The sequence below is a fragment of the Arachis ipaensis genome, chromosome B4 (genome assembly GCF_059453495.1).
Source record: "Arachis ipaensis isolate K30076 ecotype BB chromosome B4, ASM5945349v1, whole genome shotgun sequence".
NCBI classification, from domain to species: Eukaryota; Viridiplantae; Streptophyta; class Magnoliopsida; order Fabales; family Fabaceae; genus Arachis; species Arachis ipaensis.
Window position 1 is genome coordinate 133,975,750 of NC_142439.1, and position 72,089 is coordinate 134,047,838.

The 72,089-nt window shown below is 31.1% G+C and overlaps 1 protein-coding gene across 8 annotated transcripts; it reads right to left on the bottom strand.

Annotated features, from left to right (window-relative positions):
- Positions 1-15,905: 15,905 nt before the first annotated feature.
- LOC107635031 (uncharacterized) lies at positions 15,906-55,988 on the bottom strand. Of its 8 annotated transcripts, none has more exons than XM_088485149.1 (11): positions 55,172-55,988; positions 54,765-55,005; positions 54,327-54,421; positions 52,552-52,668; positions 52,364-52,463; positions 40,659-40,707; positions 40,282-40,416; positions 30,514-30,762; positions 29,421-29,669; positions 28,122-28,187; positions 15,906-18,283 (listed from the first exon to the last, which is right to left on the bottom strand). In XM_088485149.1, exons 5-9 carry the CDS (start codon positions 52,393-52,395, stop codon positions 29,583-29,585), a joined length of 552 nt encoding a protein of 183 aa, XP_088341275.1. In that variant the 5' UTR covers positions 52,396-52,463; positions 52,552-52,668; positions 54,327-54,421; positions 54,765-55,005; positions 55,172-55,988; the 3' UTR covers positions 15,906-18,283; positions 28,122-28,187; positions 29,421-29,582. The 8 variants fall into 8 exon arrangements, with proteins under 8 accessions (XP_088341275.1, XP_088341273.1, XP_088341276.1 ...); XM_088485147.1 differs by having other exon boundaries at positions 52,548-52,668; positions 54,327-54,433; XM_088485150.1 differs by having other exon boundaries at positions 28,122-28,181; positions 54,327-54,433; positions 55,172-55,987.
- Positions 55,989-72,089: the final 16,101 nt, after the last annotated feature.

The window sequence follows — 72,089 nt, forward strand, 5'->3', positions numbered from 1 at the left end:
TTGTTAGAGTTTTTGTTACAATATTTATCTATAAAGAAAAAATATATATATTCTAAAAAAATTATTAAATAAATTTATTCTTTTTGTCCTATTTTCACATTAAAAAATTTTTTGTTCTGTCTTTTTTAACTATTATTATATTATTATAATTGTTAAATAATATTGAAAAAAATCTTTAAAAATAAAATAGCGATGACACTTCGAATAATTAATTCAATAGAATTAAACTTAAACGAATAAGAAGATTCAATTAATTATAAAGATAATAGTATATTTATAAATATTAATAATAAAAATAGTCTTACTAATGTAAATGACCAATACAATAATTATATAAAAAATAAATAATTACATAATTACATAATTTTTAAGATCTTATATGACTGAATTTAATGGATAAATTAAAAAATATATATACGATAATATCCTAATATTTTAGCATTAGGTAAATCATACTATAATTTTATATATCACATTATAACTTTAAGTCAACTTCTTAAACACATGAAATACACATGATAAAAGAGAATATTACAAAACAAAATTATAGTAAGATTATTTAAAAACACTGTAAAAAAGGCACATCTCTTTTGTTAATCAAAAGCTAGAAGGAAAAAAATATACGCTTAATAATGAGCAACTAAAATAGACAAAAATCTTTAAAAAATATAAAAAAAATGAAATGTATAAATAGTGATAAAAGAAATAAAAATTAAATAAATTACAAAATTGTACCCTAAACACAAGAGAAAGAAAGAGAGAAAGAGAGAAAAGAGAACGAATGAGTAAAAAACACATTATGATCTCATATAAATAGATGACATTAAAAAAAATAAACTAATTAAATTAATTCATGTATTTTGTTATCATATTTATTATTTACTAAAATAATTTGATATTTACTCGTTCCAATCAAATCAAATCAAATAATTAATATAATTAACTAAATTAATGAATTGATATAATTAATAAATTATAATTGATTTGCTTTACAAAATTAAAAGAAATAAATCGGAAAACACTCTCAGAAGCATGTCACGTCAATTCCATCATTAAGTGCATAAATCCGATTTTTATATAATAGAATAGATAAAATAGATTGTCATGCTATTTGTTATATGTAAAATTTTTTGCTTTGATATAACTTAAATAATTGTTTTAAAGATTATTTTTGAGAGAAAAAAATATTTGTTTTATCTCAGAATTTAACAAAAAATTTAGTTTGTTTATCTTCATAAGGTAAATAAATTTAAATATTCAATTTTAATTTAAATATCTTAAATAATTTGAATTTTCTTATTTAAATATGCATAGCATATTTTTACCATTTAAATACTTTTCTTATTTAATTTCCTTAAATAATTTTTTTATTATTAATTTTACATGAAAATATCATCAATTAAGTTTCTACCATTTTTTTTAGTCCCATCAGCATGAGGGGGGGGGGGTTTTAATTTAAGCTATTTTTGGAAAGGGTATTTTTTAAAATATACAAAATGTGAATATTTTAAAAAATACTATAAAATTCAATAATTGAGGTGGTGGTGGATTCTGTTTGTTTGATGTTATTCGGTTGTGTTATTCTGTTTGTTTGGTGTTATTCTATTTTTATAGTGTTTTACAAAATGTGAATATTTTAATTTTGGAATTTTATATTACGATTTTATTTATTTTAATTTTCAAGTTTTTGTGTTTGACAAGAAAATATGTGATTGAATATTTTCTATTCTGTATTGAATATTTTTTATTCTGTCTCTTTTGTTGATATTATGATCTTTCTGTTCTAATATTGCTCATAGTTGTTTTATTCTGCTATGTTTATACATATACTACTATTGAGAATTTACTATTAAGTAATAACTAATTATATTTAATTGCTTATGTTGTTGTTTGTCGACATATGTTCTTCCAGTATCATAGTTTCTAAATCTGTTTGGCCATGTCTATAAAAAATAATAATAAATAATATTATGTTCATTGATATCATTATATAAATAAGGTTCATCATTAGTTTCTCTCTAAAAAAAGTAGTCAAGGTGTTCTTTTCTGAATAAATTTAGAAATTATACTTTCTGAGGAATAAATGTCTCTATTTTATATCATTGTTGGTTCTAACTTTTTTTTCTCTTCCTCCTTTCAGAAAGTTATTACAGAATCTTTTGAGCCATCACTCTTCTTCTCGCACTATATCCTTGTTCCTTCTGATGTAATTTTTCTCCTCTTCTGAAATATAATGTTTTAATTGTGCTATTTTAATCTCTTTTAGCTGATAATTCTGTTTGTTTTTAGCTAAATTCTAAGAAGCAGGAGCAGAGGATGCTACATCATCTGGTGATAGAAAAGTAGCGAAGGGTGGTCAAGCGAAGAAGAAGTCAAAGAAACGTCATGGGTGAGTACACTCCCAACTGTGATATTAGAATACTTATGTGGTATAATTTTTATTATGATTGGAAGTTGATATCCCTTAATCTTAAATTGAATGAAATCTATTGTTAATTATGTATTTGTGTCAGTAATGCTATTTTACATAGAAATTATAGACTAATATCTTTGACATTAGAAATTTGATACATGAATAATGGTTTAATTTTCTAAAAATGAATGGTTAATCTAAAGAATAGGAATAGAGAAGCTTTGATTACTCTAAGAAATCACATTAAGTACAACGTAATTTCTATGAAAGGTATATATAACACAGTACATTTATAAACTTGGTTATTCCTATTTCTTCAATTCTTATAATATCATACATTATTCTGCAACAATATTGCATTGTAAATTCATATTGATAGTGATACTATTATACTAAAACTGAAATCAAATTATAACCTATATAATCCTTCATTATGTAGCTTGTAAAATTATGATTTTTTTCACACTTTTTCTAATCTTACTCTAATATTTAATTATTGTATATCTTTCTTAACTATAATATTATTTTACTCATGGCTCTCAGTTGTTCATTATTTGTCACTAACAAAATCTAATTTCTCTAATTAATTACCATATAGAGAATTCGCAAATTTGTCTGATATTTAAATAAAAGTTATTAACTAAATATCGGATTTCTCATATATGTATTCATTTATGAATTTTTAATGTCATCATTGCAAGGGTCACATGCGGTTTTTCCCTTCCATATGCACGAGGTACAATGGTAATGAAAATGATGTATGTATCTTCAGGATGGAAAGACATAATGAACCAATGTGTTATGTTGCATTTATCTATGCAGATTTTTAGTGTAATTTCTTTTTTTTTTCCTACCAAGTATAGGAATAGTACATTCAGTAAGGGATGAAAAGCAATTAGTGTGTTTTCATTTTATAATACCCAAATCTATAAGATTTTATGGTGACACATGACATTGTTCATATAATTCTGTTAAAATTTTGATTAGTATTTTCATGAATGCAAATTTGATTTAAAATAGGAGCATTCATATATTATTATGACAAAACATTCTTTTTTTAATTTAGTTTTTCTGAAAAATAATCATAAATTATTGTATCATTAAGTTCAAATTATTTATTTTTGTGCATCCCACGGGCTCATTCTTTAGTTAAATATGAAATAATAAAAATGAGTAACAATTTGGTGCCAGGTATAGTATTGAGCAAGATTATACTGTTCCACAAAGACCTTAACTGGTGGCTTCCTTAGACCACAGGTAATCCAACTTTCTTTTTTTTTCTTTTTTTTTTTAATTTTTTTAATCTCCTTTTTTTATGAACTTTTTTAACCCTTTCTTTTATTTTCCTTTCTCTTTGAGTTTGTCTCAATTTAAATTAGGGTTGCATCTATTACTGCATTTTATGTTGCCTCAAATTGCTAACTCTTAGTATTTTGTTTTGTCTTTTATCCAATTGTCCACTCACGGATTGAATTTTTCTTAATTTATTTCATTAATAGTAAATACCTATGACTATGATCAAAGATTACATCACCATTTACCTACTGCATATATATTTTAATTTAGGAAAAGTATCGGTAACTAAGTGTGTAATCAGTCAAGAATTAAACAATTCAATTTATTATAATTATTAATAATTAATTATAAATTTTTAAATTAAAAATTTAAATAATTAAAAACTGATTAAGTAAACCTAATTAAAAATTATAAAAAACTTCTTTTTCCACATCTGTGATACAAAAATTTCGAAAATACATTAAAAAACATCTATTTAATATGAAAAAAAAAATATCATAATGCTTAACAAAAGAAATATCTATATATATTAATTTATCTTTGTTAAGACGGGTTTCGAGATTCAGTTTATTAGAGAGTTGGTAGAAATTAGTTGGATTCTAATTAGTTCTCTAGCAGAACTCTTTAATTTATTAGTGTTTATCAACCTTTTTTTTATTTTTTACACAATATCGAGTACAATAAAAAAGCATTTATAATATTTAATTATTTAAAAGCATACTTGGATAAACAATTTTGTAATTAATTCTTGATTCGATTTTTTTAACTACTGTATAAATAATCAAAGTGTTTGATACTATGAACTAGAAGAAATCAATAAAAAATTGTTTGGTAGGAATCTCAATTCTAAAACCACACAGAAAAGTCTAGGGGCCAGCAGATTTGTTAAAATTTAGCCAGTACTTAGCTAGCAAAATAAAAATGAATGATTCTCCACCATTAGATGAAATCTCACACCATTAAGTACACTATTGATGGCTAATTGATGGCTACAACTCACAAAATCTGCTGGCCCCTAGCACTCCTCTAATTATAATATAGGAAGCTTTTCACCTATTTCAGTGTATTCTTTGGAATATGACTATTTTATTGTTTGTAACCAAGCAGATTTAGTATAAAAAAAATACAAATAGTCTAGATTTAAGAAAAAAAAATTTGTGGAAATTCACAAAGAAAGTGTAGTGTGGATATGCAACTGTTACATTTTTTGGACCATTTTTTTTCAAAGATAGTAGGTTATATTTTATAAATTATTGAAAAATGAAATACAAAGATGTCCAAAAGCAGGACAACATAATAAAAGGTAGGAATTTTCCAAAAACACTACACTGAAGATATTCATCTAACGGTGTGTGGTCGAAAAACAAAGAAAAATCTTAAAGAAGAAAGAATGATAAATCAAATTGAATGCAACTAAGAGCTTGCCTCATGAAGATGACGACCTAAACTGGGAGTTCTTTGAATTTCACAGAGCAACTTGACAGAGCTTGCTAGAATGGCAGACGGCATTGAAGTAGAACCTTCAAAAATCAACTGGTTGCGAGCTTTTCTGCAGTTCCAGCAAATGATGGCAAGCAATTGAGGATTATGATCAGCATTCTTCAATGGGTTAAGCATCTCTGTTGATGCAGTCCACCATATCCAAAAGTCGTTAGGATTCTGAGGGGGAAAACAATCACGAAGATAACTCTGAGAACATACATCTTTAATTCTAGAGCAATCGATCAAACAATGAGTCACTGTTTCGGTTGCTTCATGACAGCAGGGGCATATTGGTGATATAGATGGGATGCGGTGATGAATCTGAGCAAGCACTGGAAGCCAGCCATGGAGAGCTTTCCAGATAAATAGCTTAATTTTGTGAGGCAAGTTCAACTTCCATAGATCAATCTACGGCTTTTTCTGCTGCATATAATTAGGGCAAAGCTCCAGAGGCGGATGGTAAAATAAATAGCCAATTCTATAACTTGAAGCTGTATCATATTGCTTGAATTTGTTCAAATCTCATTGCAATTTGTCCCTACTCTACTGAATTTTAACTGACAAAATCCTGTTTGCAACGTCTTGGTAAAATAATTCTTGAATGAGATTCTGATTCCAATTCCTATCTTCAGTAATTAGATCTTTAACTCTTGGAACCAACTCAGAAATAGCATGTCTCTTTGGCATGTCAGAAATCATTAAAGGATACGGAGGAGGCAGCCAAGGATCCTCAAAAGTTCGGATATTCTCTCTAGTACCCACAGCCCAATTAAGACCTTTTTCAACAATCTTTCGGCCTTCCAGTATGCTCCTCCATCCCCAAGAAGGTAAGACTCCATTTTCTGCTGTTATAGCATTACCATTGCTAAAGTATTTACCTCTTAAGATTTTGGATAATAAAGAAGTAGGCTGTATTACGAGTCGCCAAAACTGTTTGCCTAAAAGCGCCAGATTTTGGATTCTGAGATCTTTAAATCCAAGGTCTCCTTCTTTTCGTGAGTGAGTCATAGTGTCCCAGCTAATCCAAGTCATCCGCCTTTCAGAACCTTTTTGTCCCCACTAAAACTGAGAAAGTAGAGAGTGAATTTCCGAAATTAAACCATCAGACAACTTGAAGCAAGACAATGTATAAATAAGAATAGCTTCTCCCACTACTTTAAGCAATACGTGTCTACCACCTGACGATAGAAGATTGCGCTTCCACCCTTAGATTCTTTTCCGAACCTTTTCTTTGATCATACTAAAATAAGCCCTTTTTGATTTAGAGACTGTAGAAGGCAAACCAAGGTATTTATTCTGAGCCCTAATATGATTAATATTCATAGAGTTAGCCAGTAGTGTACGAGTAGTGGAGGGAGTGTTGTGGCTAAAGAATACAGCAGATTTATTAAGATTTACCCTCTGGCCACTGATGCTTTCATAAGAATTCAATAAATGCAAGGATATTTGAACATGCTTCAGGATTAGCCTTACAGAATAAGATGGAATCATCAGCAAAGAGGAGGTGGTTGACCTTGGGACATCGCCTATATATCTGAAGACCCTGAATTAGTCTGTTTTGTTCTGCCTTGTGTAGCAAGAAGGAGAAACCTTCTGCACAGAAAAGAAAAAGATAGGGAGATAGATGATCTCCTTGTTGAATACCTCTATTTGGTTTGAAAAAACTATAAGGTTGTCCTTCCATAATAATAGAATAAGAAACAGTTTTCACTAATTCTCGAATCCACATGATCCACTGGGAGTCAAAACCAATCTTCTCCAATATAAACCAAAGAAAGTGCCATTCCACCCTATCATATGCCTTACTCATATCTAATTTTAGCGCCATTTCATTTTCGAGTCCCCCTTTTTTTGTTCTTCAAGTAATGCATACACTCATGAGCAATTAAGATATTATCATAGATTAATCTGCCTTTAATAAAAGCACTCTGTGTAGGGCTAATTAATCTATTCATCATACCCTGAAGTCTATGTACAAATACTTTGGAGATAATTTTGTAAAAGACTGAAGATAGGCTTATTGGTCTTACCTGAGTCATATCTTTAGCATCAGAAATCTTGGAAATAAGACAGATCTGAGTGTGGTTAAAACCCTTCAAAATTCTGCCCCCTGAAAAGAAGCTCTTAACTACTCGAAATACATCACCACTAAGTATATTTCAGAAGCTTTGAAAAAATTTTGCTGTCATACCATCGTCTCCTGGAGCACTTTGAGGATGAATGCTAAATGTTACACGTTTCACTTCCTCCATAGTCACTGGTCTTTGAAGCCTACGGTTCATGTGAGCTGTAACCTTAGGTTCAAAATCAGTAAATAGAGGTTCAGGGTTCTCATGACAAGTGGAGGAAAAGATGTCCTTGAAATAAGATTCAGCCACAGAACCAATACCAACATTTGAAGTAGCCATTTCACCATCACTGCCAGTTAGTTGCCAAATTCTATTTTTTTGGGTTCGATTTCTAAATTTCTGATGGAAGAAAGTTGTATTCTGATCACCGAATTTGAGCCATTTGACTCTAAACTTATCTTTCCAATAAGAATCCTCATTTTGCAATGCTTTTTCAAGTTTGTCCTCTATTTCTGAAATAATGTCGCCTCCATGAATTCTTGCTAAATGAAGTTCCTCTAATTCAGACTGTAGTAAATCAATCTCCACCTTCAAATTAGATCTGTGTTCTTGCTGCCATCTGACAATCTTATGCCGACAAGACTTTATTTTTTGAGCTAGGATATACATGGCTGAACCATCAATCTATTCGTGCCAAACCTCTCTAACAATCTGCCTTATTTCATCATTGGAACACCATCTTTCTTGGAATTTGAATCGACGTTTAGATCTCTCAGTTCTCGGATTAGAGTCTAAGAGAAGAGGGGAGTGATCCAAGCCTGATTCTGACAATCTAAGAACCATTGCATTGGGATAGAGTTGCTGCCAATCAACTCCTATTAGGAATCGGTCCAGTCTTTCCTGTATCAACTCATCACCCCTCCGTCTATTCGACCAAGTGAATGGTCTTCCGATCATACCAATATCAATCAGAGAATTATCATCAATAAAACTATTAAATGTTTCAATAGAAGAAGGAGATTTAGCACCCCTACCTGCTTTCTCCAATTGATTAGAAATGGTATTAAAATCACCCATTAACACAACCTTACCATCAAACTGTTGGGTGACTGAAGTTAATTCAGCAAACTGAGCCATTCTATGTTGATCATTTGAACTGAGATAAACACCTAGAACACCATAGGGATCATTAGAACCAGCTGTCAGAACTGATACCGTAATGAAGAATCTACCATGCTGTAAAATTTGAACAGTACAACCATCCCTCCATGTCATTGCCAAATCCCCTGATAATCCATCCGGATCCACAATAAACATTCCTTGAAACCACAAGATCTTAGTTTTCCTTCAACTTGTCGAGATTAATTTTTTGTTTCACAGATAAAACCAACCTCGGGGGAGTAGGATTTGCAAATCCCTTTAAGATTGTGGATTGTCAGGGGTCTCTCCAAACCCCGACAATTTCACGAGAGTAGTTTCATATTTCTTTGGCTGCCACTTGAAGGCTGGCACCCTCCACCGTCATAGCATCAGAGACAATATCATTGAGACAAATTTTCTTTGAAATATCTTCAGTACCATTACCTCCACTCCTCCGTTTGAAACCTATCACAGACTTTCTGGCAAGTTGTTTCAGGTTTGGCTTTTTGTTCTCCTTTTAAAGCTTGGATATGATGTTGTTATTGTGTTGGACATTATTCATGGGATAGGATATCTCCAATAAAGCATTAGAAGAAGAATTAGTATCAGTAGCCATACCTGTGTTTTCTGATTCACCCTCATTTTCTGCTCTAGAACCTGAATTGGCAGCAATTTTTTCATTATTCTATTTTTTCTGATCATCTTGCACACTCATTTTTGAGAAACTATCAAAAAGTCAAGCAGGTGGAGATTTTTTCTTCGGTTGAGCTGGAATAGAACCATCCTGAGGTATCTATCTTTCTTGATATTGTTTTGGGTAGAATCATCAATAAAACATTGGCATTTCTTAGATTCATGCCCCAATTTTGCACAATAAGTACAGAACACACCTATACGTTCATAGTGTACTCCAATTTCCAACATTTTCAGATTATGATCAAGCAATTTCAGTGTATCCTTCACTCTTTTATCACCGTTTAGTTCCATTTTAGCCTTCATTATGCGTGTATCTTTGCCTCTAACTTCAAATAGAGCAACATCTTCAATTTGACCAAGTCTCCCACCCAATTTTCGGCTAACCTCAAGAGTTTTGTATTGTTCAGGCAATCCCCAAAATTGTGTCCATACAGGAAAAGAAGAGATGTGATTATCCTCCATGTTTATTGACTGCTTCCATCTGCGAACATGAATAACAAAACTCTTGAATAACCAAGGTGAACCCCTCTCAATTTGAGTCACATCAGGGTCATTCTCAAAGAAAAATTGAAACTGGTTCCTAGATTTTTCGACTACTCTGAATTCTTCTGGTTTATTCCATATTGCATAAAGAGCTCCTTCCATGGTACCTACGGAAAAGATCTGATCTGAGAAAATTCTTCCGGACAGGCTCCGTGTACAAGCTTGAATTCCTTCAGAAACATCTTCATAAGCTAAAACGATCAAGTCATCCTCCTGATCTCTATCAATTATATGAGGGTTCTGAGTCTCTGATTTGTTACTCATGGTGTAGAGAAAAACAGAATTGGTATTTAATAATTTCAGAGAGAAATAAGATATATGGAATGAGTGAATTAGAAAACAGAATGAATTAAAAGAGGAATGAATTGGGAGCAAGGTTCAGAAAACCGGACCGGTCATCAAACCGCTCTAGCTACTGGTTCACTGGTTTACTGGTCCAACCGGTTTAACCGATGGTTCAACCGGAAAAACCGTTTTAAAATAAAATAATAAATAAATTATAAATAAACATCTTAAAATATAATTATAGTATAATATAAATATTAAAATAATTTTCAAATTTAAAAAACTACCTTAAATGTCATCAATCAAATTCATATACTCTTATTAATATACAAACTCAAGTTAAATAGTATAAAGAAATATCAAATATTAAATGTCAATATAAAGATTTATCAATCAGAGAAGTGGTTAATGGAAATACAAAACAATCAGAGAAGTGGTTAATGGAAATACAAAATAATCAAAATAATGCATGCTTTTTTTCTCAAGGTGTGATAGAATCTTATGGCATAGGAGAGGCCTTGACCAATTATCTTACGTTCGTGGGGGGAGTCAAGATTCTTTGATCAAGTGATCATAGACCTATGTATAGCATATTCTCAGCAGAAGTTGATCAAAGAAGCTCTAGTGGCCAAAACATTTCAGCAAAACCAGCATTCAACATTCCAAAACCAGCAAAACCAGCAACTATAAATGACCATAAGTCTCTTTATCCAAGTCAAAATAAACAACTATATTTGAACTCAACAATCAGCCTTCAGCACCAAACATTACAAAACATTAACCAATAATCACACTAAACCTCCAACCAGCAATTACAAAACAGCAACTACAAAATAGCAACAAACATTGTACATTATAAAACATTCCAAATCAGTGATGACACTAAACCTGCACCCAACAACCAGCAATTACAAAACAGCAACAAACATACAAAAGATTACAAAACATTACAAGAAAATTTGAACAAAAATTTCAGAAATTTCAGGAGCTGTGTTTTGTTTAAACTTTGAAGCAATGAAGTGCTGCTACAACTTGAATATTTGACTAAATGGATTTAATTCAATTAAAATTTCAGGAACAAAAAATAAGAATCTTCTTATAAAATTGATTTTCATTATTGGTCATAGCGGAAACAACACTCTTTCCCATCATCCTTCATTTCGTTATTATTCCGATAATGTGAAGATTACAATCAAATTAGCTCAAATTTCTTTAATAAAATGAAAATATGAGAAACATGTCGACGAAAATGAGCTGCAACCGAATAATCGAATCAAATATAATTATTATCACAAATATAGGGTATGATAAAGGATGAACTAATATTCAAATAGTCACCATCACGATTCGCGATTATGGGTCCCTTGTAATAAGCTTTTGATATCCATTTAGAATTTCCATCAAAGTACTACAACTTTGAATCTACGATAAATGCTTAAAAGCAATCACAACTTCACAAGCTGAATAACAAAAGACCAATACACAAATTTAAAAAAAATGAAAAGCTGATTGAAACAGGGGAAAAAGAAATCCAAGGGTCACTTTCGCTCTCATTCAAGGCTGTGTTGGAATGGAAACAAGCAAGTTAGGGGTTTTTTGGGTTTGACAGCTCAAAATAAAAAACAAATTCACTAACCTTCCACTGACAGCAGGACGACAACGGCGACACGACGGCGCAGCAGCTGGAAGCCTTGAACAGCGAAGTTACCGACGAAGACAGGACGACGTGCCGAGCTAGAAAGCCTAGAAGAGAAGGTATGGCCGTATGGATTTGGGACAGGGAAAGGAGAAGGCCGTGGAGATGCCGACAACCACGGACGGCGGCGGCAGTTCCATTGACGAAGCTGGATTTTAGGTTTGGCCGTCTGGGGACCTTAGGGCTTGAGTGTGTGGGTGTTTGGTGTGTGTGGGGGGTGGGGGGGGTATGCGGGTGAGGGACTCGCGTGGGGGGTGGGGTTTTTTAATTTTTTTTTTTTAAAAAAATGAAAATGACGTTGTTTCTTAAGAACCGGTCGGTTTCCGATCCGGTCCAACCGCCCGGTTACCGGCCGGTTCAATGGTTTTTCAGCAGTTTTAAAAATGACGGTTTTAGGAGGAGGACCGGACCGTTTTTCACGTCGGTTCCCGGTTGAACCGGTCTGACCGGCCGGTCCGGTCCGGTTTTCAGAACATTGATTGGGAGAGAAAACGAAAATTAGGGAACTAAGTGTAAAAGAAATTAAAAGAAGAAAGTAGGAGAAAATGGAAAAGACTTTAACGAAGAAAAGACAAAGAAAGGTGTAACCATGGAGGCGGCGCAGTGAAACCCTAGCAGAGCATGAACGAACGAACTCATGGGGCGCTAGATGAGGAGTACGCACTCCCGCATATTTTTTTGGACAGTTTATTTGACTTGAAAAGGTCTTTTTTTTCTAAAGTAGCTTCAAGCTAGTTTGAGTAGATATATATTAAAATTGTATCATTGGGTGAGTTAAGCTGATGATTTTGTTGTAAGATTTCTATTCTTTTATAAAAAATGAGCTTACATATTTGCTTAATAAAAAAATTGCTTAATAAAAAAATGAGTTAAATAGGACGATTTTAATATTAATATAAACTAAATTTAATTGCTCAAGTAAGTACCACCGTAATAATATTAGTAAGAAAAGTAAACGAAACGAAAATGATCTTAATATTAGTAAATTAAAAATAGACGAAGAAAATATTGAATGAAACAAATATGTCAACTTCACTATTAAGATGTATGTGCAATATTTTTTACTTATATTATGTGTTAGTTTTTTAAGATAACAATATTTAGTTTTACCTTTAATATATTATAAATAAGTAGATAAACAAAAGTAAAGAAACAAAATTTAAAAAGAATGAGAAAAAAAATCATTTTTAATTATAGAGATCTATTTATCATTTATAACCAGCTTTTTTTTTCTTTTATTTCTCTTTGTTTTTCTTATTTAAAATAATATAATAAAAAACAAATCTCAATAATATATTATAAAAATATTTTTAAAGCGATATATTTATGTTATATTTAAATACTATTATATAAAAAAATTAAAGAAGTCATTATATGCAAGGTAAGTATGATTGTCTTTTTAGTTCATCTATACTTATTAAAAAGAAATAATATTAATATTAAATACATTGAATAACCTAAAGAAAAGAAAGTAAAATAATGTTATATATCTAAGTCTTTTTATTAACTAAGTATAACTAAATTAGTTTAATATAACAAAAATTAGTTATAGCTAGTATTATTTAATTATATGTTTCTTTTTTCAGGGATCACATAATGGTTGTTTCATTTGATCCCAAGCCTATTTAGGTGAGAAATGATCATTACAAATATCAATATTTTTTTTTTAAAATAATACCTTAAGATTTAAAAAACAGAGAACACCATTTTCAGCCCTACTAAAAAATTAAATCGATATTTTTCATGCTCCCATATCCATTTATCTAACAAAGATAAATGGATATGGGAGCATGAAAAATATCGGTTTAATTTTTCGGTAGGGTTAGAAATGGTGTTCTCTGTTTCTTAAATCTTAAGGTATTATTTTTTTAAAAAAAAAATATTGATATTTGTAATGATCATTTCTCACCTGGATAGGCTTCGGATCAAATGAAACAACCACTCTGTGATCCTCTGAAAAAAGAAACATATAATTAAATAATACTAGCTATAACTAATTTTTGTTATATTAAACTAATTTAGTTATACTTAGTTAATAAAAAGACTTAAATATATAACATTATTTTACTTTCTTTTCTTTAGGTTATTCAATGTATTTAATATTAATATTATTTTTTTTAATAAGTATAGATGAATTAAAAAGACAATCATACTTACCTTGCATATAATGAGTTCTTTAATTTTTTTATATAATAATATTTAAATATAACATGAATATATCGCTTTAAAAATATTTTTATAATATATTATTGAGATTTGTCTTTTATTATATTATTTTAAATAAGAAAAACAAAAAGAAATAAAAGAAAAAAAAGCTGGTGATAAATGTTAAATAGATCTCTATAATTAAAAATAATTTTTTTCTCATTCTTTTTTAAATTTTGTTTCTTTACTTTTGTTTATCTACTTATTTATAATATATTAAAGGTGAAACTAAATATTGTTACCTTGAAAAACTAACACATAATATAAGTAAAAAATATTGCACATACATCTTAATAATAAAGTTGACATATTTGTTTCATTCAATATTTTCTTCGGCCATCTTTAATTTACTAATATTAAGATCCTTTTCGTTTCATTTACTTTTCTTACTAATATTATTACAGTGATACTTACTTGAGCAATTAAATTTAGTTTATACTAATATTAAAATTGTCCTATTTATTGTTTTATTCATTTAAAGAAAATATATTTTTTTAACTCATTTTACATTCAATTAATTAAATTAAAAATATATTTTGTGACAATTCCAGTTAATATATCATATTTATTTTTTTTTTCCAATAAAACAAATTAATAACACTTATCTTACTTGTAGAATATCATTTTCTATTAAGCAATTTTTTTTATTAAACAAATATGTAAACTCATTTTTTATAAAAGAATAGAAATCTTACAACAAAATCATCAGCTTAACTCACCCAATGATACAATTTTAATATATATCTACTCAAACTAGTTTGAAGCTATTTTGGATAAAAAAGACATTTTCAAATTAAATAAATTGTCCAAAAAATATAACGGTTGCATATTCACCATACACTTTCTTTGTGAATGTCCACAAATTTTTTTTTTCTTAAATCTACACTATTTGTATTTTTTTTATACTAAATCTGATTGGTTACAAACAATAAAATAGTCATATTTCAAACAGTACACTGGAATAAGTGAAAAGCTTCCTTTATTATAATTATTCTTTTCTTTTCTTGTGTGGTTTTAAGAATTGAGATTCCTACCAAACAATTTTTTATTGATTTCTTTTTGTTCATAGTATCAAACACTTTGATTATTTATACAGTAGTTAAAAAAATCAAATCAAGAATTAATTACAAAATTGTTTATCCAAGTATGCTTTTAAATAATTAAATATTATAAATGCTTTTTTATTGTACTCGATATTGTGTAAAAAATAAAAAAAAAAGGCAATCTACCTAATTAAATAAACTGTGTGAATCGTTTACCTGAATACACAAAACAGAAATTTCTTACGTGCATGTGCAATTTCAATTTTATGTAAACCGTGGGAGCTAACCACGGTTTCTAGTTTCTACATAAACCGTTGGAGGCTTGACGAACGGATTTCTCGCGCGATCTAGAATTTTCACAAATAAATTTCCGTTGTAAGTATAGCTTCTAGACCGACAAGAATTCCTTTCGTACAAAAGTTTTGGTTGTCACAAGTAACAAAACCCAATAAAATTTATAACCGAAGTATTTAAACCTCGGGTCGTCTTCTCAAGGAATTGCAGGGAAGTATGACTTATTATTGGTTATAGAAAACAGTATAATTTTTGGGTTTTTAAAATAAGGAACAGGTAATTTAAATGACGAGAAAAAATAAATTAATAATCAATAAAATCTCTTGGTAAGGTATGAGAAATTGAAGTCCTATCCTAGTTATCCTTATCAGGTGTGATGAGAATTGGATTCTGCTCCCACTTTAGTTAACCCTTGCTAGACAAAGGAAAGTCAAGTGGACTAATTAATTTAATCCTCAAGTCCTAGTCAACTCCTATGGAAAGACTAGAGTTATTGGTATACAAATTAATCAGCAAAGAATTTCAATTTCAATCAACAGCTGAGTTTGATAACTCAAGTATTACTAATTAATCAACCAAAGCCAAAAGGGAAGAAAATCTACTCAAATGAAAATAATTTGGATAAATCGAAAACATCAATAACATAAATAGAATAAAATGATCTCATATCTGAAATACCTCAATTTATATTAATTAAGAAAATCCTAACATGAATGGTTCATAAATCAAATTGAAAAGATAAATAACAATTAAAGTAATAGAATAAATAAAAGTAGAAAATAAATTAAAGGAACATTGAACATGTGATTGAAGAATTAACCATAAACTGAAAGGAATCCTAATTCTAAAAATCTAAATCCTAAATCCTAAGAGAGAGGAGAGAGCCTCTCTCTTTAAAACTACATCTAATCCTAAAATTGTGAATATTAAAGCTTGATTTTTGAATAAATGGATTCCCCCACTTTATAGCCTCTAATCTCTGTTTTTTGGGCCAAAAACTAGATAAAAAATACGTACAAGTCGCTGCAATGTCACGCAGAAGCGTCGTCCACGCGTTTGCGCGGATTGCATTTTTGCTAGGTCACGCGTCCGCGTGTTCGCGTCGCCTAGCTTCAGGGCAGCTATGGCAAATTACATATCGTTGCGAAGCGCCAGACGTTAGCTTTCCAACGCAACTGAAACCGCGTCATTTGGATCTTTGTAGCTCAAGTTATAACCATTTGAGTGCGAAGAGGTCAGGGCTGACAGCTTTGCAGTTCCTTCAGCTTCTTGTATTCCTTCCACTTTTGCATGCTTCCTTTTCATCTTCTAAGCCATTCCTGCCCTGTAAACTCTGAAATCACTTAACACACATATCATGGCATCGAATGGTAATAAGAGAGGATTAAACATAGTGAAATTTAAGAGCACGAAGCATATTTTCAATTATAGCACAAAATCAAGAAGGAAATTATAAAACCATACATTTTGTATGGATAAGTGTATGAAAGATTGATAAAATCCACTCAATTGAGCACAAGATAAACCATAAAATAGTAGTTTATTAACCTCCCCACACTTAAACATTAGCATGTCCTCATGCTAAGCTCAAGAGAAGCTATAAGAGAGTGAAGAGGAATGGTATGATGTATGAAATGCAACCTATCTATATGAATACAACTACATGCAAAATGTTTCTTCCTACTTGGTGAAAAGTAAATAAATCTTTCAAGAACAAATATGAAATGGATTTCACTAATTCAAATCATAAAAATGAAGTACAAATAGACTTGTAGAAGAAAATAGCTCATGAAAGCCGGGAACAAAGAATTGAGTATCGAACCCTCACTGGAAGTGTATACATTCTAATCACTCATGTGTTTAAGGTTCGATTCTCTCAATTCTCTACTAACCTTGCTTTCTAAGGCTTGCTCTTCATCTAACAATCAACATAAATTCAATGCACAGATACACATATCAAGAGGTCTTTTAAGGGTTGTAATGGGGTTAGGGTCAAGGTAGGATTGTATTTGGTCAAGTGGACTAAAATCTGAATCCTTAATTAACTTAAACTTTCCACCTAAATTTAGACAATCCATGTAATTATAATACCACATCTAACTATCCATTAACCATGTTTACCACATATTCATGCATCCCGATTTGAGTACAGTACATATGCATTGCTTTCACCATTTATTTTGGGGCATTTTGTCCTCTTTTACTTAGTTGCTCTTTTTCTTTTATTTTTCTCTCTTTTTTTTTCAATGCATATGATTAAGGTATTGAATGCATGAACATATTCTCAACATTCTTTCACACTTTCAGAAAATTCTAACATACTCAATTCTCAAACCAAATGTTTCCAAACCCAATTTTTCCATACTTAATTCATGAGCACTCTCACTAGTCTAAGCTAACCAAGAATTCAAATTAAGGACATTATTGTTTTTCACTTAGAGTTAATGATGTGCTAAAGTAAAGAATAAAGGGATATAATAGGCTCAACATTGGTTTGCAAAAGATAATGAAAGGGTAAGGCCATATGGGTATGTAAGCTCAGTGAAACAAATGCCTCAATCATGTAAGTGCATGCATACATTAAACAATGGAAATATAGAATCAAGCAAGACAAAGATCACAATTTTAGAGAGAAAAACACACTAAAAATAAAATATTGGTTGATAAAATGCAACCAATTCAAACCGGCTCAAAATCTCACTGGTTTTGTGTGTTCGAGCTCAAAACCATGTTCCAAAATAATATTTCTTCAAACAAGTTCAATAAAATTTTTAATTCAAATTAGTGAAATGATATAAAAAGTTTCTTGAAAAAGAAAATATCACTTTAACCAAATGGTGGTAAAATATGCACAAAAAATCAAATAAATATGCAATCAAACATGCAAATGCAATAATGAACAAACAAATAAAGTAAAATGTTGGTGTTGGGAAGAAAATAACTAACCCATGGAGATCAGTATCGACTTTCCCACACTTAAAGATTGTACCGTCCTCGGTGCATTCAGAGATGTACAAGTGGACGGGTTGCTCCAACTGACACTTTTCTTCAAGAATTGTGCAGATGGACTTGTTTGTCTCCCCATTTAGAAGCTTTCCCTTTCCATTCTTTGGTGGCCAGCCTGAAAGAAGAAGAAAAATAAGAAAAAGTAACTCAGAAATAAAGATAAGAAAATAAATAAAGTCTGGGTGGGTTAATGCCAAATAATGAGGGTCTCGATTACATGGTAACTACAACATGCAAGTGAGAAAACAATAGAAGAAGCACATGACAAATCAAGAGTGCAAAAATTTGCAACAATGGGGAAGAGAGTGTGGGTAATGCAAGAAAATATAAATTCATGTCAATGCAAAAGGGGATACGTGTATCATAAAAGATTGGCATTGACAGATAAATAATATTACCCAATTAGAATAAAATAAGTCATGAAGCACCAGAGTAATGTAAAAAAAATATGCAACAGTTGAAAAAGGAAATTTAACACCAATGAAAAAATAATAAACTTAGAAGATAAAAATATGTATAAAATTAAAATGCAGTGAATGAAAGTATGCAAATGCAATAGGAAAAATAGAATGAAAGAGAATAATGATGAGAAGTTAAAGAGATGAAGAAGAAGTAAGTAAGAAAGAAAGAAGAAAGAAGAAAAGATAGAAAAAATTAGGATTAGAAAAGAAAAGATAAGATAATTAGCGATGATCTGGTTAAGTTGTGCGGCGCAGGCGACGTGGACGCGTGGGTCACGCGATCGCGTGGCCTGATTTGTGCTATTGGCGTGAGTGCAGCCGTGCGTTCGCGCAACTCTCTGTTTTAAATGCATTTTTCCAAAAATCTGGGTGACGCGATCGCGTGAATGGCCAAATTCTGAAAAACGATGCAGACGCGTGGGGCACGCGTTCGCGTGGTAGGGCTTGTGCTTCTAGCATGGTTCCAGCCCCACTCCATCACAACTTACTGCCATACACCCATTTACGTCGATTTTACAGGGCCACGCGTTCGCGTGGGAGGCTATTTTTCCAAATGACGCAGACGCGTCATTGACGCGGTCGCGTGGGCATATTTGTGCCTAAGGCACGCCTCCAGCCACGCTTTCGCGTGACTTTCTGTTCAATTCTCTTTTCTTCCTAACGCAACTATGACGCGAACGCGTCAGCGACGCTTACGCGTCGCGTGCGTTTTTTTTATGCAAAATGCAGAATGCAGTATGTAAATGCTAATGCAAACATTATGAACGACACTAATAAAATTAAAATAAAATAAACTAGGAATAAAAAGGAAAGAATATACCATGGTGGGTTGTCTCCCACCTAGCACTTTTAGTTAAAGTCCATAAGTTGGACATTTGGTGAGCTCCTTGTCATGGTGGCTTATGCTTGAACTCATCCAGGAATCTTCACCAATGTTTGCAATTCCAATAGTCTCCGGGATCCCAAATTAGGCGCATACAGCCTTCAAGCAAGTCGAAGCAAGTGACAAGGCCCCAAGAGTGTTGATTGCTAGACTGAATTCTGGGGTCCCAAACCTTGCTTTTGCACCCGTCTTCTTGTTGATCATCATGATTCCATCCGGGTAGCAAGCAATTTGAATTCCCACTAAAGCGGCCAACCAACTTCCTAGACCCATTCAGTTGAGCTTTACACCAACCTTTGCATTTAAACTTTCAGCTTTCCACCATATTGAATCTTGCATGACGACTCCTACCACTAACCTTCTCCCTCTTACTCTTAAAGCCACAAAGAGCTCTGAGTTGCCCATCTGTCTCAAGTGAGCTAATTAAGCTTAGAGATGAAAGATTTACCCACTTGAATGAAGGAATGGATGGTGATGGTTTTGGGGGAGAAGTCTCTAGCAACTTTGGTAAGGTGATTTCCAACTCTATTCTCTTGGGCTCTTCTTTGACAACTTCCACCTCTTTGCAAGCTTCTTCAATATCAACCTCTTCCTCTTGGTAGCTTTCTTCCAATTTGATCTCTTCTTCATTGTTCACCAAGGGCATGGAAGGTTGTGCTTCTTCTTTAATTTCCATGTCAAGTCCAATAGGAGAGGATTCAATTGTAGATAAGAATTCATCAATGATTGAATCCATCTCTTGATCAACCTCTTCAAAGTCTTCAACCATGATATGCATTGGAGGTTAGACACCCTCCTCAACATCAATTTCAAACGTCTTTGAAGGAGGCTCTATAACTTGACTTTCCCATGGAGGTTCAGCATCTCCTAAGTCTTCAACCACTTATTCCTCTTCAATAATTATAGCTTCCTCCACTTGTTCCAGTACAAAGTCATGCTTTGTACTGTCCACTGGAGTTTCTAGCATCTCCTTCATGCTACGTTCTTCATTAGATTGTCCACATGAAGCCATGGAGGTTTCTTGAGTGTCCGAATGTCGGGAAGGTAATCGATTTATTGCTTGATTCAATTGGTGAAGGGTTGCATGAAATTTATTCACTGTTTTCTTGAGACGCTCCTTAACGGATTCCTGAGTTGATGGATATGGACATGGTGTATATTGAGGTGGTGGTTCTTGGGAGTAATTGGGTTGGTATTGGGGTTGCTCCATGTATGGTTCATACGGTTCATAGGATGGTTGGTATGGTGGATATGGGTTAGGGTCATATGGAGGTGAATGGTGGAAAGGGACTTGTGAATTTGGTGGTTCAAAGGTGTGTTGGGGAGGTGGTTCATAAGCATATGATGGGGCTTGTTGGTAACTACAAGGGGGTCCACCATATTTATCGTCTTGGTACGCTCCTTGAAATGGCTCTTGACCATAGTATACTCGTGGAGGTTGGTTGTCACGAAAGGGTCCACCATAACTATTGTCTTGGCATGTATTGTGGAATGGTCGTGGTCCATGGTATCTGAGAGGGTGTTGTTGCCTAAAGGGTTTATCAGATCCTCGTGGCTCCTTCCATCTGTGATTGTTTCGACCTTGATGCATGTTCCTATTATAGTTTCCATTCCTTTCAACAATATTAGAACCAAACTCAAAGCGACGTGGGTGAGAACTCATAATAACTAAAAAAATTAAAAACAAAAACAAATAAACAAGCAAAGAAAAATAAAATAAATAAGAGAAAAGGTTTGAAAAGGATTTGATTTTAAGATTAGAAAAGATAAGATAAGTTAGGTAAGAGAAGATAATTTTTTAAATTAAAAGGTTTTGAAATTTAAATTTTTGAATTTGAAAATTAAATTTTGAATTTTAAATTTTGAAATTTGAATTTTTTAAAAAGTCAACGATATAAGATAAAGATTTGAAAAAAGTTTGATTTTTAAAATTTTAAATTTAAATTTTGAATTTTGAATTTTGAATTTTGAAATTTAAAACTAAGATAAGATAAGATAAAAAATTTTAAAATAAAAATCTGAATTTTTTTTTCGAAAAAATCAATTTAAAAGTAAATATTTACAATAACCAATAATAAGGCACACGTTTGCAATTTCCGGGCAACAGCGCCGTTTTGACGATCAGATTTCTCGCGCGATCTAGAATTTTCACAAATAAATTCCCGTTGTAAGTATAGCTTCTAGACCGACAAGAATTCCTTTCGTACAAAAGTTTTGGTTGTCACAAGTAACAAAACTCAATAAAATTTATAACCGAAGTATTTAAACCTCGGGTCGTCTTCTCAAGGATTGCAGGGAAGTATGACTTATTATTGGTTATAGAAAACAGTATAATTTTTGGATTTTTAAAATAAGGAACAGGTAATTTAAATGACGAGAAAAATAAATTAATAATCAATAAAATCTCTTGGCAAGATATGAGAAATTGAAGTCATATCCTAATTATCCTTATCAAGTGTAATGCGAATTGGATTCTGCTCCCACTTTAGTTAACCCTTGCTAGACAAAGGAAAGTCAAGTGGACTAATTAATTTGATCCTCAAGTCCTAGTCAACTCCTATGGAAAGACTAGAGTTATTGGTATACAAATTAATCAGCAAAGAATTCCAATTTCAATCAACAGCTGAGTTTGATAACTCAAGTGTTACTAATTAATCAACCAAAGCCAAAAGGGAAGAAAATCTACTCGAATGAAAATAATTTGGATAAATCGAAAACATCAATAACATAAATAGAATAAAACGATATCATATCTGAAATATCTCAATTTATATTAATTAAGAAAATCCTAACATGAATGGTTCATAAACCAAATTGAAAAGATAAATAACAATTAAAGTAATAGAATAAATAAAAGTAGAAAATAAATTAAAGGAAAATTGAACCTGTGATTGAAGAATTAACCATAAACTGAAAGGAATCCTAATTCTAAAAATCTAAATCCTAAATCCTAAGAGAGAGGAGAGAGCCTCTCCCTCTAAAACTACATCTAATCCTAAAATTGTGTATATTAAAGCTTGATTTTTGAATGAATGGATTCCCCCACTTTATAGCCTCTAATATGTATTTTCTGGACCGAAAACTGGATCAAAAATAGCCCAGAAATCGTCCTCAGTGATTTCTGGTACGTACAGGTCGCTGCAAAGTCACGCAGAAGTATCGTCCACGCGTTTGCGCGGATTGCATTTTTGCCAGGTCATGCGTCCGCGTGATCCACGCGTTCACGTCGCCTGGCTTCAGAGCAGATATGGTAAATTATATATCGTTGTGAAGCCCCGGATGTTAGCTTTCCAACGCAACTGAAACCGCGTCATTTGGATCTTTGTAGCTCAAGTTATGACTGTTTGAGTGCAAAGAGGTCAGGGCTGACAGCTTTGTAATTCCTTCAACGTCTTGTATTCCTTCCACTTTTGCATGCTTCCTTTTCATCTTCTAAGTCATTCCTACTCTGTAAACTCTGAAATCACTTAACACACATATCATGGCATCGAATGGTAATAAGAGAGGATTAAACATAGTGAAATTTAAGAGCACGAAGTATGTTTTCAATCATAGCACAAAATCAAGAAGGAAATTATAAAACCATGCATTTTGTATGGATAAGTGTATGAAAGATTGATAAAATCCACTCAATTGAGCACAAGATAAACCATAAAATAGTGGTTTATCAAGGCTACGAAGGTTTATGGTTGGAAGAGATTTGGCATAATCTGTGGCTACCTACCACGGATTATGAAGGAAAAAAACTTCGGCATAAACCGTGGTTGCTTCCCACGGTTTATGAAGAGGAGGCCTTGAACGTAAACCTTCCTTGGTTTCCACAGTTTACATGCTAAGTAGTATAAATACATAATCTGTTGATGGTCATGACGGATCATTTGTGCTGAAACAAAAATTGAAAGAGCTTGGGGGTTGAGAGAGTTTCAGGGAGAGGTTTGGAAGGTTTTGGTGAGATTTGAGTCGTGGAGCCATGGAGGACGAAGCTCGCTTGTATCGACTAAATAGCGTTGTTCACGTGGCTGGATACATCGACGAAGAGGTTAGTTATTATTATTATTATTATTATTATTATTATTATTATTATTATTATTATTATTATTTTTATTTTAATTTGTTATTATGACTTCATAGTAGCAGTAGTAGTTGTATCATTATTACTATTATAATGTTTGTTACTATTATGATAATGATAGTTATTATTACTACTTTTATTTTGTGCTAGAATTGGGAGGTGTTAGCATTATAATTATTGTTATTGTTAGTAGAATTATTTCTGTTGGTATTGTTGTTATTCCTATTGTTTCGTTGTTGTTATTACTATTTATTAGAGGAAATAGAAAACCAAAGTCGGTATCTAATAATTTTTTCTACACTATGTTTGATGTTATTAGTATTGGTCGTATGTTGAGGGATTTTGTTACCCACATTTTGCAGCCTACTAGGGTTATTAGCGGCATTAGGAGACAGCAGAATATGCCTTTACACGACCGGATTATACCGTATCTGGAGACCGCCGGCTTGTATCATTTGGCTAGGCTGAACAATCACTGGTTCTGGATTGATGAGCCTCTACTTAGCGCATTTATTGAGCGGTGGCGTCCTGAGACCCACACCTTTCATATGCCATTTGGGGAGTGCACTATCACTTTGCAAGATGTGGCATATCAGCTAGGTTTGCCGATCGATGGGGAGCCCGTCAGTGGGTGCCTGACTGAGTTTGAGAATCTGATGGAAAACGGAAGACCGGCATGGGTGTGATTTCACGAGTTGTTTGGGGAGTTACCTCTGCAGAGTAAAGTCAAGCAGATGACAGTGTGCTACACATGGTTCCATGAGAGGTTCCGGGTTCTCCCAGCAGATGCTAGTGAGGAGACCGTGCGTATATACGCGCGTGCCTATATTCTGATGTTGTTGTCCTCTCAGCTGTTTGCGGACAAGAACGCAAACCGGGTCCACCTTTGCTGGTTTCCTTATTTGGCATCGTTGGACGAGTTGGGCAGATATAGCTGGAGCTCGGCGGCACTGGCGTGGTTGTATAGATGTCTTTGTCGTGGGACAAACAGAAACGTTAACTTGGCCGGGCCACTACAGCTTCTACAGTCTTGGATTTTCTGAAGGTTTCCCACTTTGAGGCCTAGTGGGTTTGATGGATTCGGGTTTCCGCTTGCATCCAGGTACGGTTTAATATTTTCGGTTCATACACCTCGTGAACATATGACGCCCAATTTAGGCGCGAGTAGGCACAACATGCAATGAAGTGACAACATGGATAATGGAGAGCCTGAAAGTGGCCACAATCGCAGGTGTGATCCTTAAGAGAAACTCTGTAGCTCCTTAGCGAGAAGTTCCCGGTCGGTGTTGTCTCAGCCATCGTGTACTCTGATTGGTGCCTATCATATAAAGTCACGGTGAAGCACCTTGAGTCTCTTATGTTCCGATCAATAGCCTTGACCAACGCCTAACAAAATTCATGTCCAGATCCAAGTTGTGCCTCTGCTGTCTGTCCGCGGAACACGAATAGCTCAGCAAGCCTCCCGTAAGTGGACTTAACCAACGATGTGACCGGGAGGTTACGAGTTCCCTTTAACATGGAGTTCACACATTCACTAATGCTGGTTGTCATGTGCTCGAACCGTCTACCACTATCCTAGTGTTGCGTCCATTTTTCGTATTCCATCCGGTTGGCCCGGTCACACATTGCCGGATTCTCAGTCCGCATGATGTCAAACCAGTAATAAAACTCTGCTTCTATTTTTGCGTAGGCAGCATTGACCAACATCCTTCTTGCATCTTTACCTTTGAAGGTAAGCACAAAATTCACAGCCACATGACGAATACAGTATGCTCGAAAAGCACGTAGAGGCAGCGATCCAGTCTCAGGGGCCTCAAGTGTAGCCTTGATGTCATTATGCCTGTCAAAGATAACAAGGAGACCTTCTTGTGGCGTCACATGCGATCGTAGGTTGGATAAGAAGAATGCCCATGACTCTGCATTTTCACCCTCTACAAGGGCGAAGGCTATTAGGAGGATGTTCGAGTTCCCATCATGTGCTATCGCCAGCAGCAGCGTGCCTCCATACTTGCCATACAAATGGGTACCGTCAATACTCACGGTGCTTGCAATGCCGGAATGCCTCAATGCAGGGTGGAAATGTCCAGAAAAGTCGATGAAAGTACACGGTTGACTCATCAACCTCACCCCCAAGTTGAACAGGAGAGGTCTTCAACACATTAATTGTCCTAGGCATGGTCGACTGTACCCCTAGCATCCAACGTGGCAACTCCGCGTACGACTCTTCCCAATCTCCATAGATTTGTGCCACTGCCTTCTGTTTGACCATCCAAACCTTCCTATAACTAGGCCTGAAATCGTAATCGACTTCTGTAGCTTGTTGCAAGACCTTTACCGTAACCGCAGCATCTGCCCTAACCAAGGGAAGAATCCTCGCACAGATAACGTGGTAATCCAGCTGACAGTGATCACTAGAAATGGAGGTTGCCAAGCAAGTGTATGGCTCGTTGTACCTCCTAACCTCCCAAGTGCCCTTTTGTGCATGTAGCGCTACGCGAATCAACCAAATACAACCCTTCCCAAACTCTTTGCATTTACCATGATACTTCAGATGATCTGATTCGATGACTCTGTACCGAACACCTCGACGGATGCTGTAGTCCTTCACACTCAAAACAGCCTCATTTTTATTCTGGAATGATTGCCCAATCTGAAATTCTGTAGAAGAGCCCCCAACTGTAGGACCACCGTCTGCCTGTTGACCCAGAGCCTCCAAGTTAAGAGTGGAGAAGTGTGGAGGGTACTGCTGAGTGCCAGAACTTGAATGCCCATGCTGTGTATGTGGATTGGCACCTGTGCCATCATCGCTGTCCCCAACGATATCTACAGGCTCCTGGTCAGAGTCGTCGTCACACATTGCATTCTCTACTCGGTCCGGTTCTCCAAAGCCTTCCATATCATGAATCAAGCCACCACCGGTGCCCACCTCATATGCCTGCTCATAAACCCCTGGATTCTCCAAAGGTACAGAACCAACAACCTCTGTTCGATCCAACTCAGCCACGAATGAAGGGGATGCGACCAGCGGAACAGATGGTCTAACCACAGGCATCGAACTAGACGCACCTCCCGCGGCAGTCGAGCTATGAACTGGAGCTGATGCCCCAGAACTATCGACACCAACCTCCAACTTCGCGAACAACTCGTGTATTCTGACCTTCGAAAAACTCCTAACACAATGAAATAGAACCCTAATATCTTCATCAGCCGCTAGCACAAAGGTATCATACTTAACACCGGTCGAGACAACTGCGATGGGAATCTTGTAGAATGGCTTCTTCACCCACTTGCTACCAAATACCCCAAGCTTCTGCAAGATGCTGTTCTTCAAATCTGACAAAGTGCTTGATGAACTGATGAAAACACTCAGTGGTTCTCTGTCAGTGAACTTCACACCATATTTTTTGCTTTTTTGGATTTTTCCAAAGCAATGCACTAAGACAAGAAAACTCTCTTCCTCACTTGCCATTGTGACAATAATCTCTTCACCAGCTTGAATCTCATTCACATATATATAAAAATTCTCTCCTCATAAACCGTTGCAGCTAACAAAGGTTTATGCCTACTCAAACTCCTTCATAAACTGTTGTTGCTTACGACGTTTTATGTGCATTTGCCTCCCTTAGTAAACCGTGGTAGCTTGCCACGGTTTATGAAGAATTCCATTCACAAGTAAACCGTGCCTAGTAGCCACGGTTTATGTATTAAATTGAAACCGTGGTTGGCTCCCACGGTTTACATAAACATAAAAATGCACATGTACGTAACAAGTTTCTGTTGTGTGTATATAGGTAAAGGATTCACTCAATTTATTTAATTAGGTAAATTGCCCTAAAAAAAAGGTTGATAAACACTAATAAATTAAAGAGTTCTGCTACGGAACCAATTAGGGTCCAGCCAACTTCTGCCAACTCTCTAATAAACTGGATCTTGAAGCCTGTCTTAACAAAGGTAAGTTGATATATATAGATGTTTCTTTTGCTAAGCATTATGATGTTTCTTTTTCATACTAAATAGATCTTTTTTAACGTATTTTTCGAATTTTTTATATTACAGATGTAGAAAAAGAAGATTTTTATAATTTTTAATTAGGTTTACTTAATCAATTTTTAATTATTAAAATTTTAATTTAAAAATTTATAATTAATTATTAATAATTATAATTAATTGAGTTGTTTAATTCTTGGCTGATTACACACTTAGTTACCTATACTTTTCCTAAATTAAAATATATATGCACTAGGTAAATGGTGATGTAATGTTTGATCATAGTCATAGGTATTTACTATTAATGAAATAAATTAAGAAAAATTCAATCCGCGCATGAGTGGACAATTGGATAAAAGACAAAACAAATTACTAAGAGTTAGCAATTTGAGGCAACATAAAATGCAGTAATAGATGCAACCCTAACTTAAATTGAGACAAACTTTAACTCAGAGAAAGGAAAATAAAAAAAAGGGTTAAAAAAGTTCATCAAAAAAGGAGATTAAAAAAATTAAAAAAAAAAAGAAAAAAAAAAAGAAAGTTAGATTACCTGTGGTCCAAGGAAGCCACCAGTTAAGGTCTTTCTGGAACAGTATACTCTTGCTCAATACTATACCTGGCACCAAATTGTTACTCATTTTTATTATTTCATATTTAACTAGAGAATGAGCCCGCGGGATGCACAAAAATAAATAAATTGAACTTAATGATACAATAATTTATAATTATTTTTTAGCAAAACTAAATTAAAAAAAGAATGCTTTGTCATAATAACATATGAATGCTCCTATCTTAGAACCAAATTTGCATTCATGAAAATACTAGTTAAAATTAACTATTTAAACAATGTCACGTGTCACCATAAAATCTTACAGTATCGTAAAATGAAAACTCACTAATGTGCTTTTCATTCCTTACTGAATGTACTATTCCTATACTTGGTAGGAAAAAAAAAAAGAAATTACACTAAAAATCTGCATTGATAAATGCAACACACTGGTTCATTATGCCTTTTTACTCTGGAAATATACACATCATTTTCATTATCATGTTGCCTCATGCATATGGAAGGAAAAAAACGCGTGTGAGTGTGTGACCCTTGTAATGATGACATTAACAATTTATAAATGAATACATATATGAGAAATCAGCATATTTAGTTAATAACTTTTATTCAAATATCAAAACATATACATATAATCTGGTCAGACAAATTCGCGAATTCTCTATATGGTAATTAATTAGGGAAATTAGATTTTGTTAGTGACAAATGATGAACAACTGAGACATGAGTAAAATAATACTATAGTTAAGAAAGATACACAATGATTAAATATTAGAGTAAGATTAGAAAAGGTGTGAAAAAGATTATAATTCTGCAAGCTACATAGTGAAGGATTATATAGATTATAATTTGATTTCACTTTTAGTATAATAGTATCACCATCAATATGAATTTACAATACAATATTGTTGCAGAATAATGTATGATATTATAATTAAGAATTGAAGAAATAGGAATAACCAAGTTTATAAATGTACTGTGTTATATATACCTTTCATAGAAATTACGTTGTACTTAATGTGATTTCTTAGAGTAATCAAAGCTTCTCTATTCCTATTCTTCAGATTAACCATTCATTTTTAGAAAATTAAACCATTAATCATGTATCAAATTTCTGATGTCAAAGATATTAGTCTATAATTTCTATGTAAAATAGCATTACTGACACAAATACTTTTTAACAACAGATTTCATTCAATTTAAGACTAAGGGATATCAACTTCCAATCATAAAAAAAATTATACCACATACGCATTCTAATATTACAGTTGGGAGTGTACTCACCCATGACGTTTCTTTAACCTCTTCTTCGCTTGATCACCCTTTGCTACTTTTCCATCACCAGATGATGCAGCATCCTCTGCTCCTACTCATTAGAATTTAGCTAAAAACAAACAGAATTATCAGCTAAAAGAGATTAAGATAGCGCAATTAAAAGATTATATTTCAGAAGAGGAGAGAAATTTCATCAGAAGGAACAAGGATATAGTGCGAGAAGAGGAGTGATGGCTCAAAAGATTCTGTAGTAACTTCCTGAAAGGAGGGAAAAAAAATTAGAACCAACAATGATATAAAATAGACACTTGTTCCTCAAAAAGTATAATTTCTAAATCTGTTCAGAAAGGAACACCTTGACTACCTTTTTTAGAGAGAAACCAATGATAAACCTTATTTATATAACGATATCAATGAACATAATATTATTTATTATTATTTTTTATAAACATGACCAAACAGATTTAGAAACTATGATCCTGGAAGAACATATGTCGACAAACAACAACAACATAAGCAATTAAATATAATTAGCTATTACTTAATAGTAAATTCTCAATATTAGTATATGTATAAACATAGCAGAACAGAACAACCATGAGCAATATTAGAACAAAAAGACCATGATATCAACAAAAGAGACAGAATAGAAAATATTTAATCATATATTTCCTTGTCAAATACAAAAACTTGGAAATTAAAATAAATAAAACCGTAATATAAAACTCCAAAATTAAAATATTCACATTTTGTAAAACACTATAAAAACAGAATAACACCAAACAAATAGAATAATACAGCCGAATAACACCAAACAAACAGAATCCACCACCACCTCGGTTATTGAATTTTATGGTATTTTTTAAAATATTCACATTTTGTATATTTTAATACACTATAAAATTTAATAATTAAATATTATACCAAAATTTTATCAATATTTAAAAAAATGCTCTATATATGTCAAAAATAATAATTAAAAACTGTTTGATAATTTATTTTTGTTAAAAACTCTACCCTCTAGAGTATTTAAGAATGAGTGAGTGAAAATAAGTGACTGCGGTGACTACATGACTACTGAAGCAGGAATGACTTCATTCACCGTTTTAATTTCCCACCATACAAATGACACCATCTTTGTTGAACGATGCGACCAATTTATTGTTCCCTTGCCAATGTTTCCGTCATTCTTGAGATTAGCATCAGAGATAACATTCTTCAAACCATCAACCGGCGTAATCCCAATCAGTGCTCTAAGATGAAGAACCTTGGCGAAATTCCGGGCCAACTTCTTGCTTGGGGTCACCGCCGATGGATTCACCGATTCCATGTACAAAAGTGTCACCAATATCTGAAACTCAAGATGAAAAATTGTGAAATGTGTTCAGTTCAAAAGTGTACCAAAATATGCAATAGTATGATTCACAAGGAGCCCATGATAAATAATAATAAAATTAACAAAGATGATGGTTATAATGATAAACATGTTCATGTGAATACACTATTAAAAAGAAAAGAATTTATAGAGAGAAAATAAGAAGGGTGATAGTGATGGAAATTGAAACCAATAAGAAGCTCATCACACAAAATTCAAGGTATGGTAATTAATTTTCTGTTAACTTCAATTTACGGTTCAGAATTTGAATATTTATTATTTATTGGTGAATTTAATAGAGATATTAAAAAATTTGGTGTTCAACATTTTTTTAATATTTTTTATTATATATTATTTATGAAAAATGGTTATTTTTTAAATTTAAACCAAAATAATTTTACTACCGAAAGAAAGGGGGTCCGAATTTAGGTGCAAGTGTATGTTTAGCAATGAAGAATCAAATGCATCACATCAATTTATTACATAATCCTCAACATCATACTTCATTCTTTTTTCTTTTTCTAATTATAGTATTCAATTTGGGGAGTTGTTATTGTGTGATTGATATACTTTTTCTTAATAAAGATCTCATAAAAAAATTCAACACTAGAGCAATGGCATCGTGATTTTGTGTTGAACTTTAGTTAAGAGAGTCAAAAGATGCAAAGGGTTTGGTCAAACTTGCACATAGGTTTTATGATGAAAAAAATCTACAACAATGGTACACTTGCAGAGTTTGATGTTTGCAAAATCAAATCATGAGTCCTTCTCCGCTAGTGTTAAAGTAATTAATTACATATGGCTGCTTTGAGAGTTGGTAGAAATTAAAGCTGCTGTTATATTGTTATGTGAGAAGTAAAGAAAATCAGACTAGCTATGTATGTATATATGTACAACAACTTAGACTACCTGATCATCATGTTCTTCATGCGGATATATATATACACTTAACCAAATTATTTAATTCATGCAGTAATTTATAGACATAAAATAGTATACCGTATATGCATTACGTACAGTACGCAGCAGTAGCACTACTTGAGTGAAATTTTGCATACACGATGCATGTGTATTAGGTGCAGCCACAAAATATATGTGAGGGCCCAACTTTGTAGCCTTTGTGTTTTGTTTTTAGGGGAACCAAGAAAACTTCACACTACTCTAACATAGTGTTGAATGTTGACTCCAATAATGCTTCTTCCAGGTACAATCTCCCTCCACTTGTTTAATGACTCAAATTAAACAGACAAGTTTATTCGGGTCAACATTCAACACTATGTTAGGTTCTTCCCCCTCAATGTCTAACTTAATAGAGGAGTAGAATTAATGGGTTTATCCTACAGAATTCTTGCAAGCGATCCTATTCATCAACCCTTCATCGTTCTAACGAGCAACCGAACACGAAACAAACACCTATTTAAATTATTAAACATAGCTAATAATAGTACTTTTTGGATAAATAATTTTCAGTCAGGATATCGAAAAAATAATAAATGTGATCGTAAAACAACAACCACATATAAATAAATAATTTAAAAATAGTGGCATGTTAATAAATTATAGTATACTGTTTAAAAAGTCAAAAGAAACAGAGTGACTAAATAAAGAGAGAGAAAAAATTATTTAAAAAAAATTATTTCAAGTACAATAAAAAAAGAGTATTATGTGGCACATTTTGATTATCAAATTAAAAATATATAATAAACTAGTTTTAATTATAATAAAAAATATTATGTGATATATTTTGATTGTTAAATGATCAACTAATAATTAGTAATAATATATAAAATAGCTAATGTGAGTAGAGAGGGAACATAGAAAAGAGAAGAGGAGAGAGAAGAGACTTCATTGATTTGTAAAATTTTTTTTTAATTAAATCGCAATTAGAAAGTGTTATATATATATTTTGGTTGTGAAATTAGTAATATGTAATAGATATAATAAATTATTAATAATATATATAAGAGATAGAGTGATAAAGGAGGAAGAGAAATAGAGAAACAGAAAAGGAGAGAGGTTTTCAATTTAAAAAAAAATATTTTTTAATTGTAAAAAAAGAATATTATGTGACATGTTTAGATAATAAGTTTTAGAAATTGTGGCATATTGATTAAAAACCTAAAAAAAATGAGTGAAGAAAAGAGGAAAAATTTATTAGTTTTGGAAAAAAAATATTATTTTAATTATAATAAAATAGAGTACAATGTGATAGATTTTGATTGTCATATTAACGATATATTTCAATTTTAATTGTAATAAAAAAATATTGTGTTATATTTTGATTGTTAAATTAATAACTAATATTAATATATAAAAAATTGTGGTAGATGAAAGAGGATAAAATATAAAAAAGACAAAAGAAAAATCTTAATTTAAAAAAAAAGAAATTTTTAATTTAATTACAATAAAAGTATATCAAGTATTATATTTTGATTATAAAATTATTATTTTAATTACAAAATCTACTATATAATTATTCTATAAGTCAGGTTTTACTTTAATTTGTTCTTCATTTTGGTAAAAAAAAAAAAAAAGTGCTCTTCATGTATTTAGTTTGTGGCAATTTTAACTAGAGCAGCAAATACATTCTCTTACTCAAGGTAGTTGGGCTCAAGCTAAGTTTTAAGCCAACCCTATAAGACGTGTGCATTTAATTTGCATAGCACATCAAGCAATTTTCTTCAGGTAAATATATCCCTTTGTTATTTTTTGTTGTTGTTCTCTTATTTGAATTTAATAAAACTTATTTATGATTGAATCAAGTGTTTTTTTTATTAGAATATATTTTATTTATGAATGCAATATTTTTTTTATATTAATATTAAAATTGGGCAATCAATAAAAATAATTAAAATGATACTAAAATATAAATTTATAATTTCATTTTTTTTGGACAAAAGTATTTTATATATGAAAAGGTCATTTAATATTTATAAATGATAAAATAATAAAAGATAAAATCTAAGTTTAAAGAAATAAAATAGATAAATTTTATATTAAATTAAAATTTTAGAGTGAGTTCAATATTCGATTATAAAAAATTTTAAATCATAAAAATAAAAATAAATTTAAATATTCTTACTTTTTAAATTTACACATAAAATATTACTAACACAATAAGATATTCTTTTTAAATAGTATATTATAAATAAAAAGTTTCACTTATTTTTTTCTCCTCCAACCAAACTTGTATTGCATTATATCCTATAAGATTCTGATTGATTAGAGTTTTAGGAGAATTTTAATATTATATTTATGAAACTTAACATGCTTCAATATGATTCTTACATTATATATAATCGATATGAAACTTAATATATTTATTTCATTTTACTTGATTATAGTTAATGGTATTTTAATATTTTTTTATTTTTCTTTGTATACACTACTTAATAAGATAATAATTTTATGGAGCCTTTTTTAATGAAAAAATAATAATATTTTCGAGAATTGTGAACCGAGCTTAATTTTCGTGAGCCGAGCTTGAGCTTGGTCTAACTTGACTCAGCTCAGCTCACTTCCAGCCCTACTCATCACCGCCCCTAACCATATTACTGCAGCCAACCACCTATAACCAGTTATATACAAAAAAAAATGCTTGAAGAATCACGCCGTTGTTCTGGACGGTCATATTCTCAACTGCTGCGGAAAAGTCATGCTAGCACTCATCGCTACCATCGACGACCTGCACCCATCAAGTACGCTGCCTTATGTTGCCGCTGCAACTTCTACGATAGCTCCGCCGTCGAGTTTTGTTGATAAAATCGCCACCAACCTCCTCCATGCCGAACTGGAGTTCCAACTTTGCCAATCTCCTATGTTTATCCCCACCTTTCCTTATCCAAAGGCTTGTCATCCCATTTTAGGTAAGAAACCACTAGCCGTAACGACCCAATTTTCAGTGCGTCATGATCATACTGAATTTCAGTGCGTCATGATCATACTGAAAATCGAGTGTTACCAACTTACTTAAAAAAACTTTAACTATTTACTATTAAGCCTATAATTGAATCAGCGCACTATCAGATTTTTGAAAAAAAAAACTTTTACTTTATAAAAAGATTTGCGTAGACAGCTAATTAAACATACACAAGCTACAATAAGGAATCAAATAAAACATACACAATGCCAACATTATATATAAACATAACATATAGCAGAAATCATACATACATAAAAAGGTGATGTCATATATATCATAGGTTAGAGTACAACAACTCTTCACATCTTGCTACTATGTATAAAATCAACACTCCGGATCCTAGTCCATATAGGAAACCCCTAAGTTGGCGTCTGAAACTAGCCTAGTCAACTATGTACATCCTATTCTCTCAGTGAATCTAATCAAAACTAATTTAATGACTATAAATATATTCTCATATCTCGATTTTATAGATATCCAATAAATTAGTTTTAATAGTTAAAATTAAACATATCCAATAAATAATTTATAGATAATATATTAATAGTCATTAAATTCACATGACAATATATTTAAAATTATTGTATTTATTATAGTCATTGCCTGTAATTTGATCATTTCTATTAAAATATACTTAATAAATAAATCTATATTTATAGTTATTTTCTTTATATGACTTTGTGTAAAAAAAAAAAGACAATATTATTAAAATAGAAATGAAATAGCCATATATATATATGGATATCCAAACGATCACATACATTCATATTAATGCTATTCATGGTAAATTAATTGATTGAATGTGACGCTTTTGCAGTGGTGTTACTAAAGTGATGAATAATATTGTGGTAGCTTCGTTCAATGGAGTGTACCTACTATAGTGCTAAGGGAAAAAGAAAAAAGTATTTAGTTTTGTGATATCTAAATGCACATTATTGAATATCTATATATACATGAAGATTAATTACTTGGTGACCTTGTGATCGATCTTTTAAAATATACACAAATACGTTGAAAATATAAAATATACATTAAAAAAATTAAACAACACATATATTTATATACAAATATATAATGAATAATTTTAATGTATAAAATAAATAGATTTGATAAATAATATACTCTTTTAAGTCATGTATGTTTAATTAAAAAATAAATAATATAAATAATTAGCTTGATATATATATTGTTGTTTTCAATATATTAAATAATAAAATAAGATTTTTCCAAAAAAGAAGAAAGAATATAAGAGATAGGGTTAATTATAATAAAGGAAGATACAAATAAGGCCTCTTATTATATACATGAGTGTACTAAGTAATAAGAAGTGCAGAATGGGGTCAACGAGTATGTAGGAATGTAAATTGGTGGCCCATTATATATTTTGGTTGCATTTTCTAATACAGGATATCTTTTAACCCATGCAACTCTCATAAATAATAACACAAACTTTCACTTTTAAATTTTTATTCTGTTATTGGTACCAAATTTGTCGTCCATATTTAATTATTTTACTAATTAATCTTAGCTTCTTTTGAAAAGAAGAAATATGCTACCTCAACACGCTAATAAGATGATGGTCTTAATTGAGTATAATTAATTATTTATGGTAAAATAATTTTTTTTGTTTTAAATTTTACAACCTACTTTGGCCATATATACAGCAAGGCACATATTTTTTTCATCCTTTACTTCGACTATATTCTCTATATATTTTGAAAGATTTTGTTAAAAAATATGTTAATACCATAGTAAAATTTTTTTTAAAATTATATACATATTATATTAAATATATAATTTTTTTTAAATTAAATACATATTTAATTTTAAAAAAATTATATATTTAATATAATATGTATATAATTTAAAAAAAAAAAGAAGATTTTTTTAACTATGGTATTAACATATTTGTTAACAAAATCTTTCAAAATATATAGAGTATAGTCAGCATAGGATGAAAAAAATATGTGCTTTACTGTAGGTTGTAAAATTTAAAACAAAAAAGAGATTGTTTTACCATAAATAATTAATTTTACTCAATTAAAACCACCATCTTATTAGCGTGTTGAGGTAGCATATTTCTTCATTTCAAACAAGCTAAGATTAATGAGTAAAATAATTAAATATAAACGACAAATTTAATATCAATAACAGAATAAAAATTTAAAAGTGGAAGTTTGTGTTACTATATATGAGAGTTGCATAGGTTAAACGATACCCTGTATTAGAAATTAGAAAATGCCACCTTATACCTACAAGCATAATATGAATGTATAGCATTAATATGAATGTATGTGATAGTTTGGATATTCATATATATATGGCTATTTCATTTCTATTTTATAATATTGTCTTTTTTTTTACACAAAATCATATAAAGAAAATAACTATAAATATTGATTTATTTATTAAGTATATTTTAATAAAAATGATCAAATTACAGGCAATGACTATATAAATACAATAATTTTAAATATATTGCCATGTGAATTTAATAACTATTAATATATTATCTATAAATTAATTATTGGATATGTTTAATTTTAACTATTAAAACTAATTTAATAACTATAAATATAATCTCATATTTTTATATAAAAATTTGATTCTCATACTAAAGAAAAAATTTAAAAATCAGCAGAATTTATTATTTTTTATTAATATTTTTACTTTTTTAGTTATCAATCTAATTTTTTAGTCTAGCAATTTAATAATATACTGTCAGCTCATATTTTTAATATTATTAACTAACTGCTAACTAAAAATAATAAATTATACTAATTTTTTAATAATTTTCCGAGATTAAGTATATAACATCCATGACCTTTTTTATTTTATATAATGTGACGCTAACAATCTCATATAAACATAAAATACTATAACTTACCTAATTAATGACACAACAAATAAAAAATTATCACTTATATTAATTTTATGGATATCTTACACATAAACATTACTTTTCTAAAAAGGCTAATAATAATTATTTTTTCCTCAAAAAAAAATACTATTAACAATTTTATTAATATCTTATTTAAGCAAGTCTCTGATTTATGTCATTTTATAAAAATAAGTCAATTTGATTAAAAAGAAAATTTAAATAGAACAGATTTATAACCAAATTCTTTTAAGAATATTTATGTAATTTTACATTTCAAATATTTTAGTGAAATAAATTACCAATTTTTTATTAGCCTTATAACTAATAAGTAATATACCTGAATATCACCATTTTTTGCTCTATTAATAAATTAATTTCTACTACTAAGTTAGCTAGCAATTTTTTAATTAAAAAAAAAGGGGGAAAAAAAAAAGAAATAGAGTTAGCTAGGCACGAAGGTGAAAGAGAAAAGAAGGAAGGAAACATAGTTCGCAGAAAAAGATGTGTGGGTCATAGAAAGAGAAAGAGAGAGAGTGAAGGGAATGGCAGCTTCATTATGCTTTTCAAAGTTTTACTTTTACTCTTTTGTTAACACCCCATTCTGTGTTACTCATCCTATAAACTATAAAGTTCTTATTGCTTCCATCACCCCATATTTACACAATAATAATAATAATAATAATAATTATAATAATAATACCTTCCAATAGTAATATTTTATACACATATTAACACCTAAACATACTTAAAATATTAATATAATTTTAATTGTTAATGTCAATTAATAAATAATGTATATTTTTTATAATTAAAATTGCTAATACATATATATTTTAAAAATATTTAAAAATTTTCCTATCATATAAGATAATCATCATAACAAAGTTTATCTCTTCTTCTAAATAATCACATAATATAATTATATATAAGGTTTAACTTAATTTCACATAAACCCTATATATAGTCAAATTAATAAAAGTGTAGCCCTAACTATTTTAACTAGAAGTGATACAAATATAAATATATATAATTAAAAATTTAATTTTGATATATTTTTATGGAAAATTTTGGCTAATTATGACTGAAAATTTTTTGTTGCCAAACTTTTTTCCATCACAATATATAGTGTGAGTGAGGATGCCAAATTCAAAATAAACGACATTTATAATTAAAATCTTATCGTAACGGATAAGGTTAAAAGGGATTCTAGCTGTATTGAAAGAAAACCTAATAAATTAATACATGGAGAGATCATTTTTATTTTCTCACAAAATCTTAAGAGTGATAGAAAATACGAAAATTTTAAAAAATAAAAACTCTAATCAAAAGTGAACTGGTTATAAAACCTATTGCACAGAGACAATCTTAAAAATCGAATCCGAGATATGATGCTTAAATAACTCAAACAAAACCACTTGTGCCCGCTTGGACATTGTAACTAAGCTAGTTGTACTTTGGAGGACTTGGAAGAGTCAACAATTGTTGAATTGTCCTCAATAACATCTGGTGAGTGGTGACATATTCCTTCTCTCATCACAAGATAAAAGAACCTTGATTATTTTCCCCCATAAGCCAATGGTCAACGAAAAAAAATAAATTGAAAACTAATTATAAATAGGGGCATGGTCCCAAGAGCATTCCCTGTTTAATAGGGTGATAAAAGAAAAAGAATGGTCCCAAGAGCATTCCCTGTTTAATCTATCATGATTAATGATGAGAATCATTTCTGGGTCAAAAATGCGAACAATACCTAAATTCAGGAATTACAGCTGGAAATGTGGACAAGACAAGGTGTACATCATACTCGATCTTATATTGATAAAGTGATGTGTATAGGAAAAATAAGTTATAAAAAAAATATTTCCCTTTTGTAACATGCTTAATAGTATATGCTTTTTGTTCATTATTTGATAATAACATGTGATTTATTTGCCTTCTTGTTTAGATTTATCTGTCTAATGGAAGTTTAAGTAGAAAGTTTGCTAAAGTTGCTATATTTTGATAGTTCTTACTTATTTGTATTCTCTTTTATGCATGTTATCTGGGTGTATATTTTGAGCTACCTACCTACTTTTATTGTTCTTTTTAGAGAATTAATATATAAAAAAAGAATATAACTATTATCTATATTAATATCTAGTAAACTTTATACTAATTTTTATACTTGCCGATGTCTAAAATAATAGTATGCTAAAAAAACATAGATAAATTCTCTCTATAAGGTGAAATGTGGATTTTGAAAGCTCTAGAGTAGGAAATTTTTCTTTTTTTTTTTGTTCTTCATGCACAAAGTCCCTTATATATATGTATGCCTACCATAAAAGGTGTCAAAAAGTGGTTGCTAACAAGAACAAATAGGAAGCAAGAGTTGAAAAAGAATATCAATGGCAAGATCTAAAGATGCATTAAAGTTCAGACTTGTAGTTTATCCACGAAATTCTAGGCATCTTATAGTTATATTATAAGATGAATCAGCAATTAAAATTGAAATTGGCCACTTGAAATTATCAAAAAAACAAAGAACACTGTTTCATACGATGAAAAAGCTAAACTTTAAGCAACAATTTAATCACATCCTCCCCCAGCAAATAAAAAAACTTTATTGTGAAATCCCAACCGTGAAGAAGAATGAAGGGAGCCCAACAAATGAAAAAGAACTAAAAAGGGGAAGGAGGAACAGAGATGTTATAACCTTTGTATCAGACCAACAAACACTTGGTGTGCGTGCTGTTTCAATGCCAGCAAAAGTCTCCTTCTGCTTTGTTTCTAAAGTACTCTCTGTGTTTCTTCTATGATGGTTCCTCTGAACCTTCGGAGAAACTTGTCCCTTGGAGAAGAAAAGAGAAGAGAGAGTAAATGTGTTTGTGGTAGAGTGCAGTATTTCTATACCCTCCCCTCTCCTCCCTTTGTATAAAATTTGAAGAAACGGAGAGAAGTCGGAGTGGAGAGTAATGGAGAGTGAATGAATGTGGAAGTATGGGTAAACTCTAACTCTGCTTTGTGGTAGAGACGTGCGTTAAATATAAGACTTCAATATTCAATCATAAATTGCCACATCAGTAAAATTACCTTACTTCCGCGGTGTATGAACACGTTTGTATACACTTCTCTTGTACACCTTTCAAGTTAGTTATACAAAATGAACGATATGAAGTCAAAACAAAAAATGTTTTTTATATCACAAAAAAAAAGTTTATAAGAAAGGTGTAAACAAAAAATGGTTCAAATATCATTTCTAAGGGGTAAAAAGAAAAGAAAGGAATGCATCAACTCAACCATCGACTAACTTTGAAATCTTGCAATTAGAACCATGTAATTGGATGGAAATATAAAAAATTTTTACAATATATTGTATCAAAAAAAAAAATTTTTCTTGTAAACACATTATAGTTGGTGACTTGGTGTGAATCATAAGACCATAGGATTCCCTTAGTAACTGCATATTCAAGATCAAAAAGATTATTATTGCTATAAAGTAAGATAGTACTTGACATAGGCCAAATCAAAGTGAATATCTGACAAGAACTTCCAACTTTAGCATCATTACATTTTTGAAAATTTATCAGCACATGGGAGAAAAATGCTTCAAGTACATTTACTGGGATATATTGCCTTACATACTGTAGGTGAGGCAACTATACAAAAATAAATTAAACTAACTATAATAATCTAAATAAATTCTGAAATATGTACAAATTATAAATAGTCTTTTGTATAAATATGTATAAGTGTTAAGTGTATGGTGGGTTCCTTTGGTGGGGTTCACATTTCAAAATATCCATTTGTGACATACATTCACATGGCTATGATAAAAAAAAAAATCAAAACCATACAAGATGAGATTCTCTAGTCTCTAGAGCTTTCAAAATCCACATTTCACCTTATAGAGAGAATTTATCTATGTTTTTTTAGCATACTATTATTTTAGACATCGGCAAGTATAAAAATTAGTATAAAGTTTACTAGATATTAATATAGATAATAGTTATATTCTTTTTTTATACATTAATTCTCTAAAAAGAACAATAAAAGTAGGTAGATAGCTCAAAATATACACCCAGATAACAAGCATAAAAGAGAATACAAACAAGTAAGAACTATCAAAATATAGCAACTTTAGCAAACTTTCTACTTAAACTTTCATTAGACAGATAAATCTAAACAAGAAGGCAAATAAATCACATGTTATTATCAAATAATGAACAAAAAGCATATACTATTAAGCATGTTACAAAAGGGAAATATTTTTTTTATAACTTATTTTTCCTATACACATCACTTTATCAATATAAGATCGAGTATGATGTACACCTTGTCTTGTCCACATTTCCAGCTGTAATTCCTGAATTTAGGTATTGTTCGCATTTTTGACCCAGAAATGATTCTCATCATTAATCATGATAGATTAAACAGGGAATGCTCTTGGGACCATTCTTTTTCTTTTATCACCCTATTAAACAGGGAATGCTCTTGGGACCATGCCCCTATTTATAATTAGTTTTCAATTTATTTTTTTCCGTTGACCATTGGCTTATGGGGAAAAATAATTAAGGTTCCTTTATCTTGTGATGAGAGAAGGAATATGTCACCACTCACCAGATGTTATTGAGGACAATTCAACAATTGTTGACTCTTCCAAGTCCTCCAAAGTACAACTAGCTTAGTTACAATGTCCAAGCGGGCACAAGTGGTTTTGTTTGAGTTATTTAAGCACCATATCTCGGATTCGATTTTTAAGATTGTCTCTGTGCAATAGGTTTTATAACCAGTTCACTTTTGATTAGAGTTTTTATTTTTTAAAATTTTCGTATTTTCTATCACTCTTAAGATTTTGTGAGAAAATAAAAATGATCTCTCCATGTATTAATTTATTAGGTTTTCTTTCAATACAGCTAGAATCCCTTTTAACCTTATCCGTTACGATAAGATTTTAATTATAAATGCCGTTTATTTTGAATTTGGCATCCTCACTCACACTATATATTGTGATGGAAAAAAGTTTGGTAACAAAAAATTTTCAGTCATAATTAGCCAAAATTTTCCATAAAAATATATCAAAATTAAATTTTTAATTATATATATTTATATTTGTATCACTTCTAGTTAAAATAGTTAGGGCTACACTTTTGTTAATTTGACTATATATAGGGTTTATGTGAAATTAAGTTAAACCTTATATATAATTATATTATGTGATTATTTAGAAGAAGAGATAAACTTTGTTATGATGATTATATTATATGATAGGAAAATTTTTAAATATTTTTAAAATATATATGTATTAGCAATTTTAATTATAAAAAATATACATTATTTATTAATTGACATTAACAATTAAAATTATATTAATATTTTAAGTATGTTTAGGTGTTAATATGTGTATAAAATATTACTATTGGAAGGTATTATTATTATTATTATTATTATTATTATTATTATTATTATTATTATTATTATTATTATTATTATTGTGTAAATGTGGGGTGATGGAAGCAATAAGAACTTTATAGTTTATAGGATGAGTAACACAGAATGGGGTGTTAACAAAAGAGTAAAAGTAAAACTTTGAAAAGCATAATAAAGCTGCCATTCCCTTCACTCTCTCTCTTTCTCTTTCTATGACCCACACATCTTTTTCTGCAAACTATGTTTCCTTCCTTCTTTTCTCTTTCACCTTCGTGCCTAGCTAACTCTATTTCTTTTTTTTTTCCCCTTTTTTTTTAATTAAAAAATTGCTAGCTAACTTAGTAGTAGAATTTAATTTATTAATAGAGCAAAAAATGGTGATATTCAGGTATATTACTTATTAGTTATAAGGCTAATAAAAAATTGGTAATTTATTTCACTAAAATATTTGAAATGTAAAATTACATAAATATTCTTAATAGAATTTGGTTATAAATCTGTTCTATTTAAATTTTCTTTTTAATCAAATTGACTTATTTTTATAAAATGACATAAATCAGAGACTTGCTTAAATAAGATATCAATAAAATTGTTAATAGTATTTTTTTTTTTGAGGAAAAAATAATTATTATTAGCCTTTTTAGAAAAGTAATGTTTATGTGTAAGATATCCATAAAATTAATATAAATGATAATTTTTTATTTGTTGTGTCATTAATTAGGTAAGTTATAGTATTTTATGTTTATATGAGATTGTTAGCGTCACATTATATAAAATAAAAAAGGTCATGGATGTTATATACTTAATCTCGGAAAATTATTAAAAAAATAGTATAATTTATTATTTTTAGTTAGCAGTTAGTTAATAATATTAAAAATATGAGCTGACAGTATATTATTAAATTGCTAGACTAAAAAATTAGATTGATAACTAAAAAAGTAAAAATATTAATAAAAAATAATAAATTCTGCTGATTTTTAAATTTTTTCTTTAGTATGAGAATCAAATTTTTATATAAAAATATGAGATTATATTTATAGTTATTAAATTATTTTTAATAGTTAAAATTAAACATATCCAATAATTAATTTATAGATAATATATTAATAGTTATTAAATTCACATGGCAATATATTTAAAATTATTGTATTTATATAGTCATTGCTTGTAATTTGATCATTTTTATTAAAATATACTTAATAAATAAATCAATATTTATAGTTATTTTCTTTATATGACTTTGTGTAAAAAAAAAGACAATATTATAAAATAGAAATGAAATAGCCATATATATATGAATACCCAAACTATCACATACATTCATATTAATGCTATACATTCATATTATGCTTGTAGGTATAAGGTGGCATTTTCTAATTTCTAATACAGGGTATCGTTTAACCTATGCAACTCTCATATATAGTAACACAAACTTCCACTTTTAAATTTTTATTCTGTTATTGATATTAAATTTGTCGTTTATATTTAATTATTTTACTCATTAATCTTAGCTTGTTTGAAATGAAGAAATATGCTACCTCAACACGCTAATAAGATGGTGGTTTTAATTGAGTAAAATTAATTATTTATGGTAAAACAATCTCTTTTTTGTTTTAAATTTTACAACCTACAGTAGAGCACATATTTTTTTCATCCTTTGCTGACTATACTCTATATATTTTGAAAGATTTTGTTAACAAATATGTTAATACCATAGTTAAAAAAATCTTCTTTTTTTTTAAATTATATACATATTATATTAAATATATAATTTTTTTTAAATTAAATATGTATTTAATTTAAAAAAAATTATATATTTAATATAATATGTATATAATTTTAAAAAAAAAATTTACTATGGTATTAACATATTTGTTAACAAAATCTTTCAAAATATATAGAGAATATAGTCGAAGTAAAGGATGAAAAAAATATGTGCCTTGCTATATATATGGCCAAAGTAAGTTGTAAAATTTAAAACAAAAAAAATTATTTTACCATAAATAATTAATTATACTCAATTAAGACCATCATCTTATTAGCGTGTTGAGGTAGCATATTTCTTCTTTTCAAAACAAGCTAAGATTAATTAGTAAAATAATTAAATATGGACGACAAATTTGGTACCAATAACAGAATAAAAATTTAAAAGTGAAAGTTTGTGTTATTATTTATGAGAGTTGCATGGGTTAAACGATATCCTGTATTAGAAAATGCAACCTTATACCTACAACCATAATGTTAAACCAAAATATATAATGGGCCACCAATTTGCATTCCTACATACTCGTTGACCCCATTCTGCACTTCTTATTACTTAGTACACTCATGTATATAATAAAAGGCCTTATTTGTATCTTCCTTTATTATAATTAACCCTATCTCTTATATTCTTTCTTCTTTTTTGGAAAAATCTTATTTTATTATTTAATATATTGAAAACAACAATATATATATCAAGCTAATTATTTATATTATTTATTTTTTAATTAAACATACATGACTTAAAAGAGTATATTATTTATCAAATCTATTTATTTTATACATTAAAATTATTCATTATATATTTGTATATAAATATATGTGTTGTTTAATTTTTTTAATGTATATTTTATATTTTTAACGTATTTGTGTATATTTTAAAAGATCGATCACAAGGTCACCAAGTAATTAATCTTCATGTATATATAGATATTCAATAATGTGCATTTAGATATCACAAAACTAAATACTTTTTTCTTTTTCCCTTAGCACTATAGTAGGTACACTCCATTGAACGAAGCTACCACAATATTATTCATCACTTTAGTAACACCACTGCAAAAGCGTCACATTCAATCAATTAATTTACCATGCATAGCATTAATATGAATGTATGTGATCGTTTGGATATCCATATATATATATGGCTATTTCATTTCTATTTTAATAATATTGTCTTTTTTTTTTACACAAAGTCATATAAAGAAAATAACTATAAATATAGATTTATTTATTAAGTATATTTTAATAGAAATGATCAAATTACAGGCAATGACTATAATAAATACAATAATTTTAAATATATTGTCATGTGAATTTAATGACTATTAATATATTATCTATAAATTATTTATTGGATATGTTTAATTTTAACTATTAAAACTAATTTATTGGATATCTATAAAATCGAGATATGAGAATATATTTATAGTCATTAAATTAGTTTTGATTAGATTCACTGAGAGAATAGAATGTACATAGTTGACTAGGCTAGTTTCAGACGCCAACTTAGGGGTTTCCTATATGGACTAGGATCCGGAGTGTTGATTTTATACATAGTAGCAAGATGTGAAGAGGTGTTGTACTCTAACCTATGATATATATGACATCACCTTTTTATGTATGTATGATTTATGCTATATGTTATGTTTATATATAATGTTGGCCTTGTGTATGTTTTATTTGATTCCTTATTGTAGCTTGTGTATGTTTAATTAGCTGTCTACGCAAATCTTTTTATAAAGTAAAAGTTTTTTTTTTTCAAAAATCTGATAGTGCGCTGATTCAATTATAGGCTTAATAGTAAATAGTTAAAGTTTTTTTAAGTAAGTTGGTAACACTCGATTTTCAGTATGATCATGACGCACTGAAATTCAGTATGATCATGACGCACTGGAAATTGGGTCGTTACGGCTAGTGGTTTCTTACCTAAAATGGGATGACAAGCCTTTGGATAAGGAAAGGTGGGGATAAACATAGGAGATTGGCAAAGTTGGAACTCCAGTTCGGCATGGAGGAGGTTGGTGGCGATTTTATCAACAAAACTCGACGGCGGAGCTATCGTAGAAGTTGCAGCGGCAACATAAGGCAGCGTACTTGATGGGTGCAGGTCGTCGATGGTAGCGATGAGTGCTAGCATGACTTTTCCGCAGCAGTTGAGAATATGACCGTCCAGAACAACGGCGTGATTCTTCAAGCATTTTTTTTTTGTATATAACTGGTTATAGGTGGTTGGCTGCAGTAATATGGTTAGGGGCGGTGATGAGTAGGGCTGGAAGTGAGCTGAGCTGAGTCAAGTTAGACCAAGCTCAAGCTCGGCTCACGAAAATTAAGCTCGGTTCACAATTCTCGAAAATATTATTATTTTTCATTAAAAAAGGCTCCATAAAATTATTATCTTATTAAGTAGTGTATACAAAGAAAAATAAAAAAATATTAAAATACCATTAACTATAATCAAGTAAAATGAAATAAATATATTAAGTTTCATATCGATTATATATAATGTAAGAATCGTATAGAAGCATATTAAGTTTCATAAATATAATATTAAAATTCTCCTAAAACTCTAATCAATCAGAATCTTATAGGACTCATCCAGTATAATGCAATACAAGTTTGGTTGGAGGAGAAAAAAATAAGTGAAACTTTTTATTTATAATACACTATTTAAAAAGAATATCTTATTGTGTTAGTAATATTTTATGTGTAGATTTAAAAAGTAAGAATATTTAAATTTATTTTTATTTTTATGATTTAAAATTTTTTATAATCGAATATTGAACTCACTCTAAAATTTTAATTTAATATAAAATTTATCTATTTTATTTCTTTAAACTTAGATTTTATCTTTTATTATTTTATCATTTATAAATATTAAATGACCTTTTCATATATAAAATACTTTTGTCCAAAAAAAATGAAATTATAAATTTATATTTTAGTATCATTTTAATTATTTTTATTGATTACCCAATTTTAATATTAATATAAAAAAAAATATTGCATTCATAAATAAAATATATTCTAATAAAAAAACACTTGATTCAATCATAAATAAGTTTTATTAAATTCAAATAAGAGAACAACAACAAAAAATAACAAAGGGATATATTTACCTGAAGAAAATTGCTTGATGTGCTATGCAAATTAAATGCACACGTCTTATAGGGTTGGCTTAAAACTTAGCTTGAGCCCAACTACCTTGAGTAAGAGAATGTATTTGCTGCTCTAGTTAAAATTGCCACAAACTAAATACATGAAAAGCACTTTTTTTTTTTACCAAAATGAAGAACAAATTAAAGTAAAACCTGACTTATAGAATAATTATATAGTAGATTTTGTAATTAAAATAATAATTTTATAATCAAAATATAATACTTGATATACTTTTATTGTAATTAAATTAAAAAAAAAATTTTTAAATTAAGATTTTTCTTTTGTCTTTTTTATATTTTATCCTCTTTCATCTACCACAATTTTTTATATATTAATATTAGTTATTAATTTAACAATCAAAATATAACACAATATTTTTTTATTACAATTAAAATTGAAATATATCGTTAATATGACAATCAAAATCTATCACATTGTACTCTATTTTATTATAATTAAAATAATATTTTTTTCCAAAACTAATAAATTTTCCCTCTTTTCTTCACTCATTTTTTTTTAGGTTTTTAATCAATATGCCACAATTTCTAAAACTTATTATCTAAACATGTCACATAATATTCTTTTTTTACAATTAAAAAATATTTTTTTTAAATTGAAACCTCTCTCCTTTTCTGTTTCTCTATTTCTCTTCCTCCTTTATCACTCTATCTCTTATATATATTATTAATAATTTATTATATCTATTACATATTACTAATTTCACAACCAAAATATATATATAACACTTTCTAATTGCGATTTAATTAAAAAAAAAATTTACAAATCAATGAAGTCTCTCCTCTCTCCTCTTCTCTTTTCTATGTTCCCTCTCTACTCACATTAGCTATTTTATATATTATTACTAATTATTAGTTGATCATTTAACAATCAAAATATATCACATAATATTTTTTATTATAATTAAAACTAGTTTATTATATATTTTTAATTTGATAATCAAAATGTGCCACATAATACTCTTTTTTTATTGTACTTGAAATAATTTTTTTTAAATAATTTTTTTTCTCTCTTTATTTAGTCACTCTGTTTCTTTTGACTTTTTAAACAGTATACTATAATTTATTAACATGCCACTATTTTTAAATTATTTATTTATATGTGGTTGTTGTTTTACGATCACATTTATTATTTTTTCGATATCCTGACTGAAAATTATTTATCCAAAAAGTACTATTATTAGCTATGTTTAATAATTTAAATAGGTGTTTGTTTCGTGTTCGGTTGCTCGTTAGAACGATGAAGGGTTGATGAATAGGATCGCTTGCAAGAATTCTGTAGGATAAGCCCATTAATTCTACTCCTCTATTAAGTTAGACATTGAGGGGGAAGAACCTAACATAGTGTTGAATGTTGACCCCAATAAGCTTGTCTGTTTAATTTGAGTCATTAAACAAGTGGAGGGAGATTGTACCTGGAAGAAGCATTATTGGGGTCAACATTCAACACTATGTTAGAGTAGTGTGAAGTTTTCTTGGTTCCCCTAAAAACAAAACACAAAGGCTACAAAGTTGGGCCCTCACATATATTTTGTGGCTGCACCTAATACACATGCATCGTGTATGCAAAATTTTACTCAAGTAGTGCTACTGCTGCGTACTGTACGTAATGCATATACGGTATACTATTTTATGTCTATGAATTACTGCATGAATTAAATAATTTGGTTAAGTGTATATATATATCCGCATGAAGAACATGATGATCAGGTAGTCTAAGTTGTTGTACATATATACATACATAGCTAGTCTGATTTTCTTTACTTCTCACATAACAATATAACAGCAGCTTTAATTTCTACCAACTCTCAAAGCAGCCATATGTAATTAATTACTTTAACACTAGCGGAGAAGGACTCATGATTTGATTTTGCAAACATCAAACTCTGCAAGTGTACCATTGTTGTAGATTTTTTTCATCATAAAACCTATGTGCAAGTTTGACCAAACCCTTTGCATCTTTTGACTCTCTTAACTAAAGTTCAACACAAAATCACGATGCCATTGCTCTAGTGTTGAATTTTTTTATGAGATCTTTATTAAGAAAAAGTATATCAATCACACAATAACAACTCCCCAAATTGAATACTATAATTAGAAAAAGAAAAAAGAATGAAGTATGATGTTGAGGATTATGTAATAAAGTGATGTGATGCATTTGATTCTTCATTGCTAAACATACACTTGCACCTAAATTCGGATCCCCTTTCTTTCGGAAGTAAAGTTATTTTGGTTTAAATTTAAAAAATAACCATTTTTCATAAATAATATATAATAAAAAATATTAAAAAAATGTTGAACACCAAATTTTTTAATATTTCTATTAAATTCACCAATAAATAATAAATATTCAAATTCTGAACCGTAAATTGAAGTTAACAGAAAATTAATTACCATACCTTGAATTTTGTGTGATGAGCTTCTTATTGGTTTCAATTTCCATCACTATCACCATTCTTTTTCAAACCTTCAATTCCATCTTTTTCCCATACTTCACATTCATTCACTCTCCACTTACTCCCCGACCCCTCTTCGTTTCTTCTCCAAATTTTATATAAAGAGAGGAGAGGATATAGAAATATAGCACTCTACCACAAACACATTTACTCTCCGTTTCTTTACTTCATCTCCGTTTCTCTGCATTCTATAAGAAAAAATAGTTTACATCAATTTTGTGATTTTTGGTCAAATAAAGCATTATTGAAATGTCTGTAAGAGTGAAATGTATTATGTTCTTATTCTTGTTGGTTGTGCTACAACCACTTTCCATCAAAGGTAGGTCAACGGTTTATGTAAAAAATAATGTAGAGGGCAATTTGAATCTCACCATTCACTGCAAATCTAAAAATGATGATCTTGGACCAGTGGTTTTCAACCCAAATCAATCCTATCGGTTTACTTTCTCCTAATTTCTTCCCCCACAACATTATTTTTTTGCACTTTTTTGTTGGACAGGTTCATGTCATTGGTTTGACATATATGAAACTGTCCAATGAAAAAGTGCAAAAAAAATAATGTTGTACAGAAAAAATTAGGATTCAAATTGCCCTCTACATTATTTTTTACATAAACCGTACATAAACCGTTGACCTACCCTTGATGGAAGGTGGTTGTAGCACAACCAACAAGAATAAGAACATGATACATTTCACTCTTGCAGACATTTTCAGTAATGCTTTATTTAACCAAAAACCACAAAATTGTTGTAAACTATTTTTTCTGGTAGAATACAAAGAAACGGAGATGATGTAAAGAAACGAAGAATAAATGTGTTTGTGGTAGAGAGCAGTGTACCCTCCCCTCCCTTTATATAAAATTTGGAAAAAAAACGGAAAGGGATCGGGGGAGTAGTAGAGAGTAAATGAATGGGGAGTAGTAGAGAGTAAATGAATGTGAAGTATAGGGAAAAGATGGAATTGAAGGTATGAAAGAGAAGGGTGATAGTGATGGAAATTGAAACCAATAAGAAGCTCATCACACAAAATTCAAGGTATGGTAATTAATCTTCTATTAAACTTCAATTTACGGTTTAGAATTTGAATATTTATTATTTTTTTGTAAGTTTAATAGAGATATTAAAAAAAGTTGGTGTTCAACCTTTTTTTTATATTTTTCATTATATATTATTTATTATATATGGTTATTTTTTAAAATTTAAACCAAAATAACTTTTCTACCGAAAGATAGGGGATCGGGATTTAGGTGCAAGTGTATGTTTTTAGTAATGGAGAATACAAGTGTATGTTTACTACATAATCAAATGCATCACATCACTTTACTATATAATCCTCAACATCATACTTGCTCTATTCTTTTTTCTTTTTCTAATCACAGTATTCAATTTGGGGAGTTGTTATTATGTGATTGATATACTTTCTCTTAATAATGATCTCATGAAGAAATTCATCATCAATGGCCCGTCACCATCATAATTCTCTATTTCCAACATTAAAGCAATGGTATCGTGTTAGTCTCTCACTTTTGATTAGATTCACTAAGAGAATAGAATGTACATAATTGACTAGGTTAGTTTCGAATTCCAATTTAGGAGTTTTCTATATAGACTAGATCCGGAGTGTTGATTTTATACATAATAGCAAGATGTGAAGAGTTGTTGTATCCTAACCTATGATATATATGACATCACCTTTATATGTATGCATGATTTATGCTATATGTTATATTTATATATAATGTTGGCCTTGTGTATGTTTTATTTGATTTCTTATTGTAGCTTGTGTATGTTTAATTAGCTATCTACGCAAATCTTTTTATAAAGTAAAAGTTTTTTTTTTAAAAAAATCCGATAGTGCGCTGATTCAATTACAGTTTTTGGTAAGTTGGTAACACTCGATTTTTAGTATGATCATGACGCACTGAAATTCAATATGATCATGTCGCACTGGGTCGTTACGGCTAGTGGTTTCTTACCTAAAATGGGATGACAAGCCTTTGGATGCCATGTTGGGAGACAAGTTCTACAATTCCTTTTTCACGTTGTCCATTTGAATATGCACTTTCTCCGCTACACCTGTATCATTAAGCAAATAATAATAAAAAATAAAATAAATTTGAAATTAATAGATATACACATAGAATTACAGCGTAAATTTACCTACCCCCTCCCCCCTCCGTTGACAGATACGAAGATACTCATCGAGAGTCTTATGCGTGGATTGCCTTTCAATATCCCGGTATGCTCGAACCTCCTGCTTTTTCAGTGAACTTGCAGGGAACTTAGCACCCACATAACAAGAAGATTACAGTTACAGACCATTATCAGCAAATTAAAAAATAAAAAATAATAATTAAAAACTGTTTGATCATTTATTTTTGTTAAAAAGTCTAGACGGAGAGTATTTAAGAATGAGTGAGTGAAAATAAGTGACTGTGGTGACTACATCACTGCTGGAGCTGGAATAACTTCACTCACCGTTTAATTTCCCACCATACAAACGACTTCAATATTTAAGTGACTTCAATATTCAATCATAAATTGCCACATCAGTAAAAATGCGTTACTTCGGCGGTGTATGAACACGTTTGTATACACTTTTCTTGTACACCTTTCACCTTAGTTATACAAAATGATCGATATGAAGTCAGAAAAAAAATTGTTTTTTATATCACAAAAAAAAGTATATAAGAAAGGTGTAAACAAAAATGGTTCAAATATCATTTCTAAGGGGTAAAAAGAAAAGAAAAGAATACATCAACTCAACCATCTACTAACTTTGAAATCTTGCAATTAGAACCATGTAATTGGATGAAAATGTAAAAATTTTTTACAATATCTTGTATCAAAAAAAAATTTTTTTCCTTGTAAACACATTATAGTTGGTGACTTGGTGTGAATCATAAGAGATAAGACCATAGGATTCCCTTTAGTAACTGCAAATTCAAAATCAAAAAGATTATTATTGCTATAAAGTAAGATAGTACTTGACATAGGCCAAATCAAAGTGAATATCTGACAAGAACTTCCAACTTTAGCATCATTATTTGAAAATTTATCAGCACATGGGAGAAAAATGCTTCAAGTACATTTACTGGGATATATTGCCTTACATACTGTAGGTGAGGCAACTATACAAAAATAAATTAAACTAACTATAATAATCTAAATAAATTCTGAAATATGTACAAATTATAAATAGTCTTTTGTATAAATATGTATAAGTGTTAAGTGTATGGTGGGTTCCTTTGGTGGGGTTCACATTTCAGAATACCCATTTGTGACATACATTCACATGGCTATGAGAAAAAAAAAAGTCAAAACCATACAAGAAGATGAGATTCTCTAGTCTCTAGAGCTTTCAAAATCCACATTTCACCTTATAGAGAGAATTTATCTATGTTTTTTTTAGCATACTATTATTTTAGACATCGGCAAGTATAAAAATTAGTATAAAGTTTACTAGATATTAATATAGATAATAGTTATATTCTTTTTTTATACATTAATTCTCTAAAAAGAACAATAAAAGTAGGTAGGTAGCTTAAAATATACACCCAGATAACATGCATAAAAGAAAATACAAACAAGTAAGAACTATCAAAATATAGCAACTTTAACAAACTTTCTACTTAAACTTCCATTAGACAGATAAATCTAAACAAGAAGGCAAATAAATCACATATTATTATCAAAATAATGAACAAAAAGCATATTCTATTAAGCATGTTACAAAAGGGAAATATTTTTTTTATAACTTATTTTTCCTATACACATCACTTTATCAATATAAGATCCAAGTGGCTCCCACACTCTTCGTTTAAAAATGGAATAGAGAAAAAATAAGTTGAAGCAAAAAAAATGCAGTAAATTGCGGTGAAAATCTCAAAAACCACAAAATTGTTGTAAGAGCTCAAAATAAGCAGAATCTGTACACACCTTTGACGAAATATCGCGAGAAATTGGGTGAAGAGAAACAATGTGTAAACTGTCAACTTCTCTATGCTTGTTGTTCTCCCAAAGTACTGATCCCTCTTCAAACACAACTACTTATATATAAATAAGGGAATGATCATCAACAGTAACATCTACTTGTATATAAATAAAAAAACAATAACATGAGAATCTAACTAGAAAGTCAAAAACCCCGTGTTCAAAGATGGAACTATACCCAAAAGGGTTAAGAAAAACGCAAGCTTTCACCTCAGGAACAGAACAGAAAAGCCATGAGTGAGCGACTCATTGATTAAGTTTCTGATTAAAAAAAACTTTATTGTGAAATCCTAACAGTGAAGAAGAATGAAGGGAGCCCAACAAATGAAAAAGAACCAAAAAGGGGAAGGGGGAGCAGTGATGTTTGAAGAGTTAAATAATAACCTTTGTATCAAACCAACAAACACTTGGTGTGCGTGTGGTTGTTTTTGAAATAAACTGTTTCAATGCCAGCAAAAGACTCCTTCTGCTTTGTTTCTAAGGTACACTCTGTGTTTCTTCTATGATGGTTCCTCTGTTTTTTCCCTCTGAAGCTTCGGAGAAAATTGCCCCTTGGAGAAGAGGAGAGAAGAGAGAGCAGTTAAAGAACAGAACAATCCTGTTTTCCAAGCCAGATCCACCAATCCTGTTTTCCACCACATGAAAAGCATTAAAGAAGAGAGCAAAAAGAACCAAAAGAGAAAGTCTCTGCTTTTTATGTGTAGGATGAATGATCTTTGATCCCATAAAATCATGGTACCAAAAGCAAGAAGAAGACGTTTCAAAAGAATAAGAAAATGAAAAAAGCGAACCATATGTATTCAGCAATGATCTTCTGCTCATACTCCTTTATCATAAGTTCGGATGATGCAATGTGGCTCTCCAGTGATGACTTGTGATCCAGTGCAAGTTGATGTTCTTCCTTAACTCTGTCTCTCTGGATCTTCATATTTTGAAGTTGTTCTTTTTCTTAGTCTCCCCTGGTTCCAGAAGTTGAAAAGCTGGGTTTTCTTAATGAAGTTGAGAAGCTGGGTTGAGAAGTTGTTCCTTTATCCAGCGGCGTGGGAATCGGCGTCGGAAGCCGCGAGTTCCGGCAAACGGGGCAGGAGCCATTAAGCCTAAGCCAAGAGTCAAGCCTGCACTCCGGCATCATCCTCACACAGACATATGGAACACGTGGGGTTCTGTCCGATATTACTGCTATCCCTGCTGAACTGAAACCTCGGATACGAGTTTATCAACCCCACCGCGCCGCGCTCTTCGTCTCCGTCTTCGTCATCATCGCCTTCTGCGACGAAGATTATTCGTGGGAGAACGACGCCGTCACGGTGGGTGGTGGCCGGGTTGTTAATATTATTGTGAGGGTTGCGGTTACGGTTGCGGTTACAGCAGAGGTAAGAAAATAAGATGAGGGTGGAGAGGAGAACGAGGAAAGCAAGGGCTATGTAGCCAAGGCCAAGGTGGTTGAGGAATGATGAGGTTGAAGACATGGACATGGGTTTGAGGAGAGGAGGAAGAAGAAGGAAAAAGCGTTGTTGTGATTCTTTGGTGAATCCATTTGTGAAGAGTGAGAGAAAAGTGAGAGAGAAAGAGTAAGCGTGTGATGATATTTTAAGAGGGTGGGACGGGGGAGAGAGTGGTGCATTTAATAGTACAATTCATTTATTATAATTTCACAAACTTAAAGGCCACTCACGCAATATAAAAAGTAGTGTACTGAAATTACCACAACCACAAAAATAACATATTCCTCCATAGTCCTTAAAGAACCTCATAGACGATTCCTCAAATCAAAGTGTGCGTTGGAATCGAATCTATATACAATAATTACAAATATCTACTGTTCTTATTTGTATTGAAACAGAACTTGCATTGCATTGTAGGGTGACAAGAAATAGTAGAGGAAATGTTTTATCAACTTTCTTTAAAAAAGAAAAGAAAACAAAAAAAATAAAGACTGGTAAAGTCACATGGAGTCCTCTGAACATATCCATTGATCTTTTTATAACTGTAGTAATGAGGTCCCCCACTTCTGTCTAGTCCAACCAAATTGTTACCATCCCTCTAATATTGACAAAGTAAACGAATGTATAAAAAATAATTCGTTAATTATTTTTGATATGCTAACTACAGTTGTGTAATAAGTATAAATGAAGTTTTGGGTGTGTAATGCCTAATTATGGGACTCATAATTGGTTTCAAAGAAATTGTTAGTGTCGATTTGTTTAAAATCGTTACCAACGATTTGTGTGAAGAGGAAGAATAATTAGAAAGCTTTGGATCAACAATCAATGGCTAGAATCAACTTAGAAAATGAAAGTACCGATTTCATAGTTGTAGAAAATCTTTAAAAAATATTTGTCTTATTTAAAATCGTTAATCTCATTTTCACAATTTTTTGTCTTTTTCTGAAATCGTAAATCACGATTTCTTATGACATTGAAAACACCCATATCAATATATTACACTAAATTAATGTAATATCAATAATGTATTACACTCTTTCGATTGTAATATCCAAAAAAATTAGCCAAAATAATTCATAGTAAACATAAATAATAGAGTTCACTTCCTCTTGGCGAACTCCATATAAATTGTTTTTGAAAAAAAAATGTATTTTAGAAATTAAAATTAAAATAAGTTGTTTTTAAAAATAATGTTTTTTATTTAATTAAAAAATCTAAATAATTAATATTAATTAATTAAAAATTAATTTTTTTAAATAAAAATTTAAATAGTATTTTTTTAAAATAACTCTTAACTGCTTGGAAAAGAGAGAATGAAGTAATGAAAGGAGGAGAAAAAAATCTTAACTATATCAAATTATCAATTAAGTATTGTAGAAAAAAATAAAATTAAAATTTGTAATTTATATAGTATAATTCGAAAAAAAGAAGAATTCAAAGACTCTCTCCACTTATATTACGTCCCTATCAATCTCTCATTCTAAGACTATTTTTACGAATTTTAATTCTTTTCAATTTCTCTTTCTTATATATATTTTTTTCTTTTTTTTTATATTCTAATATTGAAAATAAAAATATATTACGTATAGAATAAATTAAGATTTTTAACGTATAAATATAAAATTGCTAAAAAATATAATCATAAAAAATATAAAACATTGGAGTATACCAAAAACAAAACATTGGAGACTTGAACAAAAAAAATCATAAACCGTTAATTGTAAGCACATTTTTAAAGTGGCTAAAAAAAGTGCTAGGTCCGTCAAAGTTCATTCGTCAGATCGAGCATGCCCATGAAATAAATATACCAAATATCTTTTTTTATTTACCTTTATTATTTTATGCAGTAATTTTTTTAATTTAATTTTAGTATAGAAATGGTATCATTTTTGTTTAATTATATTTATTATTTTGAACCACTGTTTAAGTGATCAATGTAAGATAAATAATCTTATATATTATATAATTAAATATACGTATAAAATTATTTTATATTAATAATATTTTAAAATTAAATTTAATTTTTATGCATAAAAAGTTAAAAACCCAAAAAAAAAGGTGAGATTTATTTTGGGGGAAAAACGTTTGACATTTAAGTTTGTTGTAATTATTGTGAAAGATTTTTGTCGTAATTGTTCAGGGATGGAGCAATAATTGAAGAGCGTCAAAAGATGCAAGGGGTTTGGTCAAACTTAGAGTGTTAATGTGAAAGAGGAGGGAAATGATGTCCTATAAAATACACAGCTACTACATAGGTTTTATGATGAAAAAAATCTACAACAATGATGTACAACAACTTAGACTACTTGATCATCATGTTCATCATGCATATATATATATATATATATATATATATATATATATATATATTTAATTCATGCAGTAATAGTTTGGGTTAATTTTTTTTATATTGATTAAATATATGTAATACATTATTATTGAAAAATTAAGTATTTTTTTTATATGGTGTTTTATACAAATTGGATGATCAGATTTGTTTAATGGAAAAAATAAACTACAAATTGGAGGGTCCGATTTGCTTAAAAGAAAAAATAAATTCCAAATCGAAGGGTCCGATTTGTATTTTTTATTTTTTTATTTGTTAAAATAAAAATCGGATGGTCCGATTTTAACATTAAATTTTTTTTTATTTTTAAGATCACAACTCGAACTATTTGATTAGAATTTTTATTTATTTTTTATTTTTTTCTAAACTCAAAACGAACCATCCAATTTCTACTAAAACACTACTGACACCACATGTATGGAAAGCTTCTCTCATTTCTATAGTGTTGTATCACTCAATCCTCTCCACCACATCAAAAATAAAAAGTGTAATAGCTAGTACTGTAATTCATAGATATAAAATAGTATACAGTATATGCATTACGTACAGTACGTATAGCAGTAGAACTACTTAAAAATTAATCAACCTTAAAATGCCAGTTACTATTTTTCATAAAATAAAAAATTATTTAATTTTTCAAAACATTAATCAAAAAGATACAATTAGTCTTTAATTAACAATGTCTAAAAATTATTAGTGCTTTAGCACATTTAACCGGTCTTTTTGTCTTTTTATAATTAGAATAATTTAAAGGCCAAATATTATAAATTTATGTTTTTTATACGGAACTAAATAAAAACTTCGAAATTAGAATATATTATCTTGGTGCTCTAAGAACCAACTTTAAATTTTTTCACAATAGACAATAAATATATATATATATATATATATATCTTTTTAATATTCTAATATTGAAAATAAAAATATATTGCGTATAGAATAAATTAAAATTTTAAACATATAAATATAAGATTGCTAAAAAATATAATCATAAAAATTATAAATTAATTTAGTACTTACTAAATATTAAATCATTCAACAAAATTGCTCTCTAATAGTTCTACCAAATAAATATAATTTTGTCGTCAATTAGTTATAACTCAAATAGCATAATTTTTCTATATTTACTTAGAAGTTGTGGGTTCGAATCTCCATATATTTAGTAAAAAAAATGATATAATTTTATCTAACGAATATTAAATTGATTTTTTTTTTATTATTAGATATCTTTTGTAATATAAAAATAATTTATTCTTTTATATGTATAATGTAAATATTGTAGTTTCTTTCCCATTTAATACTAGTGAAATGTAAATCTTATTTAAATTATTAAACATAGCTAATAATAAATGAGATATGAATTATTAACACATGAATTATCACACAACAATACACACAAAGATCATAAAAATTAAGATATAATATTTGGTAATGATATTGTGTACGTGTAGAAAAGAGACGCAGATGGGAGAGCAGTGTGAAATTTTCTTGATTCCCCTAAGAACAAGACACAATGGCTACAAAGTTGGGCCCTCACATGGTACAGCTTATGATAACGCCTTCCACCACTCTTCATTCATTCATGTTTATTGCTTTGGATCACACGTGTTCACTTTTTGTCTCAAAAAAATTATATATTCTTTGTTTCATAGAGAATGGCAAACATGCTGGGGTGTTTTACACGCGCCATGTATGTGGTTGCTCAATGTTCCCTTTCCAAAAATAGCGTAACATGAAAAAGAACTTTACGTGAAAATAGAAAGTACCTATAACCCTAATAATACCCCCTTCCCCCCCCCACCCCAACCCAACCCCCAAAATTATTTTTCTTTTTTTTTATATAAAATGGTAAAAACTTAAATTATTAAATAATTTAACTAATTTTATTAAATTATTATCTAATAATTTTTTACATTAATTTTATATAAAAATAACTATAAATAAATTTTTATTAAAAAATATTATGATAAAAAAATAAAAAATAATGTTGTATCTATTTTGATTGAATGTCAAAAATAATAAAAAAAATTGTTTAAATGGTGTTGAATGTGGTATTAAAGTGTTAATTAAAAAAATATCACAGGAAGATGTTATATCTCGATAAATGAGTGTGTTGTACAAAAATTGAACCCCTAACTTATTATATACGAACGTGATAAAAAATTTATTATTTTTTGGTTTGTTTTATTTAGGTCATTAAACAAGTAAATTAAAAAATAGCTTGTTTTCTCATCAAAGTCAAAGTAGGGTAGGTGAGGTTATACCGCAAAGAAGCATTATTGAGTCTAATATTAAATACTATATTAGGCCCCTTCAATTAACTTAATGGAAGAGTACAATTTGAGGGTCTAGTACATAAAAACTAGTGCAGTTCCATGCTCTGCAAAGTTGTAATTGCAGGGCTATGCCACATTTAGATATCCTATATATGATTTAGGGTGTCACAAATTTCAACCAAGAAATAGGAGGCCATTTATTTTCTCCACTCCTAATGTTTCAATGAACACAAAGAAGATTTCTGTAATCTTTATCCAACATGCATATGAATCATTATATTTTTAATTAATTATAACATATATGTATTTTTATTTTTATTTTTATTTTTTGTGGAAAGAGATGTAGAGGAAGTGTGTTACAGTGACGTAGATTTACATATTTCAAGGGAGCAAGAACTCTATGGGGGAGATAGAGAAGGGGGATACTGGAATAAGACCCTGTTTCAGCTCTATTTTTGAACACAACACAGGCTTCATACTTGAAACTTGCAACTACTCTAGCCTATTAGGATGGTCCATCCCTGTAAATTTTCTTTATGGGTATAAAAATAATAATAATGCTTCTTTATCATATTGGTACGCAGTTAGTATATTTGGGTGAGTTAGGACCACCCTAGTATTAATCATCATATATATATATGGTAGGGTTACTGCTAACAAATACGGAAGGCATGCATAGCTAAAATTTTTATTTTTAAGAAATAAAGAAAGAAAACATAAACATAAACATAAAGAAACCAACATATATTGTCTCAGTCAAATTACAGAAGCATACGTAAACCTGGAATAGGGGTGTAGGGACCATTATTTAATAAACTTTTATGTATATTTATAATAAATTTATTTGTTAGGAATATAAGTTTGGATGGTGTAATATTTATTAATATTGAATATAGATTTAGATGCTCTTTAAATTTGAATTGTTAGGTTTATATCAAATTATCTTAATGTTAAATTTTACTGAAATTATTAATAACATCTTGTGTTTACATATAAGTAAATGATGTCGAAAGTGAGCCAACGACTCCTTTTAATGCTAGGTGATAGCAATAGACACCGGAGAATAAATATTTAAAATTTTTATGTAATTAGATGATATTAAAATATTGAAGTTGTTATTTTATTATATTTTTTTAAAAAAATAGTAATAATTATATAGAACAATATCATATGTAATTATGTTTGAAATTATTGATATTGAATTTTTTTTATATATAGAATTATGTCTTATATTAAAAAATTGTGTTATAAAAGGTTTAATTTTTAAATTTTGATATTAAAAAATAAATTTTTAATTTGAGAGTATGTAAATAAATGAGATTAATGAATGGTTTGAAATTAAAAATAAATAAATAATTATAGAATTTGTGGAGGATTGAAAATTTTATAAAATAATTAATTTTTGTTAAATTAAAAAATTAATTTATGGGAGTTTTAAACTGTTACAAAAGTCTAATATAATACCTCTACTAAATACATACAAAACCTCCACAAAAGATCTCGTAACACCTCAAATTGTGGGACTTTAGAAACCTCCTACAAATTATTTGGTGGGGTTATAAACTTCCACAAATAAAAAAAAATTGTCACAAATAAACAAAATTCTTGTAATGTATTTTAAGAATGAATAAATTTTTGTTTGATTGGATCTAAATTTTTTGGTAATATTATGTAATATGTTAAAATTAATCTTAGTTATTCAAATTAAAAAATTAATGACTAAATTTAATAAATACATAAAAAAAATTTATATAAATATATTTTAAGATAAATTCTAGCCTGGACGGAGCAAAATCAGGTTACCCATGAACCTGGTACGTGTGTCGCGTAGTATATAAAAGAAATTTGTCCCGTGGATAAGTAGGTTATTAAAGGGAGCTCTTAATTATTAAAAAAATTAAGAGTATAAAATGTAATTTTTAATTTTTAATTTTTTATATTTATTTTTAGTCTCACTTATAAAATTAATAATAAAATATTATATTTTATTCTCTCAGAATACATTTCTATTACTAAATGATGTGCTAGCAAAGTGTTTATTTCAATTTCACCAGCAGAATAGGGAATCGGTCTCTCAACATATTCTATTCGAGACCAACGAATGTGGGTAGAATATATAAATGTTAATTGTTTAATTTCGATTCATTTTTGTTTTTATATTTATATTATTGGATTTGGGGAAATAGTTGTTGTGTGATTGTAAACAATTAATAAAGATCTCATAAAGAAATTTATCATCAATGGTCCTAGTCTCCATCATAATTCTCTATCTTCCAACACTAATGCACTGCCATTATGACTTTGTTTTAACTTTAGTTAACTTTGGCTGAACCTATTGAATCATTATCTCTTTTTTATTTTTAACAAATAAAGAATAATTACCCAAATGGAGCCAGCAAACAATTTAGTTAGATACTTGCACTCTTTCTATTCAAATAAATGCCCTTTTTCTTTGTATGATATATATAGTTAATTAGTTGACATTATTATTACTGTTGTGCCCAGAGCCCCTCAAATAAAGTGAGTTGGTTTCATTGGTAGTAAAGCTTATTAGAGATTCTTTTATCATTATTCTTTTATTTTTTTTTTTATTGAGTTTCTCTTTTAGATTTATGTTCACAAAAACAAAAAGACTAATAAACCTTTATGTTAAGATTTGTGTTCAACTACGAACATTTTCACATACTTCCAAATTCCATAAAAAATGCACTTCAAAGGCACCGTACCATATAAAACATTAAAAAAAAAAAAACTAAATTGTGACTTTGGTATGAAACTAGGAATTGTCTTAGATGAAAAAAGAATATTTGGATTCTTAAAAGACCAACATAGATGATGAAATTGGTAATAATGTGGGGCTCTCTTGTTAATATGAATTTTTAACATTTTTATCATATAAAGTTATAAACTCAATTTTTATCACTGAGAATCTAAAATTTAATAATATAAACAACAGATTAAGTTTCATATGCAAAGTTTTGCTGTTTAAAAAAAAAATATTACAATTATATTTTTTATATTTTAAATTATAAATTCTTAATCCTACTTTTTAAATTATAAACACTAGATTTTAAAATAATTAATATTAACTAATTAAAAGTTAATTTTTATTTTTTTATATAAAGATTTAAATAGTATTTTTTTAAAAAATAATTTTAAACTGCTTGAGAAAGAGAGGATGAGGTGGTGAAAGGGAAAAAAAATATCAACCATTTTGTGCATTTCAACCATTTACTAGAGTATGTCTAACGTGAATGGATTATCATACAACCAAAACCTCTACATGTTAAGCAATTTTGTCATTTTAAATATCAATTTCATATATATATATATATATATATATATATCATAGAAACAAAAATAAAAGGCACATATATAATTACTCAAAATATTATATATTTTAACATTAATACAAAATCCGAATTCACCCGTGAGAAATCTTTTTCGCACATCTTATTAATAAAACTTATCACTACTTCAATCCCATAAAAGTTCATTCTCTCTCACACGCACATATGCACACACGTCTGCTGTCAAGGATAACAAAAATGTAAAAAAAAATGATTTGTTTTATTTTTGTGACTGATTAATTTGGTTATGGAACCTTTAAGCGTGTTATGCTACGGTATGGAGAAGGATTATGCTACACTACAATGTGGGGCAGTTTTTTCTGCTCTGGTAAGGTACAATTCGGATGGTCCGAATTATTTGTGTGGTATAGTGTTAGTTGCAAATCGGACGGTCCGATTTGTAAGGAGAAAAAATTTAAATTTTTGAGGTAGCAAATCAGACCGTCCGTGTTGTATTTTTTTTTTAAATTATACGAAAATTAAATCGGAGAGTCCGATTTGATTATTATAAAATATTTTTGAACTGAAATGCAATGCGTACGGTCCGATTTGTTCAATACTTTTCGGACCGTCCAATTTATTGATAGTTGACACCACAACCTGGTAATGCTCACACACGTTCCATAATCCCGTCCTACCCCAATCCCACCTCCATAACAAAAATAAAAAGCGTATTTTTGTTGATAGAAAATGTTAAAATAGAAAAATAATTTTATCTCGTTTTCATTAATTATGTTTGTGTTACCTTTTAAAAAATATTTTCGCATTCATTGATTGCGAAAATGATACTGAATATACAAATTAGTAAATTTTTGTATTCTGAATTAAATTAAATTGGTAAATTTATTTAAATAAAAAAAAACTCTATTTTAATTAACATGCATTATAATAACAAGGAAATTTTCAAATAATACTTTCAATATGATAAAAAATATATGTAGAAGAATTAGTATAGTTTTATTTTTGCGTTGGGTCAGTTTTATCATTTCCCTGAACAACAATAATTATGTTCCATGTTTATTATTTTGTGTACCATATTTATGTATATCTTTGATTATTTTAATAAATAAAATAAAATATCTCATTGATTGCTTACTCTTGTTTTATTTATTTCTCCTATTATTTTACTTTTTATTACATTTTCCATAAATGATGTTATGGAAATAAATGGCACAAGAAGAAATGGTTTCTGTGTGAAACTATCTTGTTGGATAAAGATTACAGAAATCTTCTGTGTGTTCATTGAAACATTAGGAGTGGAGAAAATAAATGGTTTCTATTCTTCGGTCATAAATGGCTTCCCATTTTTTGGTTGAAATTTGTGACACTCTAAATCATATATAGAAAATCTAAATGTGGCATAGCCCTACAAGCACAACTTTGCAGAGTATGGAACTTCACTAGTTTTCATGTATTAGACCCTTAAATTATACTCTTCCATTAAGTTAAACATTGAAAATATGATTTAACTAGTGTATGTTCCTGTATACATAAAATTATATAAAAAAAATTTATTTGAATTTAAATAAAAAATATATATAGTAATTATTATTATAAATATTTTATAATTTAAAAATAATTAATATTTATTTTAATCAATTTGGATTGGTTGAATGATTATCTCATTTGTCTGCTTAAGTAAGTATTTGGAGTTCGAATCTCACCCTTAATAAATAAAGCATCAATATGTGGTGAATTAATCCTCGACTTGCCGAGTTAGAAAATTCGTAGAAAAAAATTATATTTATCTTTAAAATATATTAATTTTTCATGGACTTTTGTCTTTGTTAAAATTTATTTAGGACAATTTTATTTGTTGGTATCGTATTCATTCTTGAAGTCAAAACAATATGATCAACATTGTTACTTGTTAAAACTTCACATTTTATGAAATGGTTTTTAAATTTTCAAATTCATAAACTTATGTCATTACAAAAGTTATTAAATCGATTACTATTTCTTGATAACATGGTGTACCGAAATACCATTATTGAGTATTAGTTAGTGTGAAGAGAAACAATAATAACTTTTGTTATTCAATATATAATTTAGTCTATTGAAAAATAAATTAATATTTCCTAAACTTATAAATTCATTTTCTTCTAATTTCTTACACTATTTTATTTGACAATATTTACCATTAAGAAATAGAAATGACCATACTATCCCACAATATATATGATGTGCAATCAGAGATGAACACGAAGATCATTGACCACGCCAACCAATTTATTGATGTAACTATCATCAACGGCAAAATTGGCTTCTTTAACCCTTTCATCGTCCCTAACATTTTAAGAAAACATATAACCACCGTCCATCTATCATCTTCCTCTTTCCGCTCACTTGACTCCTCAGGTAATACCTGCTTGTCCTTGACGCAGGAAAGAGCCCGACACGTCAAGGAAACTGGAACGAGCATCGAGAAGAATAAACCGCCTTTTACGTTTGCGCAGATATGGTTGCATGCTTTTGCAATCGTGAATGGAAACATCTCTGAAGGAACGTGGCAAAGTAACCCAACACGCTTCCAACTGCCATAAAAAATGCGAAGAGAGTGTTTGCCAGTCAGATTTTTCATTGGTCGCTGGCGGCAAGGTCACCAAAGAAGCCTCGGCAAGGGACTTGGATCATGTTAATCGACATGTCCAACATCCAGAACCCAATCATAAAGAGCACAATGATGCGTGGCCGAGGTTTCGTACAGGAGAGTGAGTCTCAAAAGGCGTAGCCGATGTTTACGGAGAAGCAAATCATCAAAAGAGCTCTGATAAGGAAAACGACACTGGCATGGATAAAAGGACGGTGTCACCCTTATTTATAGGTGCATCTGATGTTGTAGTAACCGAGGATGGGCTCGAAAATCAAGTTGAAAACAGGGCCACCGAGCCAGACGAATGAGATCCATCTGACAGCTACTTCCAAAATCTAGCAGACGGGTATTAGGATTGTTAGCTATATATACGAGGCAAAGTGTATTCTGCAGCGATGGAGGCCACCATGACCAGCTTCCAGACTAGGCTTGGCTGCACCACAGCTGAATACTATTAGGGCTGCGCTAGAGCTGACCCCAACTCCAGCTGTGCTTGTCTCTTGACTACGTAATGTTACATTCGAAGGATAAGATTTTTTACGGAGAGCGCGTTCGAGGGATGCGGAGAGCGCATTCAAAGGATGGTAAATGTGTTTGACGGAGAGAGGCAGAGAGGTCTTCGAAGGATAGAGAGTGTTTTTGACAAAGAGATAAAGGTGAGAGTGTGCTTGACGAAAAGTGACAGAGGTGTTCGAGGGAAGGATAGTGTGTTTGACTGAGAGAGACAGAGGTGAGATTGTGTTTGACGGAAAGTAACGGAGGTGTTCGTGGGATGGAGAGTGTGTTCAACACCTCTGTCTCTATCTGTCTCTATCTATGGTTGCATGCTTTTGCAATCGTGAATGGAAACATCTCTGAAGGAACGTGGCAAAGTAACCCAACACGCTTCCAACTGCCATAAAAAATGCGAAGAGCGTGTTTGCCAGTCAGATTTTTCGTTGGTCGCTGGCGGCGAGGTCACCAAAGAAGCCTCGGCAAGGGACTTGGATCATGTTAATCGACATGTCCAACATCCAGAACCCAATCATAAAGAGGACAATGATGCGTGGCCGAGGTTTCCTACAGGAGAGTGAGTCTCAAAAGGCGTAGCCGATGTTTACGGAGAAGCCAATCATCAAAAGAGCTCTGATAAAGGAAACGACACTGGTATGGATAAAAGGATGGTGTCACCCTTGTTTATAGGTGCATCTGCTGTTGTAGTAACCAAGGATGGACTCGAAAACCAAGTTGGAAACGGGGCCACCGAGCCAGACAAATGAGATCCATCTGACAGCTACTTCGAAAATCTAGCAGACGGGTATTAGCATTGTTAGCTATACATACGAGGCAAAGTGTATTCCGGCAGCGATAGAGGCCACCATGACAAGCTTCCAGACTAGGCTTGGCTGCACCGCTGCTGAAGACTATTAGGGCTGCGCTAGTGCTGACCCCGACTCCAGCTGTGGTGGTCTCTTGACTACGTAATGTTACATTCGATGGATAAGATTTTTTTACGGAGAGCGCATTCGAGGGATGCGGAGAGCGCATTCAAGGGATGGTAAATGTGTTTGACGGAGAGAGGCAGAGAGCTCTTCGAGGGATAGAGAGTGTTTTTGACAAAGAGATAAAGGTGAGAGTGTACTCGACGAAAAGTGACAGACGTATTCGAGGGAAGGATAGTGTGTTTGACTGAGAGAGACAGAGGTGAGATTGAGTTTGACGGAAAGTAACAGAGGTGTTCGTGGGATGGAGAGTGTGTTCAACACCTCTGTCTCCCTCCCTCAAGCACACTTTCCATCCTTCGAATGCACTCTCCGCATCCCTCGAACGCGCTCCCCGTCAGACACTCCCTCCATCCCTCGATCTTTACACTTCATAGTCATGAGACCGGCGCAGCCGAAATGGGGATCTTCACCGGCGCAACCAGAAACGGGGTCACCACCGGCGCAGCCATGCTCAGTATGGAAGTTGTTCATCATAGCCTCCATCGCCATCGGAATCCACTTTGCCTTGGCTGTACAACTATCAATGCTAATACCCAACTGCCAGATTTTTGGAGTACTTTTCAGATTGATCTCTTGCTCTGGCTCGGTGGCCCCATTTCCAACTTGGTTCTCGAGCCCATCCTCGGTTATTACAGCAATTGGTGCGCCTGTAAACTCGAGCACCATCCTTTTATCCTTGCCGGTGTCGTTGCCGTCACCATAGCTCTTTTGACAATTGGCTTTTCCGCAGACATCGGCTACGCCTTTTGAGACACCCTCTCCGATACAGAACCTCGACCATGCACCATAGCCATCTTTGTGATCAGGTTCTGGATGTTGGACACGTCGATAAACTTGATCCAGGTCCCCTGCCGAGCCTTCCTTGGTTACCTTGCCGCCAGCGACCAACGGCAAATCCGACTGGCAAACACGCTATTCGCATTCTTCATGGCAGTGGAAAACGTGCTAGGTTACTTGGCCATGTTCCTTCAGAGATTCCCGACAATATTCCCATTCACGATTACAAAAGCATGCGACCCTATCTGCGCAAACGTGAAAGGGTGATTATTCTTCTCAATCCTCCTTCTAGTGTCTTTGACAACTGTGGCTCTGTCTTGCGTCAAGGATAAACAGGTATTACCTGAGGAGTCAAGCGAGAGGAAAGAGGAAGATAATAGATGGGCGGTGGTTACATATTTCTGGGAAATGTTAGGGACGATGAAGGGGCTGAGGAAGCCGATGTTATCGCTGATGCCTGTAACATCAATGAACTGCTTGACAGGATCAATGTTCTTCATGTACATCTCTGATTGGATGGGAATTGAGGTATACGGTGGGAAGCCTATGATTAAAGTGCATACAGTGCGCGACACAGGCTACTAGTATGAAAATTGTGGTCTTCTACTAAGTTGGTTGGTTATGGGTACTATGTCCTTGGCTGTGGGACCCATTGCACGTGCGCTTAGTGGTGCCAAAAATCTTTTGGGAGCTGGAAATTTTATCCTTGCTGGTGCCTTGGCTTTGACGGTTTATATCGCAAGCTAACTAAGGAAGAGCGGCTCGAGAGCCATGTTGACCTCCGCTTCTATGATCGTTACCCCTCCAACTCCTTTCGGATTGGGGTTTTGAGCTTCTTTGGTGTGCTAGGCATTCCTCTTGTGATAATTAATAATATATTTTTACCGTATCAGATACAAATTGCATGCCGTGTTCGGATATATTATTGTCTTAAATGATTATTCATTTTGGCCTCAATAAAATTGGCCATGTGAAGGTTAATATGGCTAAAACCTGCAAATAAGAAATTCACATGGCCAATTTTATTGAGGCCAAAATGAATAATCATTTAAGACAAGAATATATACTAATAATTCATGCAATTTGTATTTGATACCATAAAATAAAAATATATTATTAATTACCATAAGAGGAATGCCGAGAAAGTCGAAGAAGCTCAAAACCTCAGCCCAGATGGTGTTTGAGGGGTAACGATCTTAGAATCTGAGGTCAACATAATGCTTCAGCCGCTCGTCCTTAGCTAGCTTGCTGATGTAAACACTCGTAGCCAAGCCACCAGCAAGATAAAATTTTCAACCCCCAAGGATTTTTTGCCCCACAAACCGCACGCCCAATGGGTCCCACAGCCAAAGACATAGCACCCATAACAAACCAATTTAGCATAAGACCACAATTTCTATATCAGTAGCCTGTGTCGTACACTGTATCCACTTTAATCCCAAGCTTCCCACTATACACCTCCCTCCCCATCCAATCAGAGATGAACATGAAGATCATTGACCACGCCAACCAATTTATTGATGTAACTATCATCAACGACAAAATCGGCTTCTTTAACCCTTTCAACGTCCTAATATTTTACGAAAATATATAACCACCGTCCATCTATCATCTTCCTCTTTCCGCTCACTTGACTCCTCAGGTAATACCTGCTTGTCCATGACGCAGGAAAGAGCCCGACACGTCAAGGAAACTGGAACGAGCATCGAGAAGAATAAACCGCCTTTTACATTTGCGCAGATATGGTTGCATGCTTTTGAAAAATGTGAATGGAAACATCTCTGAAGAAACGTGGCAATGTAACCCAGCACGCTTCCCACTGCCATAAAAAATGCGAAGAGCGTGTTTGCCAGTCAGATTTTTCGTTGGTCGCTGGCGGCAAGGTCACCAAAGAAGCCTCGGCAAGAGACTTGGATCATGTTAATCGACATGTCCAACATCCAGAACCCAATCATAAAGAGGACGATGATGCGTGGCTGAAGTTTCGTACAGGAGAGTGAGTCTCAAAAGGCGTAACCGATGTTTACGGAGAAGCCAATCATCAAAAGAGCTCTCATAAGGGAAACGACACTGGCATGGATAAAAGGATGGTGTCACCCTTGTTTATAGGTGCATCTGCTGCTGTAGTAACCGAGGATGGGCTCGAAAACCAAGTTGGAAACGGGGCCACCGAGCCAGACGAATGAGATCCATCTGACAGCTACTTCGAAAATCTAGCAGACGGGTATTAGCATTGTTAGCTATACATACGAGGCAAAGTGTATTCCGGTAGCGATGGAGGCCACCATGACCAGCTTCCAGACTAGCCTTGGCCGCACCGCTGCTGAACATTATTAGGGCTGTGCTAGTGCTGACCCGACTCCAGCTGTGCCGGTCTCTTGACTACGTAATGTTACATTCGAGGGATAAGATTTTTTACGGAGAGCGCATTCGAGGGATGCGGAGAGCACATTCAAAGGATGGTAAATGTGTTTGACGGAGAGAGGCAGAGAGGTCTTCGAGGGATAGAGATTGTTTTTGACAAAGAGATAAAGGTGAGAGTGTGCTTGACGAAAAGTGACAGAGGTGTTCGAGGGAAGAATAGTGTGTTTGACTGAGAAAGACAGAGGTGAGATTGTGTTTGATGGAAAGTAACAGAGGTGTTCGTGGGATGGAGAGTGTGTTCAACACCTCTGTCTCTATCCATCAAACACACTCTCTATCCCTCAAACACCTCTGTCTCTCTCCCTCAAACACACTTTTCATCCTTCGAATGCACTTTCCGCATCCCTCGAACGCGCTCTCCGTCAGACACTCCCTCCATCTCTCGAACTTTACACTACATAGTCATGAGACCGGCGCAGCCGAAATCGGGATCTGCACCGGCGCAGTCAGAATCGGGGTCACCACCGGCGCAGCCATGCCCAGTACGGAAGTTGTTCATCGTATCCTCCATCGCCATCGGAATCCCCTTTACTTTGGCTGTACAATTATCAATGATAATACCCGACTGCCAGATTTTCGGAGTACTTTTCAGATTGATCTCTTGCTCTGGCTCGGCGGCCCCATTTCCAACTTGGTTCTCGAGCCCATCCTCGGTTATTACAGCAATTGGTGCGCCTGTAAACTCGAGCACCGTCCTTTTATCCTTGCTGGTGCCGTTGCCGTCACCATAGCTCTTTTGATGATTGGCTTCTCCGCAGACATCGGCTACGCCTTTTGAGACACCCTCTCCGATACGGAACCTCGACGATGCACCATAGCCGTCTTTGTGATCAGGTTCTGGATGTTGGACACGTCGATAAACTTGATCCAGGTTCCCTGCCGAGCCTTCCTTGGTGACCTTGCCACCAGCGACCAACGGAAAATCAGACTGGCAAACACGCTATTCGCATTCTTCATTGCAGTGGGAAACGTGCTAGGTTACTTGGCCATGTTCCTTCAAAGATTCCCGACAA

Coding starts and splice junctions, on each gene's coding strand:
- LOC107635031 (XM_088485144.1), bottom strand. CDS start 27,053: ATGGCAAGTGAGGAAGAGAGTTTTCTTGTCTTAGTGCATTGCTTTGGA.